Source organism: Sinohyriopsis cumingii, chromosome 16 (assembly GCF_028554795.1).
Source record: "Sinohyriopsis cumingii isolate HCF-2022 chromosome 16, ASM2855479v2, whole genome shotgun sequence".
In the NCBI taxonomy this organism is placed as follows: domain Eukaryota; kingdom Metazoa; phylum Mollusca; class Bivalvia; order Unionida; family Unionidae; genus Sinohyriopsis; species Sinohyriopsis cumingii.
The window spans coordinates 51221659-51293747 of NC_142976.1; the positions used below are offsets into that span (position 1 = coordinate 51221659).

Sequence of the window (72089 nt, forward strand, 5' to 3'; positions counted from 1 at the left end):
TACGTAGAATATCAAACTGCATCATCAGTATATTCTCTGCTGAAACCTACACAATATCGCAACATGAAGATGAGTGTACCATTCACATTTATTAATATTACTTTATTTTGCAATGTGTGTCATATCTTTAATAAAACATGACATTGTCACTATTCTATTTACATTGTGGTATGTAGTTTTCAGTCATTTATTCAATAACCACATCTAGAGGTTGGTATCAGGTACGGTGTTTACAATATAAATGTACAAACGTTTACCGTTTACTTACGCAAGCATACGGATAACAGCCATTGACCTTACGATGTACATTAGGCTCACACACTCTGCAAAAAGAACATATTTAAAATTGTACATGCAGCCGAGGTGTGTATTTTTTAAATTAAAAACATCTTCGCTGAAGGAATATTAAATGGATGAAAACTATAAAGGTACGGAATGATAAAACAAGTGTTACCTAAACTGTAGGTGGGGAAGGTAAAACAATGCAGGCGACAGGAGGAAGTATGTGATCCATAATGTGCCTGCGGCAGAATATAGCTTGTATCAAGTCTGAAGTTCAGAAATGATGACATGTTTAGTGAATTTAGCAATTCGATTCTTCTAGTATACCATCGCCTACCACACGTCATATTTCGGAAGGAACGGCATTATAGGAAGAGATACACATTTCACTGTAAGGCTAAAGAATGTCTGAAGTGTGCATAGAGAAGATATGACATCATAGCAGTAACTTTGATAAGCATATTTATATAATTTGACTTGAATTATGTATTATTTCTATATATAATCTTCTACCGAAGTCACTAAAGGCGGGTTGCAGCAACGCTAAAGAATGACTGAATTTTGCATAGAGAAAATATGCCATCAAAGCAGTAACTTTGATAAGCATTTGTATATCTTTTCTTTTGAATTATGTTTTATTTCTATATAAAATATATACTGAAGTCATTGAAAGTGGCAATCATGGAGTATGCTTACAATTTCCTCCCTGATGCCAAACTCGAAAAACGAATACAAATTATCTGATATGGCGAATACTAGTCCTTTCAAGTGCACTTTATCCAGCAATGCAGCACGAATGTCAGGGATTGATTAAGATAATTGCAATATACTGACAACAAAAAGTGCAAAACTAGTATAAAGCTAGCCTGCGCCCTTTCGAATTTGTAACGAGTCTTTTCAACACAAAACATAGACAAAACAAACGAAAAAAACCCACATAAACAACGCTGTGTTTGCAAAACTGTACATAACCGTGTTACAGAAATTGAACCTTTAAATGTTTTATGTTTCGACTACTTTACTTTAAAGTTGTTGAGGATGAAGGAAAATATTTGATATTGACCTAGAAGTCTATGAGCCATAACGACAGTTGTTATATTTTTAAATTTCTATAAAGGAAAATGCATCGGCAGAAAATAGAAAATTGTTTTTGTGCATGACTGACTTTTCTAGTGTTTTTGGTTTGAACAACTTGGTTTTAATGTTCTACGGAATCGTATCGAGTAAGACTCCTTTTCTTTCATTCTTTCAGAACTCCAGTTGGGGTTGTGATCAAATGCAAGAAATGTTGTACGACAGAAAGAGTGGCCACTGGATATGAATTGTCCTGCGACTGGGCTTCTGTAGAGTTTTGTCATCTGATCAGATTTTTGAAGGTTGATCCTTATGTGTAGTTTTTCATTTTCTCTGACATACTGAAGTCTACAGATCTTACATGAGATGAGACACATTATATTATCTGTTTCGCATGTTTGGCTTGGACCATGTATGTTCAGCGTTTGTCTAGTCGCTGTGCTACAACATATTTTGGTCTATATTATATGTTAACAGGTTTTGCACCTTTTATCGTCACATGGGCCATATTGACTAGGGTTAGTGATTGGCGTTATCTTCGCCCTGACTAGTAAGTACTTGAGGTTTTGGGTATCCTTAAGCTACAAAAGATTTGTTCGGGAGGATCTACTTTAGTGTATCATACGATTCCAGTGTTTACCGACGACTTTACATACTTTGGGGTTGTCTGGATGGCAGGCCAGGATCAATGGTATTGCATAAGTCTTCCCCTTCTCTCCATATTTTAGTAAGTCATTTTGATCTGCTTGTTTAGCCATTTGGGTTGCCTCCGGGATCAGGGCATTATCATAGCCTCGGTAAGTCATATGTTTAGATAACTCTTCAGACCTTTTTTGCAATGTCTCATCATCGGAAGAAATGATGCGTATCATCAGTGCCTGGCTATACTAGATGTTCCTAATGCAGTGTTTGATGACTGTTGGTTGGGAGGAGAAGCTGCAATTTATCGGTTGGTTCCAAGTAGGTGTCTGTATGCAGTTTGTTTTCTACCAGTATCTCTGTTGGGTCCAGGGAAACATGGTGAAGTTGGAGACTTGTGTCATGAATTTTACTGAAGGATGGACGCTGTTTGCCTTTGATACGAAATCATTCAGACTTTCTCTTCCATGTTGTCACTTCATTTCTATATCATCGATAACGCGTACAAACATGTATGATATATGTTCCACTAATGCTTTCAGTTGACCCTCCAGTTTTTACACATAAAAAAATATTAGCATACGAAGGGGCCATTTTTGTACCGATTGCGGTTGCATTGATTTGGAGGTAGGTTTCTTCATTAAATTAAAATGTATTGCATTTTTGGACAATCTTCTGGAGTTGGAGTATGAAGTGAGTGAGTAGATTGTCTACAGTTCCTGTTTCCCATGCTTCTCTATACGCCTGTATCCCTTCGTTGTGCGGTATGTTAGTACATAAGGAGGTGACCTCTAAGGAAACAATCAATATATCTAGAAAGTAAGTGTACACTTGCTTTGCTTAAAATGAGATAATATGTCTGTCGTATCCAGAAACTTAGTAACGTGCATCATAAAGTTAGGTATTCATAATAAAAATCACACTAATGCTTCCAAATATCCTCTCGTCAGATCCAATGATAATAAACTGCGATTTGTTGGATGTGTACTTATACTGCTATATATTAATAACTTCGATATAATGTAACCCGGTTTCTTTGAGTATGTCCACAAAAATCATGGATTACGGAAAGAATAACAAACAACAAATTTGAGTTATCTAACTTGAATGCTAATGTTAATTAGCTTTAATTAAATATTGCATTAAATCTACCAGACATCCTCTCGTCAGATCCAAAATTGCAATCTTTTATGATGTCTTCGTATAATACTATATATTTGTAATTTATATATACTTTTATTTCTGACAAAAGTAATCTGGAATCAATTTGTAATAAATTTTAATTAATAACTGGAGCGAAATCCCTGTACGAAATGAAAGAGACAATGCCCAAACCAAAATCTATATAGTATTATCTTTGCTGTGTATGCATGGTATACATAGTATAACGATCAATGCTTACTAGCAAGACGAGGGGTGTTGTAAACTGCATACCCAGGTTTAAAACTCGGTATGGTCAGACTTCCAGCTAACCTGTAAAATGCTCTTATATCAAGATGAACAGAATATTGAGATTTCGGTGCTTGTTTTAACGAAACATAAATGTACGCATGAAAACAAAAATCATCGACACAAATGTCAAAGCATCAAGGAATAGTTCGTTTTCCCATGTGCATGACCTGTATGCATGTGTATGTGCCTGCGTAAGTACACGCACTCAGATAGATAGCTAGAGAGATATATTTATTTCAACAAAAGTTGCACAACACATTCAGATATCTGCTCAGACTCCGCTCTTGACACGTGGTAATAGTTATGTAATCTCCATCGAATGGACTACAGCCAAGCACTGTTGTTTTAAACATGAATTGTGTCAGTAACTAAAATGCTTAGAATCAAGTGTAAATGAATAAAGGCTAGAATATTCAGTTGCCCTGCTCTGACCCCAATGCCGGGATTAAATGTGAGTGGTATAGCTTTGAGGCACCTCAGCTGCAATATATTTACTCGGCGGCACCTCCCTTGATTGTCCGACATATAAATGGTGAACGGAAAATAATCTCAATTGAAAGCAGCTTAGTAGGCAAGACAATTTTTGATTGTTAGAAACACAAACATATAAAGCAGATGTATTGACCTTTGTATATTTATTTATTGTGCTTTTATCTGAGTTGAATTGGGAGGCAGATGAAAAACAATTAAACGTTACGTGGAATATCCTATAAATAATATGCGGTTCCTTTGAGCATGTGTCGGCGGAAACATTCGAAATAATTAGACTATGTCTACAAAATGCATTTGTTTTGGCAAGCAATAAAGAAACCAATTTCGAGTTATCTAACTAGTTGGTAATTTGAATTATTCAAAATTAAAAATTAAAATAATTTTACCAAATATCCTCTCCTCAGATCCAGTTTTGTTGGATGTGTACTTATAATGCTATGTATTACTTACTTCTATATACTTTTCTGTCCGGTATCAATGTGTATTAAATTCTGACTAATAACTGGGGCGATATCCGATTATATTTGCTATGACAATATGACCACATCAACGAATCTATAGCATCATCTTTGCTATGTATGGATGGTTCAAATGGTATGAGGAACGATGCTTACAAGCAAGGCGAGAGGTGTTCTAACCCGCAGAGCCGGGTTTGAAACACCGTAGGGTAGGAATTTAAGCTAAAACGTAAAATGTTGAACACCAATATGAACAGAAACATGCTCGTTTAATACATAATATATAGGATTAGCTGTAAGTTTTAAGAAAAACAAATATTCCGTGATGACAGGCCATCAACATATACCTCAAAACATCATATATATATATATATGATAGATAGATCGATAGATAGATATATACATATATAGATAAATAGATAGATAGAGAGATAGAGAGATAGATAGATATATACAGACATCTACATAGATAGATAGATAGATAGATAGATAGATAGATAGATAGATAGATAGATAGATAGATAGATAGATAGATAAATAGAGAGAGAGAGATAGATAGATAGATAGATCGATAGATAGATAGATAGATGAATAGATAAATAGATAGATAGATAGAGAGATGGATAGATATATAGATATATAGATAGATAACAGCTAAGGACTGTATTTGTATTGAAATGACTGATGCCATTAATTAAGCTGTTTAGAGGCCGATGCAAATGTACAATGGCTAGACGATAGAGTTGCCCTATTCTAACCAGGATGAAAGGCGTAATTCTGAGCTGTATAGCTTTGAGGCAACACCTATCTTGGTTGTCTGACAAATAAACGGTGAACCTAGCATGTTCAACATTTAAATCAGTTTAGTAGGCAAGACCAATTTTTATATTCATATAAATACACATGTAAAGCAGACGTAGTGACCTTTATATGTTCTTTTATTATGGTGTTTAAATGAGTTGAATGGAGACGCAAATGAAAAGCAGTATAATGATCATTTGGATATCCTAACACTGCCGCACTTTTTCTTTGAGTATGTGCCTGTTGAAATCTTCGAAATAACTGGATTATGTCGAGAAAATACATGGGTTTTGGAAAGCAATTAAGAACACAAATTCGAGTTTTCTAACTAGCATGACAATGTTTAAAAATTGTGGCATAGGATGAACCAAACTCACTATTTCGAAAAATTATACAGTTTTCTTAAATCACGGTCGGTTATATTTGTACACATAAAACAAAACCCAATACACTTATTGAATAAATGAAAGGATTCATACTATTCCGGGACAATGCATATATCGCAAACAATACTTACAGATTACGTTAATGTTACCAAATATCCTCTCGTCAGATCCAATGAACGTACACTGAATTATTTTCGATGTGTACTAATAATGCTGTATAATAATAACTTCTATATTTTTGTTTCTGACATAGGAACCCGGAATCAATACGTAAAAAATTTTAATTAATAGCTGGATCGAAGTCCTGGTACGCTTGCTGTAAAATAATACTAACACTGACGAATATATAGCATCATCATAACCTGTAAAATTCACTTAGAAATAAAAATCCTGACAAAATCAACATATATCGTTATATTAATAAAAACCCTGATATTAAGCCCATGAACATACATAATCAGTCACTATTCGTTAGTTGTCGACATAACTTGGAATACAAAGTTTGTACAAAGTCAATGAGGTCAAGGAGAATCATTCAATATTACATTACTTTATCATGTGATGAAATAAAATTAAATTAAACTAGCAAACAAGATGAATCCTCCAGTTATGGACAACTGATTAAAAACGGGCTTGGGTTGAAAGCTGCCAGTTAAAATATGATTGATCAAATGCATTTGAATGATATTGCTACAGGTGGTGAAACTTTGATTTACTCTTAATGAACACGACTAAAGAGACAACCTATAAATATTGAATCATTTCAAAAGAGCAGGGACCACAAATTGCAATAAGTGATTTTTCTGTCAAGAGAGATGTATGCATATTATATTTCTATCCAAAAGGCCCGTTCATACATATATCCTGCTGGTGTTACTTGATGTTAGTATGACTTGAGATTGGTATGCCTCCAAAGTGTTACCAATGTTATGGATCAGTACCCGTCTAGTTGTCAGTGTACCTGCGACCTGTGTAAGCATCTTCGTCCATAGGCCGAAAACATGTGGTAGTGCATAGAGAATATATTAAGGGCACTCATTACAGGTGAAATGATGAATTCAAATTAAGTACGAGTGTATACGAATAAGAGATGCTGGAGGTTATCCACAGTTACATAACCTTTAAGAAGTTTGAGAGAGTGCATTGCATTCGCTCCACCAGTGCACTTGACAAGCTGCTGGCGACCACATGCTTGCTCCTCAAGGACATCGCGTATTTACCTTGTTTATTAAGGATGTCGGACTTGATGATTCAGAACCCATGCGATGCTTCCACACTCACATAGACAAGTTCATCGAGAGCCATACAAGTGGAAGAAATATTCTTGGCTGGAAACATGACATACACACTTAAGCTAGCCAAGTTGTCTCCATGGGCCATACTTACGGCACCTATCAAATGTAAAAATGGAACTTCAACAACATGTAAAAAGAGCCGTATTGTTTTCTTCCTTTGTGAAAAATTCAGCTTGCACAGACGGCCAATCACCTCTGAATTGGAAAAAATGGATTCCTGATGCTTTAGTGTCTTGTAGCCAAATGTCTGTTTGAAAGATTAATACGAGAGCGGCTTTGAAATAGATAAAATTCTACTGAAAATATAGCAGATACGTTTTGTGACCTAGTACGAGAATACAGCCCCGCAAGCAACGAATGTAATTTATTGGCAATCAATTAAAGCAGCCTCATAGTGTTTAATCCTCCATCTATGTTGTTTCACCTTTCAAATGGTTAGCCTATTTGTAAATTTTAACCATCATTCACAGGACAGACACATCTAGGCATGCCATTGGACAATTCAATTATGCTCGTTTCCTAACGGTTGTTAGTGTGTATCTTGTGACGAAGGGGCAAAAATATGTAAATCTGCTTGAAAGACCACATACCAATCCAGAGAGAAAGAAAAAGAGAGAGAGAGAGAGAGAGAGAGAGTGATAGAGAGGTTGCCTATAAAATTGAAAATATATATATATGGCATGTAATTTCGTATAAATTAAAAACATTAAAGTATGAAAATAATGCATTATTAAAAGAATAAAAATGAAGTGCTTCTTTCTCAGGTCTCGAATATTTTGACTGCCTGTTAACATGTTTCTAACATCACCGAGCCATGTGCTGATATTTGCTGAAGAAATTAATGGACTCGATTGTATCGTCCAAATAGGTTATTGATCAACTATAATCTACAAATCTATTAATTGTATATATATATGTGGATCTTTTGTCACACAAGGTGCTGCATCCTGTTTACACCAATGTAACACTAAGCAAATGTTTTCTTGTTTCCTGTCGGTCATGAATCGATCATGATTTGGTGTAAGTTTTAAGAACTAAATTCATGCAGACTTTGAAAGTTGTCAACCTTCTGCAATAGATCATGATTTAACCTACATTAAAGGAACCAATTTAAAGTCTATAAACCAAGTTAAACAACTCCAAACACGAAACGAAGCGCAGGCAGACTTGATGCACCACGGGGACGAGTCTGTCTGTCTCTCTTTGTATCTTTGTTGCTGTCTTCCTCTCTCTCTTTTTCTCTCTCTCTCTCTCTCTCTAAATATATATATATATATATATATATATATATATATATATATATATATATATATATATATATATATATATATATATAGGTATGTACCCGATGAAAAACAACTGAAAATATATTCCTATAAATTTTCGACATAGTTGGAGTTCTAATTGAATAGCTGGGTGTTTTAAGCACAGGATGTAATAAATGCGTGGTTATGATATATTATATCGGGTCCCGCTCATCATCCCTAAACAATATATTAACCAAAGTCTAGTCACAACATACTGATATGCTTGAATCAGTTACACACATTATCAGATAGGTATTTCTATAATATGTGTACCCATTATTATTTGCTTGGAAAGATCTGACACGTTCTTGATATTTAGAAGACGGTGTTTCGTTTCAAGTTTAAGATGACGGTCTTGTTTAATGTTGCATCTTTCTCCAAAGGACACAATGATTGTTGTGTTAATCACGCCATACCAAGCTTTCAACCCCAAAATCCATAATAATAAACAAAATATTATATAACTGATATAGCAACATGTGATTATGGTATAAACTGAAATAATTACGTCATAATCGGGATACCCGACCCTAATTACTTTATTCAACATCAGACGGTACTGTCAATTAGATGTCAAAACATTCAAAGCAAACATGAAAACAAATAAGCCCAGTTGGTGTTCCTTCTGGGCATTCGACGGTAAGTCACTGTATGATATTGAAGCACGTAGCAACACGTTGACATAATCATTCTGTATCAGTATACCCAGCACCTGCCACATTCATGAGAGTGTATGTTACTTTCTCAATATTTCAGTAGCAATTATGACTTACGCTCAGTTGTCCCATTGACTGTATCTCAATCAGGGATGCAAACGTGAGCCAGTCTTTCCGGGGTGATTGCAACCATCAATAGCAGACATATAATCGCGAGGGTGACAGCCGCTGCTTCACTCAAATCCATTGTCTATGTGTAGAATTTGGCAGATTAAATCTTACATTCTTTAGTACAATATTAAATTCTACAGGATAGCATCTGGAAGATATTTCTTCCTCTACATATTTACACGGTATTTTTCACATAACCATTAGTTTCAATACCATGCATCAGGTAACTAAGTTTTATATCGGTCACAGACAGAATATTGAGAAGTAACAATGTGTCACCAAATAATTATAATGATCAGGTCATATAAAGAATGTTTTCACAATTGAACACGACGACGACCGCACGAATGTAACTTAATATAATGTTTTATTGAATTGCAATTGAACACTAATCCCCTCTTGACAATCTTGTACAGGCGTCTCTGTACCAGTGGGACTAACAGTCCTTGTATGGTGTGTTTTGGAAGTGTGCATGTAGGTTTAGTACATTTCTGCTCTTGGCTGTACACCAATAAATAACTTTCAAAGAAACGTTCGATGCTTTGCACAGGTGTATTGACATATACAGTTTTCGGTGCTAATTAACATGACACGTTCATACGACGTTAGATACATCGATACAAAGTCTTCAGATTGGTACATTAATAAACTTTTACTTTTGTGATACACCCATAATGCACACGCTGACGGACATACGGATTATATTACACGTGATCCGTATTCTTTGAGATAATGGTTATGTGAACTAAACCATGTAGCATGTAAGGTCTTTGATGTAGAAAATATCTTGCATAAGTAAATGACTTAAACTTTAATCTTATATTGCTGAGTATAATTTGTATCTTCCCACTTCCACCTCTTAACCTGACACTGGCTTTGAAAGATGCAGTCGCTGTCGCCATCGCACTCAAATGTTTGATATTGATTGTGGCAACTCAGTCCGTAAAGGCTGGCTCCTGTTTAGCTGCATCAAATAACATAGAGTTGTGCGGGATAGGTGAACGTAAGTCATGGTGTTTTCTCAAATTATTATTGAATGAAACTACCACAATAATACGTGGACAATTTATAATATTGTTTGCTCAATTTAATTACATCGGAGGGGGCACTGGAAACAATGCAATATTTTATAAATAAAGATAACGATTGTGTTTTCGATACAGGACGACTACTGTGCTACTAAACAAACCAATTAATTGCATATTGATTTAATTATAGAGAAGGTGTTACCATATCCCTAAGGAAACATGAATATCAAAATCCGAAAGGGTATTGTGTACCAAATAAATCATTCGTTTATGTCCACATCCCATTGTACACTTTGCAAATTTCTGCCATATTTAGCAAAACAATAGCAAAGAAAACAAGGAACAAAAATGTAGAACTTTGTAACAAGAATAGGATTGCTATCTCAATACATTTTCATTGTATTTTGTTTGAACGTTGACACGGTTTTGAGATTTTGTTATTATATTGAAACTGTAAACATATACCGTAATAACATCTTTCCTAGATTTATAGCAAAATGGATTAAATTTTCAAATATTCATTTTAATCACTAAGTTAAAAAGTAATTTTCGCTTGCATCCAGTGTCTCTCACAAATGGGTCGGTTTCAGTGACCATTGAATATATCCCCGGGGAGGTGTAGAGATAAAAGACTGATCGATTTGAAGTTACAATTATGAATGACCATCATCTCTTAATTATCCAGAACTGGGATGCCTCCGTGTGTCAGTCACTATCCTCTTATTGACCAGACTCCCTTTATGGCTTAATTACCTACACGTATTAAATCTATCTTTCTAACATATGTGAAAAGAACAAATAATCCTGAAAATAATGAATATCTTTAAAATCCTAGGTCCCTCATACATATGTTAAGTAGAAGTTGCATTCATGCTGAATTTGCAGAAGCCGGTATCTTATATAACGTCGTAGACCAGAAGCACACACCTTTCGACATTATCATAATATTATTCTTCCTGCACGTATTATAAACCCTACGCCTCATCAATATTATTCGTACGAATTTAAGTTTCGAGTTTTGAGTTTGATTTAAATTGTTGCACTTATGCAATTGTATGCATATGTGACCTCGTGCATACGTATCCAACCAACTTGAACTTCATGGTTCACCTTGAATAATGATAACAATACAATACAACACCCAGTTTAATAAGTTGCATATGCTCGCTTGTACCTAATGCCGATACCTCTTTGACTTAGGTAGTAATCTTTATTGATGGCGATCGCCGTATTATATTTGCTAGGCTCGAAAAAGAAAAGGGCATGCTGATGATAATTACTTAAATCGTTTAAGTAGAGTTAGACCCGTCGATTATTCTCCAGTGAATTGCACCACAGAACATAAAAATAAGACTGTATTTAAAATATTATATAGCTGCGTCAGGTTACATCCTTTGACTCTATTTATATGAACAAACACAGTTTTCACACACACTCCCATCCGAGAGATAATGGCTGGTATAGTTTAATTCGTCCTTTGCTAGGTAGCGAAATATACCATCCTGCGTCTTTATTATCCAAATATCGCATTGCATGTTCATGTGTGCACGCTAACTGTATACATTAAATAATATTTTGACGTTTTCGTTAAACTCTTATCAATGTAACAAAAACAACCATCCATCAATCAAATTGGCCTTAATTAATTACTCCTCCGCAATTTCTCAATGTCCTAAAACTGACAATCTCATTCGTGTTCGTCAGTATTTGAATTTGCATATTCCTGTGCATACTTAATATCTAAAGGTATTATTTTACATAATCATTTTCCTAAAGACTTGGTTATCTTTAATTCTTTCGTTTGTTTTTTGTCTAATACTGCTCTCCTAACAAGACACTTATAATGTATCGTATATATTAATTGCAATGAACAGGAACAACGCACATGCCTGAGACCCAACCTGTCATTGGTAGTGACGTACGTATTTGCTGTTTTACGAGACCTGCCAAGCAGGTGCTTACTATTATCGGCATATATATATTCAACTTAAATCGGATTTAAAACTGTTATATTTGTGAGGATATTCAGGGTAATTAAAGTTTATAATTAATACAGCCTTAGAAAACATGATATTGAAAACTAATGCAATATATTAATTTTGCCATTTTGAATTTATGTTGAATCTTCATAATTGCAATATGAAACGGCAATATTTGAAATTTTTAACATCTTTGTTTTCCCTGTAACATTGCCAGTTGTAAAACTGACCGTGCTGGAAAGGAAGGTATTGACATCGGGCAAAGACCACGTTGCTGTCAGAATTGATGAAGTTTTTAAGGTTCGATGACCACACATTTGTCTAATTATTTTGCTTGATTCGATAGACTAGTTTATCAGAGAAGCACGCTGCATCGAAATATATTGGACCTTACTATTACACATGTAAAAACAACCTTTTATGCTTGAGAAATGTTTATCAAACAGTTTATAAATACATACTTGTGTGTATATGTGCCTGTTTGTAATTCCCGTCCACAAAACAAATGTGTTCTTTATAAATAGCAAAAATTGTAAGGAAAACCTCGACGAAACAACTTATTTCTTAGGAATATATATACTAACAAATTATACGATATATCTAACAGGTTTGTCCTAGTAATTTCCATTCATTTGATATACATGAATGCTTACCACCGAACTGCATTTAAATCTAAGCAGATACTATGTTTACCTATTTTGCGATTTAGAGCCTTTTGTTTGTATAAATCATGTTGCTCAACAAACACGCAGGTATACATAAAACGAGCGGCATGTAAACACTATTATCGTACACTAAACACCCAGAAGAGATGTATGTATTTTGTAATAAATAGTCTCATCAAACCTAAAAATCGTTGCACACATACTTTGCATTGCCCCATTTCTTAGTTTGTGTACACATCATCACATTCTGCAAAGGTGCCTGGAAGCTTGCGTGTAAATATTCATGTACAATGTATTCTGCATTCTACTTGAGCTTAGACTCAGATAAAACAAATGGGTATTGACCATAAAATACCCGTATAGATCTATATTTCCAGTGAGTATGCTTAATAACACATCATTTATACAAAGTGTTTAAGACTGTGGTTTGCTTTACTTGGCAGCGGGTGATTTTGATACTAACACAATATCGAAGGAATCTATTTGATTACGGCAGAACGTGATAAGACTGCATGAATGGCGTAAACCCGAAAATCGTTTAAAAGATAATGGTGGATAAGGTCTGGGGATGCTAGGATAAGAGTAGACAAACCTGGTTATAAGGTATTAATATCCATAGATATTGTGAATACATGATGGTGTCATATGGAAACAATCAGAGGAGCAAAAAGGGTGCCTAGTACAATCTCAGTTTGTTAATGAGTGCATCTATGGAATAATGGCACAGTGGAGAGGTCTGCGGTTGCAAATTGAACATATGTTGTATAAGAGCAGATAAATATGAGGATGTGAGAGAAACAAACCTCTTGAAATAAGGATCACATTTTGCGTTAAATATATTTCAAATTAGGTCTCTGTGACGCAAACTTATCATCGTGATGGCACTTGCTTCCGAAAGATTGTAGATAATATCTCAATTAAATCTGAATATGTCATATATATATCTAACATTTTGTAAAATACAAATTATAGTCTGTTGCACTTCCCTAATGAAACGTTCCTCCCATCCTTTCCTCGAATGTATGTGCCTGACATAATTACAATTTAGCTTTGCATTTTTAATCCATTCATCACTTCCAACCTATCGAATCTGGTTTTGGTAATATTGTTATACAAGATTGTCGCAACGTATTTGTTGTGGAATGCAGCTACAACGTTGTTGTTTAACATCACACATTAAACTTCCTACAACAGTCTGACATCATTCAATACCTTTAATGAAAGTGAAGAATGAATTATGTTTATGTTTCTTAGACCTATGTACACCACCGATGGCAATAAAGTACAAAACTAAAATTAGACACTACAAAATGTCAACATTACCATTCATCTCGGAGTAGTAAAGATAGCATACTTTTCAAAGACGACTGGATGTAAGCTATGCACAATTTTAATTTGGAACTAACCAAACATTAGCAGTAATTTGAACTTACTAGAAGGAACTGATTTAGGATGCCAGAGCACACCAGTGCATAAATCATACCAATGTTGCTCAAGTTTGAAAGGTGGTGATGAGCGATAATGCCTGCACATTAAATTAGAATTACTCAAATGCAAATACACAATCTGCACTGCATAGACATTTCCATTGACTTATTAGATAAACTGAATACGTATCTAAAACGTCTAAATGTTAAATATGATTCATTATGGCATTGCTCATCATTTCCTCAATTCTGCAATTTGATATATTTTCATTATTTCATGAACAAATATATGCCGTGGATGTAGAAGGTCACAGATTCGGACCCCGACCAAGTCATATTAAAGAGTTCTAAAAATGTTATTAGCAGCTACCTTGATTGACTCTCAGAATTGAGAAGTTAGTATTAGGCCTGGCCGAACTGATCTCAGGATAATGTGACCGCGTGGGACATGATCCAACATGTCCACGGTATGATGCCCCAGCGTTAGACATCACTGTTAACTGACACACTGAAGTCATCATATCAGTATGACTGACAAAAGGATAAAAACAAAGTTAAGGATCTCATGCACACAAACATGCATACACCTGTCTAAACATACACTTCTATAAATTTAGGTTAGAATGTATGTAATTGTATTATGCTTGATGTGGTTTAATATACTTGGATAAGAGCGATAAATCTTATGTTCATGAGCACTTAATAAAGCGTTCAACTCGAAGCATTTCACGAAGTAAACTGATCCCATTCTCAATATTGTTCGCTACAACCACCCCCACCCCCAATCCTCAGTATATCGGATACTTTATTTACTACGAGTCATATAAGGGCAGCAGTAATTTTGTTTTCCATTTATAGTTGAATTGATAGGTAGGACACATTTGCTTTGTTTGGAATGGCACTACCACATGGCTTCTTGTTCACGTGAGCATGAATGCGTCAACAGATATTATGAAAAATTCAGCAAAGAAAGAAATTTTCTGATAATTGCAAAGCTACGTTCTACTACTAAAAACGCGAATTATAGATTACTAAATAAACGTACGTACACTGTCGGTTGAAAATGTCAGATAATGCATCGTCTCAACCGGCTAACATACATCACATTGTACATATTTATAATGCTGATCCTGGCACATGTAACATAACATGTCTATATTGTAAACAACGTGGATGTTATAAAATGCAATCTGTAAAATTAAAATAAATGGACGCTATAACATTGTTCAAGTCCATGAAGGATACAATTATGATTTAGGTAAAAATATAATCTTTATCATAAAAAATAAATCATATAACACACTTGCAATCAAATGCACTTTGTCTAAAAATATTTAAAACTTTGCAACTCATACTGTATTCTTTTTGGAAATTGGAGCGTACAATTGTAGAAAATTATATAAATATATAATATGCTAATGCAATTTATTTCTTATTTTGATAATGATACATGTATGATTTGGGAAAGTTGTATGGATGATTTGTCTCCCATTACAAGTATTGGTATTGCACTCATTTTTCCAAATAGTAGAAGTTTGCGGTGATAGATTTCGTTTAATATTTGCATGATATAAAAAATTACATAATTCGCATCTACATCCTCACTGTGCCATGTTCAAATTTTCAAAGACAGTAGATGATTACGATTCATAAGGAAGCTCCCACAAACTATAGTGCAACATAAGGGAATATTATCGGATGTACGAAGCATTATAGAGTACTTGGTGTCTTATTGCAACACACACACACACAAACACACACAGAAATTTTCTAACACTTGCATACCATTTTTTAAAATACAAACGACTGCATTAGAATGAAATAATATGCTCATTCTATATGTTAACATTGAATCTTCCATATATCAGGCGCTTCAGAAGGTTTTCTTTTCAGTCTGATTTAGGCATGACTGCTGAAACACTAGCCTTCTTGCTGATTCCAGACGGTCATAAGTGTGCTCCAAGTCTCATCCCCGATATCCAATACGTCCTAATGGGTACGAGCCTCTGATATTGCTTATTTGATATCTTAATGTAATCCGTATTGTGCGACATATATATAATGCACTATCACTTATATATTTTATATTTCGAATTTGATTTTGTTATAGGCAAAATATACATTGTATGGTTAAGAATGTAACTTCATATAAAGAATATCTTAAATTATCAACACTTAATGTAAAGTAATAACAACGTCAATATTAAAAGGCCCAGCATATGCATATAACAATTAACTAATATTTTGCTGGTTATAGGCGCATATTGTTATATGTGTAATATATTCACAAACTAAGAATTAACTATTTCATGAATTAATATAATCACATTATCCTGATCAAAATAGGATATTCTTTTAAAAAATATTCTAATATGATCTGTGCTATATTGCAGTTAAAGATACTGGATATTCATTTGGCGAGATCGGACTGTGCATACGAGAACCCACACAAGATTATTGTGTGTAAGTATTATGCTGCCTATATGGATGTGTTCAATATATAACTAATTGCTTTTATAACTTCTACTACTACTGCTGCTAACAATAATAATACAAATAATAATACTAATATTACTTCTCAACATGTTTTCGTTGTAACTTGTGAAAAAAATTATAGTTTAAATCCTAAATAAAACAGTATAAAGGAAAACGAAGGAATATTATATTCAATCTAGTCATTCTAATTTCGTCCATTTGTGTAAACTGTTAACTTATCTAACATTAAAATGTATATATCTTATTCTGAACGTTTTTAGCACATATTAAAACCGACTAAAATAATTCCTTGGAACGAATCATATGTCATCCACTGAAATGGAGATTGTAGAGAGCAAGGTTAGATACGTATATACCTATTCATGTTTCATCAGATAAATGGCTTTGTTTGTACTTCATCTCAAACGCGTCTGGAACTACATTTACCCCGTTGATTCCAGGATGAAAATTTCAATGATTCAACTATGAATCTCTAATGTTACGCAAATTTTGGGAATTGCACATTAACTATAAGAATTTGTGTTACACTTGTCTAGAGAAAATTAGTGAATGTGGTTACACATATTTCATCCTTTAAGAGTGATACATACGTACATATCTGATAATATGTAATTCGGTTCATGCTTGCTGGAAGTAACTCGTATTGAAAATGTTTGAGTGTTAAATTAATTCCCATTGTTGTTACTTTTCTTGGTGATAATGCTTGTATTAAACTATCCGGAACTGAATAGGTATATTACAAATATATAATTATCAGAGTTATTACATTTTGATTGAATTACCAGATAACTCTTAATGATATGGTTTTGCTCATTTTATATAAACCCAGTCTTCCATAATTTCCTTACTAAATGTCACAAATGAATACATTTGGCTAATCGACTTGATGATAGGACATTTTGATTGCAGATAGTTATATAGGCAGTACATAAGGATGGTTCATTGATATTACGTTACAGGCTGTAGTAGTATACATTATTTGCATTTTCTTTTTGATAATATATCATGGTCCCTGAGCCATCCAGTACAGATATTATCTTTAGAAACATTGCGATCGAGAAGTACGTCATCCGTATCGATATTATTGGTAACGGCTTCGGTAATGCTAATATTAATGATTACAATGAGAATCATCGATTTGATCGCATTGCCACATTTTGCCAAAATAAATTGTCACTCCCAAATGTGACGAAAAGGCAAGAAACTTTTTTCAAATATAGGACACGCATATAATTAGGTGCATTAATATTATTTGACAACCATTAGGTGAAGCAAATATATCACTGATATATGATCATTTCTTCCAGAGATCTATTATATGTACTTGAAGAGGATAATTCCCATCTAGATCATGACCCTAACAGTGGACATATAATATATTGATCCAGTTTAGGGTTAGACGGATCAATTTCTATTGAATTCTTCATTTGAAGGTGACTGAAAATTTAAATGAATTTGTCGTAGTTGCATAAGGGTATCATATGAAAACGCACTTAGGTCGCATTTCCTCAGCACTTTTTTATCAACAATGTTTTAATATATATATATATATATATATATATATATATATATATATATATATATATATATATATATATATATATATATATATATATATATATATATATATATGTGTGTGTGTGTGTGTGTGTGTGTGTGTGTGTGTCTGGTACATATTTATAATTATCTCTAGTTATAGAATGACTGTGTAGATGTAGGAGAAACAATTACTAGGTCGTCATGCGAGTTTGCCTTCTACACACGGTTGCATATAACACCGATTGAGTAACATCATTTTTTGGTGATGTGTGTTTAGTCGTGGAAGAATATGGGCTCGTGTCTGCAGGCAAGGCGATGAGTACCGTTTACCCGCGGACCTGGGTTACAATATCATTAGAGTACGATTTATAAATGATCTAACCTGTATGATTGTATTATTTGCATTAAAATAGTAAGTCTGCCCACTATTAGCAATCATCCTATATACAGAATACATGGATAGCGTTTTAAATTCTGTCTATATAGCTATCTATCTATCTATCTATATATGAATATATATATATATATATATATATATATATATATATATATATATATATATATATATATATATATATATATATATATATATATATATATATATATATATATATCTGTGTGTGTGTGTGTGTGTGTAGTTAGGTTTAGTAATATCAATAACATCAGGACACCATCTCTACTTTCCCACTGTTGTTCGATTGATTTGTTTATTTGCTTTATTACATGATTATATCTTTACATGATTTGTCCATTCTTTCTTTCTTTGATTTCAGACAGGTATGGATACCGTTTGTCATGAAAGAATCAATCACATTGTAACTTGACAGTATTATTAATAACACAATTTGAAACATGAATAATCATGTTCTTGTGTTTTCTTTGGGCATATGTCCTGGCATGGAACCATAAAAACGAAGAAAACCAAGCAATATATCATATATTGGATTAACAGTATATGTGTTCAAAATAAAGTCAAGAAGGGCCTGCTAATTTTTTCTAGTGATTCGTTCGCGTAAATTTTACTTTCGCTAAGAATTATAAAACATTTGAGCAATATACCTGAGTGAGTTCTGAATGACCATCTGTGCTGCAAGAATAAAGCAAACTTATCAGCTTGAAAATGATATTGTTTTGGATACGAATATGGGAGAATGAACACTATATGATCAATGCGCTTTTTGCTCGAAATGGTCTTTGCTGGCAGAAAGGTTGTTGTACCTTATCTTAAAACCAAATCTGCGATGAGCTACCTGAACCATGTATGGCAGAACATTTTGTTGCTTGTATCCCTCTTCGACGGCTGTTAGGTGTCTTGACATACCTCAGGTACTTATTTACTTTGGTATAACCCATATGTAGGACCCTGATTATAGGGGTGCTTGTGACGGCGTTTCCACGAACACTTATGCCATCTTTTATATCAGGGTACTTAAACACATGCAACCATGGAAATACGTATTACCACTCCTCAAAACGACCTCAAAAGTAGGCCATTCTGAGCGAAAATTATCCTAGTGAGCTATTGTCTCTAGTTTATTGACGATGTTATTCAGTTTTATTTATATCCCATGTTTCAAGATATAAATTTTGTTGTCCAAATTCATCAAATTGTGTAAGCAGGCGCATCGCCATAAATTCATTCCAAATATTGGATCAACGTTAACATGTGCAAGAGACTCTTACCAAAATCTATTTAAGCATATATCTTGAACATTTCCAGTCACAAACGTGTAAATGTTTGGAACTCAATGCATCGTAGGAGCATATGATATTAATACATAAAATCAGTTTGATCTACGTTTTAGGTATGACAGTCTTTTTAAATTGATAGCATTTGCTACTAGCTGCATGATTTAATTAATTAACGAAGTAACTGTATTTTCATGGGAGCCAACAAAAGTCAAGGAATCTGTATATCTGTATTTCTATATCTTGAAATCGCTTTATCTCTCTCTCTCTCTCTCTCTCTCTCTCTCTCTCTCGCTATGTGTATATATATGTATATATATATATATATATATATATATATATATATATATATATATATATATATATATATATATATATATATATATATATACACACGTTTTTGGTGTGTTATGGGCAGTCATCCAGAAAGTAGGTTTACGGGAAGGACATGATACAGTTTAAATTTCAAATCAAAATATATATACCTAGGTTGTATTTCTTACATAGTAATGATGTATATGCTGAAAATAAGTATATATACTTATGTTATAGTCCTATTCATGTGTTCATTTCGTGGGCAGATATATAAATTTCATGGGCAGTTTTGACCTTTAGGTTGAAGTTGACAAAGTACCTGCCCAAAAATACATTAACGAAGAGCAAACATATACCACTATGCCCTCAAATACATTCACGAAAAACAAACATATAGCATTCTGCCCGCGAATACGCCCACGGGGAACAACATATAGCGTACTGCCCACAAATACGTTCACAAGGAACAAGTATATAGCATGACTTTTCGGTGTGCGCGCGCAAACTGGTTGTCAAGACACGACGATAAACATTAATCTATTATTAAAGCATCCTTTGGAATGGCCAGCGTACATATAGCGGACGTGAGGTTCGTTTTTCACAGCTTATTTGAAATAAATGGATGATTATATATCCAGTGTAACAACTTGTCTTTACACCTTATGGATGCTAATGTTTGACATTTATTGTGAAGATGATTGTTCAATGCTTGTTGGTGAATTCGTAGCTTCTGTTAATCGATGCTATAGCTCAATTTATCTGTCATACACTGATATGTTTAAGTCTGCTTGCACAGTTAACTAAGTAGAGTTATGGAAATATAACAAATAGGTTTTAATAACTTTCAGAGTTTGTTTTACTATTACTCAATATTTGTTTCAAGTACTATAATGGCTGTGATAGGTTGGGTGGCTGATGTTACAAATCAGGCCCTTCTCACGTAGGAAGGGGGGGTACTGCCAATTATGAATATTACTGGTCCTAGATGTCCAACCTCATATTTATAACACATGGGTTCAACATCTTACTGCCAGCAGAAATGGTGTTCTGTAGTGTTTTTCCCAGTCAGTAGTTTATGGATATAGTATGTCATGTGCTATGCTTGTTTAATTCTCTCTTCTTAGTTCTGACTTTACCATTGAAGGCTATAATGTTCCTACACATGCGGTATTCATGGTTATTAAAATAATATATATATATATATATATATATATATATATATATATATATATATATATATATATATATATATATATATATATATATATAGACAGATAACTAAAGGTGCGATCTCATTATTCCATAACAATTGTAATTAGTGGTGCTGTAGCAATTGATGGTCTGAGAATTCAAGTTAACTGGTTCAAAACTTGGGAAAACAACAAACTGTTTTCTTCCTTTGAAGGCATCATAACGTTCTGCATCTTTGTCTCTCTGATGACTGTAGTACACAAGTTATAAACTTTGCCTTAGAATGATCCTGATTTTTGATACTTGTTACTGAATGGGGGGGGGGTAACAAAATTATCAAAGGTGGAATGTATGCAAACCATGCTGGAAATACATATGTGTCAGCAACTGCAACATGTAAGCTTCAATCGATTTGGAAACTATAAGCTTTATGCTGTAAATATTAACAGTTCACACTCTTTATAAAAGATGATTTTGTGTTTGATTAACTGGAACTGTCAATTTATTATGTTAAGGAATATATTGTTTTAACCCTAGTAAATGTAATATAATTAGGTCAAAAGTTCAAGTTTGTCTATTGTTTACAAAGTTGATTATTCTAACTGAAAGAACCTGTTTACTCAAGTGATATAAAATAAAAGTTTAAAATGAACTGAAAGAAATATTGTTTATTCAAGTGATACAAAATAAATGTAAAAGTTTATATTCATTAAGAATCAATTGCAAATAAATGAAGATTTATCTGATTTTGTTCTTTACTTGTATACAAAATTATATCTGGATTGGGCAATAATTACTTGGATTCCATTTGGAAAAGAAAAATCTATATGTTCTAAATACCTAATGTTTATATCATAATGCTCTTGTAATGGATGATTATGCTTTTCAGCTGACTTTACCATATTGCCAAGCGAACCAATGGTATGGCCTTCGGTGTGGCCCACTAATCATATTTGTAAATGTATTATGCATACAATAGAGAAATAGCTCTTAAAATATCTTATCAGTTGAACAATGTGTGCACACAAATAAACAAGAAGCAAATCTTTGAACTTGTTTGCCACACATGCAAGCGAATTGGTGGTTTTCTAATGTAACTTGTGTACTCTTATGGATTTTGTCTGTATTACTTTTAGCCATTTCTATTGACACACCAGAACAAAACCTTTTTTGTCTGATTCAGGTGCTAATGCAAAACTTATTTCAGCTGTAACTGAAGTATGCATAATTTTTCCTGATACTGAGGCCTACTGTGTAGACAGTATAGCTGTAAGTCATCAAATCAAATGGAAGACAACAGTGTGCAGTTGAAGAAAATGATATACACCAAGTACCATTTAGAGTTATCTTAAAGAAAAGTCACAATGCACACTGATACAAGTGTTGAAAATGTATAAGATTCTTCTCAAAGCCAAGCCCAGGACAAATGGTTTTAGAAAATGCATTTGTTCCACCTCCATTTTAACTTAACCCAAAAGTTCAGTCTCTTGCCAAAAATTCAATCAGATGTATGCATTTATTCCATAAAACACAGAGAAATAATGTACCAAATCATTTTCATTATTGGGTTAGGTAGTAGGCTGTGTTAAAGAGTGCAATCACTTTACTTTATTTTTTTCCATTACATTATTATTTATCATAAAATGACATTATTAGTAGTGAAGTGCTAGCAACTGTAACTTGAGGAATATTTTGTACCTGCTGGCCTAAGTGTCATGAATATACTGTGCTACATTTTGCTTTATTAGGTATAAAGCTATCATGAGACTTGCTTGATTAAATCCTGAATTTGTCAGTTACACTTACAAGTCCACTGGTAGAATTTAAAATCTGTGACAGTTTGGGAACTTTTTTTGCAGTAACTGCAAATCACTTTGCCTTCATGGTCAATGAATTCAAGCCATTGACAATTGTCAAACCATTGTGGCTGAAAATGTGATTGTCTCTTAGTTGTGTCCTATTTGATAATGTTGCTGCCACAGAGTCTGGATTATGTCTCTGAAAAAATAGTTAATCTAGACTCTATTGCAGTCTTACATTCTATATGTTCAATTTAATGAATTTTCTTTCTTTGAATCATCCTTATGTCATAACTTGCGAAAACAGTTTAGTTAACAATATTTATTCTAACAAAAAAGTGATCATGGCATACATTTTATCTTTGAAATTCAAATATTGCCCGCACCTTAATTAGTATAACTAATTCATATTGCACATTGAAGGTGATCCTATGTATAATCAGTTTAAAAAAATAAAGACTCAATACTATTATTAAATCACTGCATACATGAAACAGACACGTGTGTCTGTAAAGTGCCTTTCATTGGATTACTTTGGTTTATTTAAACCAAACAGTGATCCACTCAGGATTTTCAAGGGTAGATACAGAGAATATATTATGCTCATTCAGAACACTATCAATAAATCAGACCAGATTGTTTTTATTATTATTTAGCCAAAATAACTTAGTAAGTCAGATGGCAAACATGAGAATGGTGAAAGGTTATGTGGAATTTGCATTGAATCATCTGATCCCAGAAGATTTGATTCAATGTCACAGGATGTGGTAATTATCAAGTGCATTTGCACGACACCATACGACGTATCCAGATACCATAAGCTGGAAAGATGAAGACAAAGAAAAACGATGACCCAAAGACAAATCCTGTAAACTGTGTGCAAAAACGATTCCACAGATTACAGATGAAAACTTTACTATATTTAGCTTCAAGATATTAATAAATTCTGGATTACTTCCTCCAGTCTGCTACAGTAATTCATGCCCATTGCACTCATAAATAGATCACAATCCTGGCAGTATTATGTGTGGGCCACAATATCTTAATTGAAGCAGCTGATGCTCCATTCCTCAGTTCAGTGTTGATTCAAACATAGCAATGTCCCTTTGGGATGTGTGCATAAATAAAGAATGCCTGTCCCTTCATTACGACCCTTGTTGAATTTATCGTGTCTCTCTAAAAACTGTACCTTGTGAGAAAGAATTTTATAAACAAACTGGACATAAGTATTGCTAGACATATACTTAGACCTGAGATTGCATAAAAGACTGCTTGCTTGTGAGGGATTGTCAGTGCTAGGGCCTGAGGTAATAACTTGCTATATGTTTGGTAATGCAAAATAAGGGGCCTTATGACTTAAATTAAATTGAAACTGAGAAAAAGCAAAAGGTTCAAATGCAATAAACTTTTGTTTTTCCTCATTTGTTATATTACAGTGCCATGAATGGTCATTTCCTTTATCTGTTTAATCCCTTGCCAATTTTAAGTCATCATCACTAACCAAGTCTCTAAATCCATTTTTGGCATATTTAGCTAAAATGGTGTCTACTGTTCCATTACATCATTGATTGTTTAACTTGCTTGTATGGAGCTTAAGACTATTTTTCAGCACATCATAGGCTTTACATGGCAGCCAACATATCTATTGGAGGAAATCAACACACTTAACGCTACTGGCAAGCTTTCTCATATTCACACATTGGTTGGACTAGAGAGAGTTTATTAGTTTGAGTGATGTGTGTGCTTAGACCAAGAAATCCTAGCTGGTGAAGATAATTGTATCCAAATTTGGTAGAAAGCGAGAAGGCCTTTTAATTGTGTACTGCAGTTTTATTAAGGAGCCAACTATAATAACATTATAAGTCTATGAGCGACAACCACATTTAGGACCAACTAGACATCAAACCCATATGCAGAGTTCCATTTACGGCCAACTAGACATCAAATAGGTCATCTAGTGAAAGCACAATGTCAAAATGACCAGCCATCTAGGAGAAGTAGGAATGAAAGTTTCCAGATGCCCATTAAAACAGTCATATTGGAGGTTAGATTGGCACTATTTTCATTTAAGTCCAACTAGACATAAGAAGTCTTTCACTGATATGACGATTCATTCAGGAGAAGTAGTGATAACAAAGTTTTCAAGATGGCCACATTGGTGGCCTTATAGGATGTCTGTACAGCACCATAATTCTCATTCAGGACCTGCTAGACATCAACATAAGTATTTTGTACACATGTTGACACGCTGACACAATTATCCATTCAGAAGTAGCGATGAAATCTTTCTTAATATGGCAACTGTGGCAACCACATTGTATGTGTGAGTGGCACCATGTTATTCTGTCTTCTAGATATTTTCACAAAAATATCATATTTAAAGATAACATGAATTCATACAAGATCTTTTCGGTTTATTTCATAACAGATTTTCCCCCCATATTAACATAATCTTTTGAGGACATTTATACATTACAGTTCTAGAAATTTTTCATATTGCCAGAAACTATTAAAATCACAACAGAAAGTGTTCTGCTATATCTTTATTCAGCACTGAAAAATATTTATGAACTCTTAAAGTTTTTTTCCCCTATATTAACTTAATTTAATGAAGATTTTCAGACTATAACCTTTCCATTTGATTTATTTTTTTCTAACATGGCGTAAAAAGTATATATTATAGTAACCAATTTTTACATTGCCTTCACCATCGCAGAAATCTCTATTATCAATTTTCTAGTAAAGAAAAGCCAAGAAAATAAATGGACAGTTAATATTCACTTCAGGGTAACAGACCTGAGGCAAATATGTCATTGTTAAATCAAACATTTTTATTGTGTTTCCTTTGACCTAAATATATATATATATATACTTGCTGTTACTCTAAACGAATGCTGGCAACCCAACTGATAACATAAGGATTTCAAAACAATTGTGAGGAAATGAGAAACATAGCCAAAGAAAATGCATATTAAGGTTCTGCTTTGTAATTATGATGTACTTCTGACCAGCAGGGACAGGGGTAAATAACCTTGTAAAATGCCGATCTGAGCCTTGTATTCACCAGACAGGTTGGGGTGAACTGACCTTTTGGGGCTTTTAAGGATCAGTCTTTAAAATTGTGGCCTTAAAAATGTTGAGATCTTATATTAAAAATGACAATTTAAGCCTTGCAGATTCATATCCACAGGTACCCAAATAAAAATGGGGGTGCAAGGGGCAAGCTTGTCGATGTGTTATAAAATAACTGACTTATCATTGGTGTGCAGACAGGTGATGTGTAATTAAATCACTGTTGTAATATTAATAATGAGTGAGTCTGCACCATGGAAGTTCATACACCTAACCTAGCTCAACAACTAGAGGCAATTAAGAAATATATCCACGTTCGTGATTCTGTCAAATGGCAGCTACAACATCATAAGGAAGCTCAAGTGGCATTCACAGAAGGTAAAGAGCAGTAATATATGTTATCTTTTTAGGGATGTGTTTGGATTTTGCCCTCAAGCTGGAGCAGTCAATGGATATATAATAAATCGCCATGGTCGGAATTTACCCTCAAGCTGGGATAATCGGTGGGTTAAGTCTTATCCAAAGTCGGGGTTTTATTCAAGGTTCAGGTGCAAGATTTTGTGCATGTCCATGCCCTTGCATAAAACACAGTTACACGTTTTTTATATAGATATTTTTCAGTTGTAGACAGGAATAATAAGTATTTGTGAGTGTTGGAATGGAATGGGTTCATTATGAATCGAGTGGCACTACATTTCAAAAGTAAAATTGGATTGAAATGCAAGAAATGTAGTACGGAATTAGTGTCTGTTCTGGATCGTAGAATGGAATTGTGTGTGTGTGATTGGATTTATAACGTAGCTTGAATAATTTTTCAGTCATATTGCTACGATGTCTGCAGTGTGGCAGTTTATAGTGATGTCTAGCACTGGGGCATCATGCTGCAAACATGTAGCATGATGTCGCACCCAGTCACATTATCTTGACACCAGGCCGACCAGTCCTAACACTAACTCTTAATGCTGAGCGTCTAGCAAGGCAGCTGTTAGTACCATTTTTGTAAGTCTTTGGTATGACTTGGCCGGGACTTGAACCCATGACCTCCAGCTTCTGAGGCGGACGTTCTAACCACTAGGACACCAGAGAGGTCAGCGTGGAATTGTAACAATTACAATGGAAGCAATTTGTATTATTCTTGTTGGGGAATTCCTCACTGATGGCTGTCAGTGACATCATCATGGGAATGTGTAACAGCCACATTTTGTAAGAACAAGGTGTAGTTAGTGAACAGGACAGCCACTTTTCTGCCATATCCACTGTCATCTTCCCTCATTTTCCTCCATTTTCATGTATTCGGCCATGAAAGCAATGAAGACCTAGAGAGATTTAATAAAATGTGTAATTGAACTTGCTTTCATAATAGTCTGTGGGAGGGGTCCTCTTCCAGGCTGTCAGTGTCATCGTCGTGGAGAGGTGTAACAGAGCTAACAGTTACATGTTGAAATAACATTGCCATAAGATTGTGGCATCGTTGTCATATAACGTTGTGGCAATGTGATTTGGTGAACTTGCTGGAATGCTGTTTAATGTTATTAAATAAAAAAAAACTTCCTACAACATCCTCACAACATATAAAACCTAAATGCAAATCTGATGAAAGCTGCTTGTGTTTCTGAAACACATATTCCATACTGGTTGCAAGAATGTACAAATCTACATTACAAAAATGAAAACAATACCATCCATCTAAGAGTTGCAAATGTATGAAATCCTCTTGTTGGGTAATTTTACTATCAGGCTTTACAGCAGGGCCTACCATTAGATTTAAATGTGGCAGGTAAGTTGACAAAGTAGGGTTGGGGTTTGGGGCAACTTATCCCAATGGGGATAATTCATTTTTTTTTCAAGTAGCATGGTGTAAGTTAAAAGTAGATGGGCTGATAAGGAATCCACTGAGTTTACAGACTGAAGGTTCAGACATTTGTTTTTAAGAGAAAAATGAAAGAAGGGAACAATACAACATATATTTTAATATCACTTTAATGTTTATTTTCTAGATTTAATTAAGATTATGAATCAGAATCAGTCTCCAACTCCACTGTAAAGTTTATCTGTTACTTCTTCTGCTCCGGCACCTGCAAATTAAAAAAAATTGTTAATGCTTAAATAAAGTCATATCATCTCAGCACTACTTACATATGCAGAAGTCATGTTATTCAGCATTATAAAAATGTATGAAATTTTCTTCACTGCACTTGTGCTTCCCTTAAGCCAAGATACAAGATAACTTTGCACTTACTTGTCATTTCTGGCAAGTTAATGGTGCAATCAATTTGTGCAAAGATGAATTTATTTTGCCCAAATATTTCATATGAATAAAAATTCCAAATGGAGACACTTGTCCGATCAGACAAGATGTATGTATATTATAGTTAGCTGTACTCAAGCTCTGATAGTCCAATGGCAATAGGATAAGCTGATTTTGTTATCAATTTAGAAATGCATCCGCTTTGCAAATACCATGCTTTAAAAGACGAAATTGAATCCAATATTGATGAAATAAGAGTCATTTGGATAACTTTGTTTTTTATCCTTCTGCGTTGGTTGGGTGCATATTTGAGGGTCTACGATATGGCCTCTTCAATTCCATTTGCCTTTGCTTTGCCATTATTTTTCAAGCAGGCTTCTGCAAGAGCAACACAATTTTTTAAAATAAGTTTCACAACAAACGATGCATTACATTTTTCTAAATGCCAGCAATACTCAATGGAATATTTTTAAACATGTACTTTGAAATGTCATCTCAAGTTACTTTATCAATTCATTTAAAAATCTCTGGCAAGTCACATGAAAAACAGACAATTTAAATTAAACAATACTTAGTTATCAAAACCTGACATATCACAAGTTCTTGAAATGCTTTTTTCCCTTTACGTCACTTTAGGCTACACTCTGGCCAGTCTTTTTGTTCCAAAAGTTTTCATCATCCTGCAGACACTATCCTCAATTGTAAACCTGCCAAGGAAGCTCAAGCAGCATATCTGAAAATAATAATAATAATAATAATAATAATAATAATAATAATAATAATAATAATAAAATTTTATTTTGATGTTATTATTAGTAATAGTATTTCATGATCAATGTGACAAAATATGCTTGTATATAGTTCCTTTTTGCCATGGTTTTTGCAAGCAAATTTATTTTCTCTAACTTGAAAAAATTTGATAACGCTAACTACGCAACACAATGTACTAACAGCAATTGTAAAATAAATTAACCACCGTGAATCTGTTAACTTCATAAGTGGCATTCACTCTAGGATTGAATTAAAATAGTCACAAAATATGCAATAGTGTATATGTAGTAAAACACCTGTTACATGTTCATCTCTAAACATGTTTTGGCCTACATCCGTAAGACAAAACAGCTGACCACTACATGTTCACCCCACCCCCAAAAATAATTATACAGGCGCCCCAGAACTTGCATAATGCATATTGAGGTTCACAACAGCAAGTAAAGGTTATAACAGGTTTTTTTTATAGAAAATAAGGTACCAATTTACCATCTTCTTGGAGAGTTTGGGATTCTCCTCCAACCTCTGGCAAAGGCCCTCTAGTTCCTCCACTGAATCACATGGCATTGCAAGAATGTCTTCTCTATATTCTGTGTCTGGGCCTCGTGTATGATCTAGGAGGGCCAACTGCTCCAGCAAATTCTCAATAGTTGTGTCCAGTTTCATAAGTACACTGAATTGGAAATCTGTAAGAGATCTGTGATGAAATTAGTTTTGAAAGATCAAGATCATTATTATTAACTACTTATAAAGATCTGTACAGTGAACATGGGTTTTACAATGAAAAATATTTATGGAATGCAATACATGGTTTTTGTGCAGTTTATTTGAAAATAAATAAAACTTTTCCCTGTAATCCTTTATTCTTTTATTCCCTGGATATGTTGTTTCACTGCTGGTGTCTGTAAAGTCTGCAAGCAGCAGGGAAGTTGAACAGACCAGTGCGTCCAGCCAAAATAAACCTTCCTACGAGAACTTTCTCCGTAGAAGCCTCAGAATTCAAAAATAAAGCCTTCTACGGAAGCTAATTTTCATGCATTTCAGACCGGATGCATCGGGTGGTCGCGCCGGTGTGTTAGTAAATATAGCCCCCGAGACAGGAAAAATAAATGAAGGAATAATTTTTTGTTTTTTGTTGCAACTTGGGGCTGCTTAGTACAGTTGGAGAGCCTCATTCTGCTAGATTAGCGCGAGAACAATTAGCGGCACTAAAGAAACTTATTCCAGTAAAAAAATTATTCAAGGAAAAAGTTCGTGAGCACGAAGATACGCAATATGGAATTACCGAGATATCGTCAAAATGGTTAAAGCCAGTTACCGAAGTAACCGAAAGAGTCTTTTTTGGCGACGAGGACGATCCGGATATCAGGAAACGTGGAATTCTTCCCGTGTTGAGAGGTATCGAGGAACATTCACGAGTATTACCGGAACGACTAGCAATACTAGCACAACAACACGGGCAACAACCAGGAGGAGGAACCCCTCCAATTGGTTTTAAAATAAGTAAAGGAAAACCTGGAGGAAGAAAACCACCTATAGGAAGAAAAGCGTTCCATCTCGAGAATTTAAGAGAAAATTTCACCGAGGAGGGATGGGGAATAATATCATAGCCGCTCTCGACGTTGTATAGTAATATAGATCAATTTGGTGAATTTGCGGAAAATTATTTTGATATTCGAAGAGGATATCTGACTGATATAGGGAAAAAAAGATACGCAAACCGTGAAAATTGGTATAATATGCTATATAAAGTTTACTCGGGAAAATCATAGGCGAGAGAAACGGATCCATATTACAGAAGATTTCTAACAGCCGCAAAGGAAACGTATAATTATAATAGGAGACAGGCGGAAGAAGGAAGGCGACAAAGGGAAGAAGAAATTCAACAAACGAGAGAAAAAAGACGACAGGAGAAAGAAGAAAAGCCTAAAACTTCACGAAGAAGGAAAACAGAACCAAAAGAAAAAGTTCAACCACAGGAAGAAGATATTCAACCACAAGAAGAATATATTCAACCACAGGAATTAGGGGCCAGACCAAAAGTAAGAAGTCAACCTCAGGAACCAATAGTTCAACCAAGCGACTACAAAAAACCTGCGGACAAGGGAGATCGAGTATTAACTGATGAGGAAATTGCATCTCATTTAAGAGGAAAAGTTGATTATAGTAAACCTGCTGATATTTATTTGAGAGAAGACCATATCGATGAGCTCAGTAACGATGGCGAAAGATTAGATACCGCTGCGAATTATACTCCAGCGAATAAAAGATACTACTTGAAAAAAGAGTATATTGATTCATTTGGACCAGGAACATGGCCGCAGTTAATTTATTTTGGTAGCTTAAGAAAGCCGATGGATTTATTCGATATCGGATATTCAAATTTTAAAAAGGAGGTCGATGAATATAAAGAAACAATTACAAGAAGATCATCATTATCACAATATCCTGGAAAAACCGCGACACCAGGGGGGGATCCCCCCCCCCCCCAGGTACACCACCACCGCAAGATACCAAAATAGGAAGCGGATATACCGTTTGTCCTGACAGCGTCGTATCTCGCCTCGAAATATTAATAGGAGGAAAACGAGCCGGAAATAACTCTCATGAAATAATCAACGAGGCCTCAGATATTTGTCAGCGATTATTTCGCGGTGGTGTCATTGATTCTCACATTTACAAAGAGCTCGTTGACGAACTCATCGATTAAAACAACATAATTGAAATAACATGACTGTTCACAAACATCAACGCAGACCTAGACAGGTCCGCATAGTTAACTCTCGATTGCCCGTATATAAATATATTCACGGTAACGGATTAGGCGATATCGTTGGAAGCCTTGTCACGCGAGTAGTCCCTAAAATCGGACCCGCAGCTAAGCAAATTGCATCAAAAGCAATAGGAAAAATTGGCGAGACTGTCATCTCTGGCGTTGGTAATTTAGCCAGTAAAGGTTTCGATTTTGTCAAAAGCAAAATATCAAATTTAATGCGTAAAAAAAGCAGCCCGTCAAATTACCTAGCACCAGCGAAATGCCCCCCGAGGTCAGTAAAGCTATAAACGACGCAGCAAATAAAAAAATAAATGACCTAGCACAGGAAGTTGCTAACACAAATCTAGCACAGGAAGTTGCAAACACAAGTTTCATATCGGGCAGCGGTCTTCGTTTTAGATGAAATTCTTAATAATAAATGTTCGCACAAGTGTCAAACGAAGTGTTCGACATGGACGAGCCTGTAGGTAGAGACACATCCGTGCGTGATTTCCAGTATTTCTCGTACGACACAGTGACACCAAATGCGATTAATCGCTTGGAAATTCAAGTTCACGATACAACAAGATATTTTATTCCATCTGAGGCGTATATCGAAGTTGTTGGGGAGATTAAGAAGGCGGATAATACCGACTATGGCGCAGATTTTAAAGTCGGATTTGTCAACATCGGCATCATGGCATTATTCAAGAGTGCCACTTACATGATCGATGGAAGAGAAATCGAGTCAATCACGGGCAACGTTGATATAGCAACGACGATAATAGGCCTAGCTAGATACTCGGATGATTTTACCAGATCGGCTGGTCCTAGTATGATGTTTGCCAAGGATAACTCTGATCACGCTGATCATCTCCAGTATAACATCGGTGTACCGAGAAATGCCACTAATAATGCTGACGCCACAAACGTTGGTGTAATGCTCGGCGCCAATGACAATTACAACCTCGGATTTGACATACGAAAAAAAATGTTAAAGGGAGATGATCGAAGATTTTCCTGTGCAATTCCGCTATCTCATATTTTTGGAATTTGCAGCACTTCAGGAAAGTCATTTACGGAGCGAAACACACGATTTCTTTCGTTCGAGACGACACAGGCAATGACAAAGCCATCTGGCGAGAAGCAGGTGTGGCAGGTGATCGAGGCAAAATATTACTAACCAAATTTACTTTGTGGATTCCAGCGATAGTCCCATCGATGCTTGAGGAAGAAAAATTATTGTCATTCATGAATCAGGGTGGCAAGTCTGTCATGTCCTGGCTAACAACTACGAACGACTCTATCGACGTTAATATTAACGGAATATTTACCTGGCGAATTGCGTCACAACAAGGTGTCTCGGCGCCCAGACACATCTTTGTGGCTCTTCATGCCGCAAATAGATACGATCAAACTCACAGTCACATGATATTCGATAAATTCGCAGCAACAAACGTGTCGTTGAGGATAAACGGGCAACAAGAACCATCAGAGGAAATATCGATTGATTTTGAAAATTACTCGACGGCCCGCGCATATCATCGCTTGTTGTGTTTCATGGGTCGCGATCAAAATATCGATACCGGATTGCAAATATCGCAGCTGGATTTCAAAAAATTTTATCCTATCTATTACTTTTCCCTGGAACATCTCGATTTGGTAAAACAATCCGTCGTTGATATTCATTTCAAAGCCAGAATTAACACAGCTGGACCAGCTAGGGCAATCGCGGTGATTCTCAGCGATAGAACAATGATCTTGGAGGGAATTAGTGGTAGAATGAGAGTCATCGACGCGCCTGTCGAGAAAATGTAACTTTAAAATCGAAGATTTTAAGATTTCTAAATTTAGATTAAACGATTATTAATATGCCATACGAACACGTCAGCGTAACTCTGACCCCGGGTCAGATGAAAAAACTCCAAACAGCAACAGCAAAGCGATGCGGTGTGAAATTAACCCTGAAAAATGATCAAATTCAGGGCGGGCCTAACAAACTGTCGCTAACTAAGAATCAACGTGAACGTTTCACCAAAGCCAAATCAGCGAATTCCGGCGTTCATGTGAATCTTAGTATAGGTGCCATCAGAGACATGGTCAAAACGGGCGGAATTTTCCCTTTCCTAGCTGCTATTCCTGGATTATTATCCGGGGCTCTTCCGGCAATTGCAAAAGCGATAGGATTAGGTGCAGCCGGAGCTGTAGGCGACAAACTAGTACACAAAGTAATGGGAGGGCGATATGGTAAAAAAAAGGGAAGCGGCCTTTATCTAAGACGCCCCCCCGTACGGATCCGGCCTAAGATTAGCACGGCCTATTCAAATTTAGAATTGTCAAGCGAAGCAAAGAAAAAAAAAAATTTTTCAGAGGCGTATTTATGCGGGATCAACTACCAGAAAAACCAAACCCCACCGAGACAGGAATAATAAATCTCGATTCAAATACTGGCCCTGGCACACACTGGGTCGCCTACGCGATTAATCCTCGTGAAGTTGTTTATTTTGACTCGTACGGACTAGCGCCACCAAAAGAATTTATCAATTACGTATCAAAGCTAAATATTCCAATTTGGTATTCGACACTTCCAACGCAGACGTTAATGGATCCACCGATATGCGGCCCAGAATCAATTAACGTCCTCGACGCAATTTCAAAATCATCCGACCCGTATCATAGGATCGTATTTAAATACGCCGTAGATAAATATCATGGTTGATATTTACGGAAGATTCCTCTACAGGAAGAAGGAAGTAGCCGACGTCGATCTATCAAAGTTCGCCACGAGGGAGGATATTAATAATCTTCTGTCGTTGTCAGAAGTAGATCCTGGCGAAGTTGCTATTTTTCAGAACAGCGAAGGAAGATTACAAACAAGCAACGTGAAAATAACTGATATAATCAAGCGGGACGAATATAACGATCGTATTGATCAATTTACTAGCCTGTCAGATTCGGTATCAAAATCCATCGCTGATATCGCCGATATTGTAGCGAAGTTGCCACTGAAGGCTAATATCGCGGATGTGGAAAAAAAAGACAACGAGCTATCAGCAACGTTGCTTCTGAAGGCCAAAAAAAACATTATACGACGATCTTCAGGACAGATTGACAAAGAGACTTAACAGGCTAAATAACGATCTTAAAAAACTCGACGATACCCTAACTAAATTTAGCAAAAATATTGACGAGGACATAAAAACATCTATTGATAATATCTCCACCACCGCAAACGAACTTGCAAAGAAAAAAGCCGATCAAGCATCGCACAACGATCTCAACGAGAGAGTAAGAAAAATCAACGAGGATATTACTAATATTCTCGCCGATATTACCGAAATAAATATCGTAATGAGTCAGAAAAGCGATAAAACATCGCACGACGATCTCAGCGAGAAAACGAAAAAAATCAACGAGGATATTGCCAAAATTAACGATGAAATTAACGTGGTGCGTGAATTGGCGCGTCAAAATATCGATGTATCGTTGTACGACGGAGAAATTCGAGATTTTAACACGAAACTTGTTGACGCAACTACAAAAATTAGCGATATTAACACAAAAATATCGTCAATGAATCTTGGAATATTAGCGCGTATTTCGATACCAGCGGAGGTAGAAACAGAAAATATTCCTTGTCATGTACCATTTGTGGTAAAAATACAGGATCTTACTTGGACACCTGAGAATAACACATTTAGCTTTACCTCGCCAATTACTGGCGTATATCGAGTATATATTATCTCCTTTATGACAAAATTCAATGTAATAATGGACGATATTTATGATCTTCGTGAATATTATCCTGGGTTTTTTGTTACTAATATATTTGAAAATACAACAAAAACCTTTAGGCTAGAACCACTAATTAGAACCATGATGATGGCCAACTGTCAAGTAATTTTCGAATATTTATCCGGAATACACGCAATTGGTTAGATAACCTAACTAATAAATGACTGCATCGGATTACCAATACAATCAGGCGCGTTTATGGCAGGATTCGCTAAAAAAGCTCCTCGACGAGTATCAGGTAAAAATAAAGAAATACCAGCGCAGATTAATTGCCATCGATGTTGCTGTGTACGCGGTAAGTGCAGTAATCGCCGGTGCAGGTATAATCTTATCCGCGGTAACAACAATCGCGCCGATCATAGCAACGATAATAATCTCGTCGACAACAACAATCGACGGTGTTCTCAATATCATCGCAAAAAAAATATCCTCATGCACAAATGAAAAATTATCCCTGTGCACGAGTAAACTATCCCAGGTCAACGAGGCGTATTCGAAATTATCATCGCTGCTTTCTGAAAGTCTCAACGACGGAGTTATATCCGATCTCGAATTTTCCGTGATGGTAAATATCTATTCTGAGATTGAACAAATGAATATCAATAATGTCGGAACTAACTAAAATCGTGACAAACACGACACCGCCGATAACAACGCTGATATCGGCAAGCTCAACCAGGCCAGAATTTAGTATCGATTTTCCAATACCAATTAGCGTCAAGGAAATTGCGCTGTCACAGTTACGCGTCTATAACAGCTGGCCCAATGTTAGGTCGAAATCATTCGGTAGATTATCATCGAATAATTCGCTTGTTTTTGCCAATAAAAACCGCCTGGATGGAACTCCCGATTGGATCGTCGTTGGCATACCAACAGGCAGTTACGAAATTGAGCAACTAGATAAGGAATTTACCAGTAGGATATCAAATATAACCGGCGATGCTAATCCAGGAATAAAAATATTAGCACACGAACCAACGCTGTCATCGATAATCGAGGTAAAATCGCCATATATCGTCGATATTTACCAATCATCGATTAGGACAGTTCTAGGTTGGCCTGAAATCGCACCTCTGGCAAAACCAGAAAAATCTGATTTTATTATTCCAGGTTGGCACGAAGAAGCTCCTCCAGAACTACCGGAGCCAAAAAAATCAGATTTTATCACCGACGAAGGATGGTACGGAAATATCAAACACAAGCCTCTGATCCACAATGCCATCATCCTCATGAATAGCCACAAATTTAACTTGGTGATGTTCGCTTTTACTTTTAGGGACGAAAGAATTCTCTCGTGGTTGTCTCTTCCCAAAATTCCTCCAAATGTCGAAGTCTTCGACGCTACCAACATTAGCGGGATAATATTTCCCATAGATGGTATCTTGGTAAGAAAAACCATCGACGAATTTAAATTACAATTAAATTTATTGCGGGAATCCTTTCATGAATGCATCTTAAATAAATCAGGTTCATGTAGCGAAATTATCGAACGCGTGAAGATTTTAAATCAACTCGCGAATGATGTTGAATATTATCATGGTATGTTCATTCGGGCGATAATCGACGATATATCAATTGCCGATTATGTTCTTCCTATTAACAAATTCGAGTTGATCAGAAATTCAGGAGAAAAACAAAAATTCATGAGAGTATTTGGATTAACCGAGGAAACGCTACCAAATTTCAAATTTCCCGATTATGATGTTCATAAAATGAGAAAATCCGTCGTTGATACCATCGATGATTTATTTCCGAAATTACATGCCGCGTGGACTAAAAAAATACAATCAGAATCGATTCTCAAACATAATAATGATCCTGCCGGGCAAGGGCGGCATATCTCGCCAGGTATCGTTAACATAACGGAGGTTATCGCGATTTATCTTCACGCGGATGTCGTTGAAGGTAGCTACAACGCAGATGCGTCTGTGTCAGAGCAGGTGCAGCAGGGATTTATCTTATATTCGTTTTCACCTAGCGCATCTCCGGGTTTTTTGATAATAAAAGAGCCAGTAAATCCGTTTTATCTGCGATGCCACAATCGATTATTATCGAAGATAAATTTCAAACTGACGGACCAGAATGGAAATTTGCTTGATATACGCGGGGAAACACTAAGTATCAACTTGCTGGTGAGATCGTGAAATAATCTAAGATTCTTCAAGTTCTACCCCGCAGAAAAAATGGCCAAAAAAAATAAATAAAAACCAGGAAATTTTTCAAAATTAGTAAAATTTTTTAATTTTGATGGGGTAAATACCCGTCAGATTGTGCAATTTATATAATTTAGTAAATCTGCTGGGGTAAATACCCGTCAGATTGTGCAATTTATGTAATTTTATGTTTTTGATGGGGTAAATACCCGTCAAAATTAAGAAAATTGCACAATTTCAGTAAATAAATTAATTTAATAAATAATAAAAAAAAATAATAAAAATCAGGGAAATTAAGAAATTTGTGTAATTTTATGTTTTTGATGGGGTAAATACCCAACAAATTGTGTAATTTATATAATTTCGTGAATCTGCTGGGGTAAATACACGTCAAATTGAGTAATTTATATAATTTCGTAAATTTGTTGGGGTAAATGGTAGTCAGAAATAAGAAAATTGCACAATTTCAGTAAAATGAATTAAAAAAAATAATAAAAATTAGAATTAGAATCGAAGATTCTTAAGATTCTTAAAATTTTGTTTTTTTTTTTGTGGCAAGAATGAAAATCAAAGATTTTTAAGAATCTTAAGAATCTTTGACGCTAATTTTACTTTCATCGACCAGCTTTTTTAGCTGCCTGACGCGCGAGCTGGTAATTTTTCTTGACTCATATTCGTCAGACAAACTCGACCTAACTTTTTCTACCAGCGTCGATAATTTAACAAAATCCTCGATTTGATCATCGCTGACAGTCGCAAGAGATTGGTACATCGCAATCTGGATTTTCTTTATAAATTTGTATTCTGACGGTAGCGTGTATCTGTATTCGAGTTTTCCTTGGACGATCGTCTCAAATTCGGACCGGATTTTACCTGTGTCCAAATCTGAGGATAAATTTACATTTTTATTTTTTAAATCCTCGATGGCCTCGATGATGTTATTTATATTCTTCTCGTTCATTATACAAATTTGTAATATTTAATTAATTTTTAGAAAATCCTGAAGAATCTCCGATTCCTTATTTTTAGTCTGAAATTATCGGAATATAAGAAAACTCGATCCATTCACCAAATCGATAGGAAAATGTCGCGTTGATTATTTTTTTCTGTTGCACGTCGCACCGAGACCATGTGAATACCAAAGTACCTTGCAGCGGCATTCATCGATGTGAATATGATTTCTTCATTTGTTTCTTTATTTATTGATTTAACCGCATTAGCTGGTCGATATCCGCGGCCGGTATTGCCGGATATGCAATTTTCACTCTGAGTTACCGCGCGAAGATTGGACAGTTTGTTGTTAAGTTTATTTCCGTCAATATGATCGATTACCAAATTATTCTTGATGGGTCTGTGAAAACACTCGAACACAAATCTATGAAGGGTATAATTTGTGTATCTTCCTTTTCTACCCCCCTGAAGGTACATATCAAATAACCCGAATTGCCAACTCTACCAACATGTTTCTTCGTTTTGATATGTCTGACAACACCATCCGATGACGCCTCGTATCCCTCGATCTTTGGATGAGATTTAAACTCGCATGTCATTGTTGTTTCTGGAATCACTGATTTCAAGTTCATTATATAATAATTATATGTCTAAATCGTTATTTGCCTTGAATCGATTAATATAATCTTCTTCACATGTTATCACCGACGAGGATCTTTTTTCATAATATCGCCGCAATTCCCGATAATTCTCTCCTCCGCAGGCCAAACACAACTGAGTTTTTCCTCGCGTGCCAACTTGACAAACTAAACATCGCTGTGGTCCTTTACTGCCACGTCGAATCGCATGTATATGAGCGCCGCAATAATCGCCTCTGCAGGATTTGTCACAGAATTTTGTTGAGCCGATTAATATCCACTTGCATTGATTCATTATAATTTAAACATTTGTCTAAAATATAATCATGGATGTATTTGATCTTGATGAGGCAGAATATATTATACCTGAGGCTGATCTGGCGAAAAAAGAATTTTTCGATGACGGAGCCGTTCACACTTGGTCGACATGGAAAACAAATTCCATCGATGCCACGATGAACCTGGAGCGAGCTAAGAAAATAATCGAGTACATAAAAACCGAACACAAAGAAGAGCAATTTATCTTTGGAAAAAAATTTCTCGCACAAATGCCCGACGATACTTGGATTATTCGCGATAAACGAGATCCAGTGCGTGTCGGTAAGAAAAACGTTATTCTCGATAAAAATTCTAAGCCCGGATTGTTACTTGGAATTGATGGCCCTTATCATGCTAGGGCATATCCATCTAGTGCAGTCGTTTATGGAATTTATCGGCTAAATAATAATCCGGATGTGAAAAATCTACCTGCGATGAAAGAATCGCCGATGATAAATTGCGTGGCTGAGCGTGTTATCGAACATATGAAAAACGCTCGACGTGGATCTGGTTTGACCCAGTTGAGGTTGGATAAAATTAACGCGTGGGCGAAGACTGTCGCTGATGGTGCATCGGTGGACGATGTAGCTGCGTTGAGTAAAAAACTTAAATTTCCAATTACCGTGAAAACGTTATCGGGAGAAATATTATACTCGTCGCCGTATAGATCCCGAGGAGCACCAATCGAGATTTTATCCTATAGATGCGAAGAATAATAATTCCGATTCCATGTTCAGATTTATCAAAAAATTAAGCGCATCTGATCCAATATCGATATGGTTATTCTCGAGTGAAGAAAGATACGATCAGTTTATTTTGCCATGCGGTGATATTTACAGGGATGAAATATTACACGAGTCGATGAAAAATCTCGCGGTGAAATATTCGTCGAATCCCGATCAGTTACTGACAAATTGCTTTACAGTTCCGTCTGTGGCCGCTCATGCCGCTAGAGAGAAAAACTCGTGGAAGCCTACAAGGAACGAATTTCTCGCTGATTTTCAACTTAGCTGTATCGAGTATGGCCATGGTGGTTTGTGGAATACCAAGTACGATTTCGACGATATGATTTCTGTTGACATGAGCGCGTGTTATCCTGGAAGTTTCCTTGGATATGGCGATTGTGCAGATTATTTTGCTAAATTCGGCCATCCTACCAGCGAGATGACAAGAGTAGCAATTAACGGACCGTTACCTGATTTTATCATGACCGGATTCGCTTGTGTTACGTCGTTCGAATTTGCTGAAAATTTACATAAAATCTGCTATATTTGGTTCGGCAAGCATTTCTCCCAGCGTCGTTGGGTTCCTACGGTGTTATTGAGATATATGCTAGATTCGTCGATGTTAGTGTCGTTGACGGTGAGCGAGGCGATTGTATCTTACAGAAAACAGATCGAGGTGTGGTTGCCGACAGATTGTGACAACGCGAAAGATATAGGAAGAAAAATAATTGGTAAATTTACCCAAGGTGGATCTGTTGATCATAAACATCGACACGCTAGATTATTTATCAACGACGCCGAGATGGATTTTATAATCGCCGATACGGTATCACGAGGAATATTTTGCAACAGAGAGAATATTATGATTGATGGAGCAAAATTAGGTACCGTGATTAGTTACCTTGACGGAGAATCAGCGCAATATACACATTTACGATCATCGATGCTCGCTTATGTTAGTATAAATTTGCTGTCGATGATAAACAAATTTTCTGATATCGCGGTAAGAGTCGCGACGGATTCATTTTATATCGATAAAAAATACCAAGATAGGCTGGAAAATTTAATCACCGACGGTAGTTCATGGGGAACGTGGAGGATAAAAAATGAAGATATCCTAGATTATTGCGAAGACGCCGATGTTGAAGATCGCGATGAATTTCATCGAGGTAAATTTGGAGAATCTTCAATTTTGGAATCTTCTGCGGCAGCATCTGCATTTGACCCAATTTCACGCAGTAAATTCGTTTACCTAAATGGACCTGGTGGTAGCGGTAAAACAACGCGAGTAATAAACTTATTTACGAACTCCGATATGATTGTGTTGACTCCGACACATAGATTAGCGCGAGAAATAAAGCAGCGTGGCGTTAATTCGTGCACGTATCACAGTTATTTCAAGTACAGCGGTGGATCATGGGACTCGGTGCGTATGGGCGATAAATATATCAACAAGATCATTATATTTGATGAGATTTGCACAGTGAATTTGGATATATTAAAATCGATATTAGCTTGGCTGCGAGGAAAAAATACCGCCGTAATAATGTGCGGCGATCATGGCCAACCTAATCCGATTGATGGTGAATCGCCTCACAAATGGCTCAGAAACTTCGTTGATTATTACGAGGAAATCGACGCTGATTATAGATCGACGGATATTTTGTTGACCGCATTTAAGAAATTGATTCGATTACAGCCGAATAAGATTCAGTGTGACGTAATGAGAAGAATAATCGACGAGACTCCGATGAACGATTTTCTAAATTTGTGGCGTCCCGATCATTTGATCGTCGCTAGTAGGAAAATTGTTCGTGATATTATTCAGGAAATGTTATTCAAGCTGCATTGCGAGAAATTTCCCACGTTGCAGGTACCGTTATGCTACAGGCCCACTGATACTCGACGACAAAATATTAATATTATTTTGCCATGTGGAAGGGAAAAAAACTTGGTCCTAAATGATATTATCTTTGTTGATATTAATCTCGTTAATGACGCGATAAATGCAGAAAAATCACCGTGGAAATTAGGCTACGCAACAACGATACACTCGTCACAGGGATTGACCGTAGATGGACAAGTTTGGATCGTCGATGACAGAATTTCTTGGTCAAATTTGGTATATTTGGCCGTATCGAGAGTAAGAAAATTATCTCAGCTAGGACGAATTCGAGTAAATTATCTCAATGACGCTGGCGGTAGTTGAGTATCTTCTGGTACTATTTGTAATTCTTCTTTGGTAAATCCGCGTTGAGGCGCTAACGAATCTAGGATATAAATAGCTGGTCTTCCTGACGATCTTGTTACAGCGGATATTTTGTGTGTTGTAACGCTCCAGGTTGGGTCGGTTGCTCTTTTTCTTCCTCCTTCAGCCTCGCCTTCTTTATATAAATATCTGACTGTGACGCTACCTAGTACAGGCTGAATTGTGGAATCTCGCTTTAGGGGTATATTCGGTTTTGTAATTGCAATTGCAGGCTTCATTGCTATCGTTCGAGTTACTTCGTTATTCAGTGCGTTAATTACATGAGGCAATCTTGATACCCAATCGTGAGATCGATTATCCTGAATAAATTCACGCGCGTATTGGTATCCGAATAATCGTTCTGCGAGAGTTTTATTGAATCTTTCGACGATAGCTTGATTGTGATGAACACCTACGATACCGCGTCGGATTTTCACATTATTTTTTTTCATCAATGAAGTAACCGCGCCAAGAAATTCTCGACCTGGATCAACCTGGAGAAGATTCGGCCATGTTAACGGGGATCGTGAGTAAATTTCGCTAAATGCCTTGGCAATTTCCGTTGCTGTTTTATTCGATAACGGCTCCGCTTCTTTATACCTGCTAGCGATATCAACGACTGTCAGGACATATTTGTACGTGACTCCTTCAACGGTATCGTGAGGAAGAAACATTAGATCCGCCTGATGGACTTCATTAGGTACACTGACAGTGAAACTCGCGTACGGTATTTTCTTAGGAGGAGGAAGATATATTTGCCAGATTGCCTGTTTTGATAGCCATGATTCAGCGACAGATTGTTTTACTTTAGCGGCTTTAGCGAGTTTGGCGATCGCTGATTTTCCTCGCCAGAATCCTCGCGGAGAATAAGATATCTGCTCCATATTATTTACCAGCGCCGAGTACTAATTTACCTTTCATCGCGCCTTTTACCAGCCAGGTTGCTAATTTCTCTTTGAAACTTTTATTAGGAATCGCGTCTAGTGCGTGAATTAGCTTGATATCAGCGAGATGTCTTTGTTGTAAATCGCCGCTGCGATATGCGAGATCGTGATAGTGACAAGGTTTATCGATTGCGTTTACCGGATCTTCACCCTGAAATGGTTGGTTATTATCGTCGAGTCTGATATCGAGCCTCGTTCCGGGTCCACAATAATTGTACCCTGGTAGATGCTTCTCTCCGGGATATTTCGCCCAGGGCAGCCCAGGTAGATTTTTCATGGAGGCGGCAATGTCTCCTCCGGTTCTTCTACTTTTTTTTTACGAATCTGAACTTGCGCGTCTTACAAACTTCGCATTCTCCTGCAATTGCGTTCCTGTTCTTGCGTGTAACGATTTCGGTTGGATTTATCGTAGCTGTGTGCTTGCGACACTTAACACAATATAGATCCATGTATTTTAGTAACATGAATGTAATTGATTTTTCAGCCACGAAACGACGCGAGCAGGTGAAACATCACGCGGTATTACCGAATTCGATCAGAATGATAATCATCGGCCCGTCAGGATCTGGAAAGACGCAATTGTTATTGAATTTGATCATGCGATGGCTAAAATGGGACAAATTGTATTTGGTTGCACCATCCGTTGACGATCAACGTTGTTATCAAGTACTAAAAGAATTTAGCGACAATACCGACGAAGGCACAATCGAATTCATCACAGATATCAATGAAGCTCCATCCGTGGAAAATTTGGACGGTGATATTAATAATCTTGTTGTTTTCGATGACGTTATGCTGGACAAGCAGTCCAACCCGGCTAGGATATTCTCGCGTGGCAGACACAAGAACACCGATGTTATTTACGTGACACAGAGATATACGCAGATTCCAAAGGTGATTAGGGACAATTGCAATATTTTATCGGTGTTCAATGGCGTAGACACACACACGCTGAGAAATATTCATCAGACCTGGTGTAACGGCGACATGGATATAAATAAGTTTAAAAATTTATTCAGCCGCGCTCAGGCGACACCGCATGGTTTCATCACGATAAATCTTCATGATCCACGAAGTCGGTATCGAATTGGTCTTGATCAAATTTATTCATGAAAAAGCAGCCCCTAATGACAACAAAAAACAAAAAATTATTCCTTCATTTATTTTTCCTGTCTCGGGGGCTATATTTACTAACACACCGGCGCGACCACCCGATGCATCCGGTCTGAAATGCATGAAAATTAGCTTCCGTAGAAGGCTTTATTTTTGAATTCTGAGGCTTCTACGGAGAAAGTTCTCGTAGGAAGGTTTATTTTGGCTGGACGCACTGGTCTGTTCAACTTCCCTGCTGCTGTCTGCATTCAATGTAGATGGTTTAGGCGTCTGACTTACAGAAGACAATCCTAAACATAAGAAAGGAAAATAAAAATACCAATGGAATGATGAACAGAGTATACACATCAATGAAAAACAATGCATTGTTTATTTGCACAAATAAGTCTTAAACAGTATGTTTTATGACCTATAATTTAATTAATTAACATCTCACAATGTTCAGAAATAACAGTATCTAAGCTACAAGAGCTTGTGCTTTCATGTCATAGTCTTCCATTTTCCAAACAAATTTTGATGTTGACTCAATCTATATGACCTTAGCATTAAACACTAACATTCAAAATGTCTACAAGATGACAAGACTATTATCAACTGAAGGGACAACAAACCAATGAGTTTTGCGTGCATTGAACATAAGCATTTTTAAATGCTACAAAATGTGTTTTTAGTTTACTGCCACAAATTACCCAACATTTTGTCAAACATAAAACAGTTCTACTACCTTAGATGAGAATCAAATTCATGAATACAGTGTATAATTGACTTACTCGTATTAGAGAGCAGCAAATGAAATTAGAGATTATATAAAGTCAACACCTGTAGTATTTGTTTCATTATTCTATAATGTACTTTTTTCCATCCTCAATACTTACTACTTGCAGAGGAACTGGCAGAGAGAAATCCTTATATTCTCCACTCCAGAGTGGATGGGGATGGTGATGGTGTTGTCCTTCTGGATGCAGCTAAATGTATAAAAATAATCACTAGTCCTTAATTGCAGTAAAAAGGAAACAAAGAAATCAGACTGGAATTTTAGGCATGTAAACAAAATGCATACTGGTCGCAGTGACCACTCTATATAAGGCAGTGATACAATATATCACAAAATGCATTCTTTTTTAACAAAACATCTAATCTCATATATTCAGCATCATGAGTAAGTAAGTACTCTTTATCACATCTTATTAAACAGACAGAAAAATGATGAAATGTATACATACTTTTGATAAGGAATTTCTAATTCTGGCATGGTATAAAAGCAATTGATATACAGAGACCAGATAAACTAAATAGAACATACCAGCCGGATAAGAAGAAGTCTTGGAGTCTGCAAAATACTCTCCATTTCAGGAGGTTTTCAATAAGATGGCTGACCAGAAAGGATTCCACTTGAGATTTTCGTCTTTTTTTCAGTTCTTCATTTTCATCTCAACCATCAATGAGAACTTGTAAATACTGTACAAGTCCTTGAATACACTGACTCCTTGTGACATACAGGGTTTGCAGAACAATCGCTAGCAATATTATTCACTTTTAAATCAAGCTTGTGAATTTTCACCATGAAATGCATCCGAATGCAGTGAATAATCCTGGATTAAAGACAAAATAGTGTACAGAAATGTGCAATAAATTAGTCAAGCTCCAGACAAAACAAAGATATGATTTATCTCTGATTCATAATGGCTTTTCTTGTGCTACAAATTTTACCAATGCAAATTACATTGAATTTTGTAAATTAAATGGTACAATTAAGATATGTATGTCAAAAGATTACTAATCTTCAGCTTTCCAATTAATGCTAACCACAAGTATCAAGTAATGCATTTAGTCTCTCACCACCAATAAATGCATTATTAAGTAATCATCCTATATTTACCATCCTAATGAAGAGTGCACCAAAGTCATGTGAACTTGATCCAATTCCAGTGCTTAGATCCAGTATTGCCTTCACTAACTGATGTTATTAATACCTCCCTCTCATCAGCATAATTCCCATCACTTTCTCAAAACTGCCATTGTAAAACCTCTGCTGAAGAAACTAACACTAGACCATAACGATTTAAAGAACTACCGCCCGTTTTCTAATCTCTAATTCATATAAAAAATATCTTTGAAAAGGTTGTTCGATCCAAGTTTGTATCTCGCCTGAAATCAAACAGTCCTTTTAGCAATGTACAATCTGCATATCGCCCTTGCCACAGAACACAAATTGTGTCTGCAAATAGATTACACTGCAGCCCAGTTCATCTCTGTTGTGGTGTTCCACAGGGGTCTGTTCTTGGACCTGTTCTCTACATTCTATACACTCAGCTGCTCTCAAGTATCATACATTATCATTGAGTGTCTCACCAATTGTACGCTGATGACACCCAAATATACAAATCTAGCCACCCAAATGAAGTTGATGCTACCATCCAAGATGTAGAGATGTGTATTACTGATGTGAAATCATGGATGACATGTAGCAAGCTGCAGATGAATGATGATAAAACTGAGGCCATTCTGATCACAACACAAAGACTTTCTCATTCATTCAAACAATAAATATCAGCAACACCAACACAATCAGTACAAAACCTAGGTGTTACTCTGGACAGTATTCTCACATTGCACCAGCATGTCATGAACATATGCAAGGCTGCATATCTTGACCTGAGACGCATCAGCTCCATTCGCAGATATCTTTCAGTTGATGCCATTAAAACACTTGTGTGTTCATTAGTACTTTCAAGACTGGACTATGGCAACTCAATTCTATCTGGTTCATCTTAATATCTACTCCAGAAACTTCAAAAAGTTCAAAACATAGCTGCTTGGATTATACTTAGAGTACCACAATCAGAGCACACGTCCCAGCAACTCTGTACCCTACACTGGCTATCCATTCGATCCAAAATCAAACACAAAATTTCTTCTTTGTGCTATGTTTCACTGACAGACTCTAGTCCAACATACCTATCAGACCTCACCTATGTGTATGCACCAGCAAGATACTTACGCTCCTCTTCCGACAATTGTATACTCATTATTCCCACTATGAAAACAAAGTCATATGGACAGCATTCTTTTGTATACCAGGTCCCAGCAACGTGGAATGAATTGCCCACTGAATTTAGACACAAAGACGCAGTGATCCCATTCAAGAGTGCTCTCAAAACTACTTATTCCGACTGCAAAAACAAACTTAAAGACCTAATAATGTTTCCTACCTTAAATATTCTCAGCATGTTTTTATGTTTTCTAGTTTCATGGTGTTTGTTTTTGTAATCATATCATTGTATATTTTTTTATGTTATAGGTGTTGTCTAATGTTGTAAAGCGCTTAGAGCTTCTAAAGATTAGGCGCTATACAAAGTCCTCATTATTATTATTATATTTCGCTTGGATGAATATTTTTAAAATCAGTGGCCATAACTAAAACAATGGGATTTTGTTTTCTGATCATAAAAGCATGTAGGACACCATCCATGATGTACAATGCTATCTGACATTTCTACGCACCTAAGGTTTCCATCTCAAATATTGAAGCAAAATACATACCGAATTTGACAGATTGACGAAAATAATGCTTACCATTTTAAAAGAGGCAATTGTCACTAGAATATTCTATTCAAATTGATAATAATTTTGGACACAGGGGATACCACCCATATGTTTTCCTGACTGGCGATATGTCGGACTATTCTGTGCACAGCTTTGAAAAGATGTAATGTTTATCCATCGAGCTATAGAAATGAAACACATTTACTGTAGACTGTTCCTGTCAGCAGTTAAGTTGAGTAATTAGGTCGGGTTTATAGCGATATATTTTTGCAAACTAAAGTGGTCATGTAAAAAGATTAGTAAAGTTTAACATTTTATAAAAGAATAAGCTCTTATTTGGAAGAGAAACAACAATGAATAGGATGCAATGTGTTTACGTCTTGTTGATGGGGGAAAATTACTAAAGAATTTATAAACTGACTATATGCCGGGGAAGTTTTTGAGAATTTGTGTTCAAGCGACAAGTTCACATATTGGGTAGCAGACGATTTTGTATGTGCAGGACAACTTCTTCCAAATTGGAAACTTGGATTAAAATGCAGTATTGTTTTAAGGTATACATTACCATATTTTATATAATGCATTGTATGATTCTAAAAGATGCATAGTCAATCGGAATTTCTGGGTTACAGATTCAAAAGGAAGGCCATGGAGTGGGTCTACATGTTGACTAATAAATTACTATTTGATCCCCTAGATGATATTTCAATTCTAAATTAAAGCCAATAATACTTAATGTATAACCAAAAATACGACAACCTGGTGGAGAGGCAAAAATGGAGATAAAAAACTTCCATATAGCCTCAGCAAATTTAAACTGAATAAATAGGGAAAAAATAATTAAACTAAACAATACAAATTATGATAAGATTTTCATACAAGAAACACGTAATAAGTTGACTAAAAAACTAATAACTTTATGTGAGGAAAACTTAAATGGGGTTATAATTGTAAATGATTATAAGAAGATGTAAGGGGAAGGGTAGCTACTTTTATCAAGAATAAAATGGGAGTAACTTGGGAGCAAAGATACAAGGGAAACGTTTTTGCGGGAAGATTGATACATATTGTGACAGAGGACACTCATTTTATAAATGTATAAATACCTGCTAATAAAAACAAAAAGCAACAATTCATTGAAAACCTGTTTAAATATTTAGAAACAATTTCAATAACCCCCCACCCCCACCCCAATCTGTGTTGATATTGATGGAAATATTGTGGATCTGATGTGCAATCTTACTGCATGCAAATCTATCCGGAAAGCACCTATGTACTGTTTAGACACCGGTATATGTTAATAGCCATATCTAGCACCAAATTCAAACTGTTCATAGGACAGAAGGTTGAGTAGTTACAATGTCATAGCCTCAATATCTCCACGAAGTAGGGGTAGTAATATTTGTGCTAGGGTTGTGCTATTCCACGTCGATTTACAAGTCACCAAACAGGGTTTGATCTGGAAATATTTTTCGCGAAAAGATCTCCTCTACCAATGGTAGCTCAATGGCTGGGAGAAATACTGGCAAGTCACATGTGTATAAAATGTACAGCAATGTGTGCAGATGGAATTGTCAAAAAATTTTTGCAGGTTTTAATTAAAGGGCTATATCAGCCTTGAAAGTGCCAGAAATTATCATTATAGATGTGGCTTAAGTCTACATGTTTTCAGTTAACAAAAATGGATTATCAAAGCTAGTAACTGGCATCCTTGATAATGTGACTAATAATTATTTTTTTTTAACCATTTCAGACTTTACAATATATACTCAATGTGTTTATACCAATATTAAGTTTCTGTATGTCACTGTGTTTAAGTTTTGATTTTCTCTGTTTTATTTCACTTGATACAAACACATGCTGACTTCTCTTGTCATGTGGTCTATCTCGGTTTATGTTGTAAAAGTACATAGCTTAACACAGGTTCCGAACCATTGCTATGAGCAGCAGCGGTAAACATGGCATGTACCACGAGAAATCAACTTTTTTCCTTCTTGGCTATATAATCATTAGGTACTAATGTGTAAACTATTAAGATTGTATTTTTAAAAATATAATTATTGTGCAGATTTACTGAATGTACTTTTGCAATACTAAGACCCATGTTTGTTTAAAGGTTCTAACAAGCTGGTTTTTTTATGCAATATGTCATAAGTATATAAGGTGTTGTGGGCTGCATGTATGAAGCGAGCTCAGCAGATTTCTAATTAATATTGCAATTACTATGAGCTTTTATAATATTTTCTTTAAGTTGTTTTTTACTGTTCTGGATATAGTTTAGGAACTTTAAGCAAGACACATCACCCAATATTTTTGTTGTGGGGCTGATGGGTCTTACTGCCTAACGAAGGGTGCTGTTTGGCGCGTTTTGATGTCGACTAACAGTGTAATGAAAGTCAAATTTTCAGAAATATCACACACAACTGGGAACCAATAACGATGCGTTTCTACAAAGTAAAGTTATAATGTTTTTGTCAGACTTTACTTACCCTGATGTCTTTTCTCTAATAAATTCAAATTCTCAAAAAAGAACCGGACCTGTTTTCAAGTTTTGTTGGCCTACATTTCAGTTGGCTGGAAAGCGCTGAAAGTCAGGAATGCCAAAATCAGGTTAAGTTGAAACATTATTCTTTAACGAAACAAATAAAAATATGTTTTGCCTATTGGAACTGTTAGCAATGTTTCGTTTCATTCAAGAAACATGTCCCCTACATGAACCTACTTAAATATGCTTTGGCGTACCTCGATTACCGTTGCTTTGCAATAAATTCAAATGTATGTCAACGGAACATAAAAATGTGTCCATTTGCTAGTGTCATATTTTCACTCCACCAGGATAAAGACAGCACTGTAAGTATATTAATTGCATATAAATTATTGGAAGAGTGTCGATATAGGCTGCCAAGTGTGTGAGATATTCCTGAAACTTGGACTACTCATTCCGATGTCAATCGACATCGGAACACATATACATAGCCGTTATTTTGGGTAGTAAGACATAGCACTAAAACAAAAACAACATGTGCTATGTCTTACATTGTAGAACTATATTTTGGACTTGTACATTTTTGTTTAAGATTTTATTTAAACACAAAATATTTATTGATGGAATTTAATGTCCATGCCTGAGAATAGTTCTTATGCTGCAATAGATGATTAAATTTCTTATACAGTATAGATCCAAAAATGTCCTTAGGGATATAGAATACCCAAGTCATTGTGAGTGTTATCCTTGCTGATTTGATATTTGCAATCCAATTTAATCATTACTTAATCCATGATATGGCTGAGTTTTTTTAAACTAGTAATTTTTTTTAAAAAATTGCATTACATTTTTTTGTATGGTAATAAATCCAAATCACAGACACACACACACACTTGATCTAGCACTTCATACATATAATTCCAATGTCTTAACAAAAAGCTCAAAATGTCAAAGTCACTGTGAGTGTTATCTTCACTGACATAATATTCTAACTCCAAGTCAACAATAATTTATTAATCTAGCAATCGTGAAAAGCATAAGTTAATGACATTGTTCTTTCATAATTTACTAGTTGTCTAAGTCTGAGGTGGGCAAACTATTTTTCAATGTAGCCACAGGTATGGTGAAAGAGAAGTGAAAAACATCATACGATGACACAACTGAGCCAAACTTACATGGCCAATTTGCCACTTGTGGCAATTGGTGACATGGTTGCCCACCTTGGGTGGGTCTAAGTCAGTGTGACCGTTGTCATTACCAGCCTGAAACCCAATTTAATGCCATTTATATAAATTCATTTCAAATAAGTATTATGATATAGTTGAAGTGTAAAGTCAAGCAAGTGTTCCGTTTGCAGATTTTACATTTTAGATATTACAGTAAAGTCATATTTTCTCTTGTGTAGTAAACTTTATTGCAACTGGTTCCAAAATAGTAAATCTTATTCAATTTTCATTCACCAGAATAGGTATTAATACAATCCTGAATTAACTGTATGGTACTAAAAACCCTGATCATGTGTGAGATTGTAATATAAAGAACTATACCTCAAGACAACAATAATATATTGAATTTGTATTATATCAAGACTGTCTTGGTTATGAACTCCAACTTTATTCAGGTTTTTTCATAATAAATGACCATCTTGTGTTATGGTTGAAAAGAAATCAATGTTCTGTTTAACTCCATTCTCTCCACATTAGTCAGTTGTTAAGAGGCATACTCATCCTCAGTGCTATAGTAAACTTTAATCTTATTTGGTTCAATCTTGGTGGTGTAATATATGAATGGAGAAAGAATTAAATTATTTTTGTATTCAGACTCTACTGATAATTTTAGCTGGATATGGGTTACTGAGCCTGATGTGTACGAACAAAGCAATGTGTACCATGACCTTTTTAATTTAACATTTTAAACTCCTGCAGAAGAAAGAGATTTTTAGATCCATTAAACTGTATTAACAAAAACATTTCTTCAGTATGATTATCCTTTACTTAGTAGTGACAAAACTCACACTTTTAAAGTGGTTGTTTTGTATTTGGTTTATCCTTTTATGGTAAGGCAACACAAGTAAGTTATTTAGTGCCAAGGCACTTGAAGTATAGTGCCTTGCCCAAGGACACACCATGGTAGCTAACCCAGGTTGGTCCGATAGTATAATTTGAACCTACATTATTTCACAGGTCTAGAAAGCTAACCACTGAGCCACTACAGCTCCCAATCTTATAGTGGAATGCTGGTATACTTTATGATCAAGGAAGATGGATGGGGGTTTGCATGTTGCATCTGAAAAAAGTGATGGAATTTTTGTTTACATAATATTTTAGTCATACAATATGAATCATTTTCTATAAGTTTAAAATGTATCAGATCAAGTTAAGAAAAATCATATATTCTGTTTCCTGGGAATGTACTAAAATTCACTGTTATTGTTTGATTTTTTGGTAGGAAGCTTACTTGGTATTTTTTTTCTTTTTAACTTGAATACCTAATTTGTTAACATCCTGTCCTAAATCTTCATGGTTCTGTCTATAAAGTGACAATTGTTGATACATGTAGGGAAGTTTTTGTTTATAGCTTTTGATTTTTGTGGTTCTGTAAGTTGCAGTATTTGTTGTTGTATTATTAACCATTTCAGTAATTAAATGAATGCAAAGTTTACTGCTCTATAAATGAAATTTAAGGGAAGATAATATAAAAGTATGTTTCACTGCAAATATAAATTGTTTAAAATAATAATATATGAGTTATCATATGTATATTCAATTGTGGTAACTAGTATTCCATCCAATATCTATATATTAAAAAATGTCTTTTCATACAGCTGGTGATCATTTAGATACAAGTCCAATTGAACATAATCAAATTATCAATACAGGTGTTTTTATTAGTAGTAGTATTGCCAGTATAAGTGTTAGCATTAAGATTTCATATACAGGTATTATTAGTGTATCATAATGTTTAAATGATGCTCCTTGTTACAACATAAAATATGTTCATTGAAACAAATGGTTCACTGGTAAATTGGCAGTAAAGGTCTTCACTGAATTATGTTGCATAAACTATTTTACAATAAAACATATATGATGCATCTCAATTATTATGATGTGGAGGAGGAGGATTAATAATAATGCAGTTTAAGTTATCTTCATCACTTAAGTTCTAGCTGATGTATAATTTTTATGTGGCTCATTATCAGTTTGAAACTGGTCTATGATTCCTGGATCTAGACATATCTGGTCCCATGCTGTTGTACTGCTATGGTCTTTACAGTTCATTAGGATATCAGTTACACTTGGTTTACATTTAGAACCCCATGGGATGTAATGCCCAGTTTGAAACTGGGAGAATGGTTAATTATCCATAATATAACTGCTGCAGTTATTATTTGGCTTGATATCAAGGTCTTTCATTAAAGGCTTTTCAACTCAGGTTCTGTTCTACCATAAAGATAAATAAAATCAAATTCAAGGCTTTCAGAACTGTCCAGTTTGTTTCATATGTTGTCAGTTTAATGGGCAGGTAACTAACTCTGCAGCAGACACACTGTATATTGCTACTGTACCATATAAATATCAGTGCATAGTCTGCTCTCAGTGGCTGTGGTTGGATTAGTTACAAGTGTCATCACATGTGACTAATTATTGACCAATGTAATGAAACTTATATAATTAGAAGGCTGTATTTAAAAACTCTAAAGATCTTAAATGTGTGCTAGAGGGTAGGGTTAGCAGTTATACTCCCAATTATGTTTGTGATGAGCAAAAGCAGCTGCACAAATTTGAGCTTTTAGTTTGGTTCTGGTAGGGTCAAAACATGCAGGTACATTTTGATCTTTAAAAATTAACATAATTCCCATGTAATACTTTCCAAACCTAAGTATGCAATTGATTTGATAAAAGTTTGGAGATTATTGTTTAGGTTCTGCTCTTACAATACTAGATATACCTGACTACTCCATAGTGAAATGGCCAACTGTTAAGTTATATAAGCCAGATGAGTAATGTTAGCCATTTGTTTAAGTGTTTTCTCATTAATTTCATTTGTGTCACAGAATTGCATGCAATATTTCTTTCTAGAATAAATTTATTTTATTTTCTAATTGTGTATTTCATGATGTTAATTTTAATCCCTATGGGATTTGTGACACAAAACCCCAAATGCTTTATGTATTAAAAGGTAACTAATGGGGGCAGGATCTGCAGTGAATCAATGGTTAGTATGCTAGACTCCTGATAAAAATGTCTGTGTTAAAATCCTGTTATCAAGTCAACCAGGTTACCTACTGCAATGTACCCTTGCCTTACTCCAATTCCCTCATTAGTCAGTAAACAACTAGTGTTGCTGTACCATAACAAAACCAGTCCATATTGATTTTATCTTTTTTAATAAATCCTTACAAAAATAATTCTCTAAATAAAGCATGATTAATATGTGATGGTCTCGCATGTAATCAAACTCTTCCAAGCTTTTAATGATATGAACCGATTTATCAATGTTTATCAAATTTACATGAAAAACTATTTCTTATTTGTTATCAGATATGTTCAATGTTTTGATCATATAAGCATTTTTGCTACATTAGGTCAAAATAATCTTTTTGTCAGAAATAGAGCCCTTATAGTATTTGCAAGGTCAACAGATCATATGCAGAATTTGAGTTTAATATGAATGAATATTTTTTTACAAAATTGCTCTTTTGCTATATCTTGATGAGATAAATATATTTACCAAGTCTGATAAAATTAATGAAAAATAGTTTTAAGAGCAGTAGCAAGAATGGCTAGTGAGATGTAGGACCACCACATTATATGCATAGATTCTGCTTACAGCCTCAGACATACAAGCAAATAATTAAACAAGTCAGATCTAAACTGGATCATAAATACTGTTGTTCAAGTCATAAGAAACTCTGCCAATAGAGATGCAAAGGCACTTCATTACCATACCTTTATCATACTCATAATGAGCATCACTGTGAAGCTTGATTATATAAGCCCACTGGCCAAGTATGGTCAAACTTGAATCAGCAGTAGTGGTTATAACCTCATGTATTTGTGTGCATGTTCACTTCTTCAATCTAGATCTCATTTATACAAGCATGTATTCTAAATTTAGTAAAAACTGCACTATATGTATAAATATTGCACGTGGTGGTAACATACTCAGATGAAAGATCACCTTATTATTATTAATGGTTAACACTCATCAAACTTCTAAGACAACTTAATGATTTTAGTCTATATTGTGAAAGTATGGCTTTCAGGCTGGTTAAAAAACTCAACTAATCTTATACATGATGACCTCGTGTATATACTTGGATTTTGCTCATTATTAGATTTATCAAAGATGTTGATATAAGCCCAAAACCAAGTTTTATATAAACAAATTGATCGGAACTATGGACTCCAAAGTAACTAATTTCTTACTGTTGAAAGACAGAAAGGGATGTGAAATAAATAACACACTCTGGACCATTACATAAACCCACTTAGCCTTTTGACCAGTTGAGATAAAATATCAACAATAATGTTAAATAAGATTGATAAATTATGTTTTCTCACATTACCTCTAGCCCTTTTCAACATGGATGGTATTTTTCTTCCACATATGTCAGCTCTTAATTAGCGGCCCTTTCCCAGCATGAATGTTGTAGGTGAAACTCTCAGAATTAGGCTTTTTAATTTATATCTGTAGAAGAAAAGAAAACTATTGGTCTGCATATATGAATGTCACCTTTTCTGTATTAGATTAAAATACCATATATATATATATATATATGTGTGTGTGTGTGTGTGTATGTGTGTGTGTTCATTTTAGAATGTAAGCATACTTGTCTCCATGTGTTTATTGTATAACTGATGATGATAACACATAACTGGTTCAATGGAAAAATGTTATTTCTTACTTCTTACAACTGCTCATTATATCTAAATTTACATTCAATGTTTGTTTTGATTAACATATTTGGGATAATGGGCAAATTATTCATTTTGCAGTTTATCACTATATCATTTACCAGTCTTTTATCATTCAAATATGTAAAATATAGTACCATTATACCGACTTCATATTCTATATGATATCCCAGCAATACATATTAAGCACATAAGTGCAAATGAAAATGTTCAGAATGTAAAGTTTCTCCAAGCTCAAAGAAGATCAGCAAAAGATAATCTCCAAACAAAAAGCGAAGTTAACGCAGTTACCTTTATTATGATGTCTCAAACACCAACGGTACTGTAGAGCTACGTCTTCTGAGTTTTACAGTCATCTTGTCTTTCAAACCAGAATTAATTTCTTGAGCTCTTACAAAATGAAGAAAATTTTAAATACTATAATGTAACCAACTTCTTTACATGACATAAGATAAATTATGGCACAGTGTTGTCTTTCAGCACGACACAACTTCACATTTGGACGGTGTGCTGTGTGGGCATCGCCGACACAGCAACTGACATGTATTCTCCATTAGCGGACAATGATTCGGAATAAATCCTCCGCAAATCTAACATTCTCGATTTTTCATAGTTCCACTTTTCATTGTTGCATTTGTTTGATTGTACAATTGCTAATGAAGTTCAATTAATCAAGTTCAATTCATCTGCTGTCTGAAATCCCCGTTCAGTTGGTATTTTCTTAAGCGCATGATTTTATGTAAATAAAAGATACGGTCGACATTCAAAGTGGTTTAGGTTAATTCATTACTTTTCTTTATTAAGGTCATTTGCAGAAAGTGTTTCGCTAGGGTGAGATAAAAAAAATATAACAAAAAGAAAACTTTTTTTTTTCCAACGCTAATACTGGATATATTTCAATTTGTGAAAAAAAAAAGAAAAAAAGAAAAAAGAAAAAAAAAAAAAAAAACATTTTAGCCGATGACTTCGGCGCGCCAATCGTTTTAGTATTTTTTTCAAAATGTTGTTGGTGTTGTTTTGGGTTTTTTTGTGTGTGTACCACACTAAGAAACATACCAGGTATTAGACCTAACAAAGGAAAAAAAAAATTATCCTCTATTTATTATTATTCTTACTGTCAAATGACGCAAAAGTGATCAAATTGCTATTAAGATTTTGTTTTATATAACACTTACCGCTCGTTTTCCTCGAGATAAAGCAGCCACTTCAAAATGATTATAAAATCTGCCACAGATGAAGAATGTGGTTTAAATAATTCGTAAGCGCCTGCCTTAAATACTGTAGGGATTTGCTAATGTATTTCATGGCCCTCGTTTGAATAGATATAAACGATCATGTATATCGAACAAAATTTGTATATTCCTGCCCACGATGATGTAGTACGTATCAAACCGTATATTACACGACTGTTCCGTGGGGAACTCGGGGGGGGGGGGGGAGGGGAGGATTTATAATACCCGCTATATCAGTTGAGAAATATATCGAACAGATCAGGCCCCAATACTCTCGCTCTGAAAAACATTAAAATAATTATATGCAGAATATCGGTATGTCTCCCTCTTGCCGAAAATGTCAGCACCATATATATTTTGCAAGTAATGTAATGGGTATAATAACACACACACACACACACACACACACACACACACACACACACACGCACACACACACTTTTGTCGGGGGGGGGGGGAGGCACCGGACAGATGCCACCCATTTCCAAACAAATAAAGAGTATTTTATGCATGTGTGTTTCCCCCTCAGATGTGTTGTATGTTTTATTAAAAACAAACTTTTATATAAAAAATTTAGTTTTTAGAATTTTTGATGGGGAATTTATGTTTCCTTAGTGTTATCTAAAGGGTTGTTCGTCCGAGTCTGGTTTCCCTCACCTTGCTCGAAGTTCCTTCCCTTGAAATATTTTGTGACCTTTGCTATATGTCGCCTAGGTCTCAGTGTTTGCTATATGTAATGGTGCTATATTGTGTGTCTGCTATATTTTCTTTATGTTTGAGACAGCAAGAATAGATCAACTATCTTTCTCAGTTGTATTTCTTCCTTTATGATGTTCTATTGTATCGTTTAATTTGTTTTATGGTTTTCGAATTTTGACGATGGAATAGTGTACTATTTAGTAGTTTTTAAAGATGTTGATAGGTAGGTTACGCTCGATCCAAGGTTCACACTTCTTTATTCTCTATCTGTTTCTCCTGGGTCGTGTTAGGTCTCCTTTATTTAGTTTATCTGATTATGCTTTATTGAAAGATCCAAATGTATTTATGAGACCACATTATTGTGTACTGGTCAACCATACAGTGCGGGAGCTGTATGGTTTTTAAGATAGAGAAGAAGTTAGTAGGGTTTTAAACTAAGTGTTATACAGTATGTATTTGTGTCTCTGTTTTGACTGTATATGGCAGTAGTGAATGGGGCCACCCTAGAGACAATGGGAATTACCATTAAAAACACCCCTGGGCCACTCTGGGGACTATGTAAATTTAACATGGGGTAAATTGCTGGGCCACTCTAGGGACAAGGGGAATTGAACATGGGGAATAGAGTTTGGGCTTGTCTAGGGACAAGGGGAATTGAACATGGGGAATAGAGTTTGGGCTTGTCTAGGGACAAGGGGAATTGAACATGTTAGAAAAAAACTACTTTAGGGACAAGGGGAATTTAACATGGGATTTTTTTTTTAAAATTTAAAAAAAGGGGTAGGCAATGGAAAGTCAATCTCTTTTTGAGACCTATGAGTGGCCCTGAAAAGGGCCTTTGGGTCTCTTCTTCTTCTTCTAACTTCTCCACTTCTTCCACCAAGTCCTCACTTTTTCCATTATTCCTTTCTTCTTCTTTTTCTCTTCTGGCATCCAGTCTGGATGGCCCAAGGCTCTAAACTTTTCCTGGACATTGATCCAATTCTGATTGAGCCTTTCAAAATCAGCTGGTTTCTTTTTGTTTTCATGATCTTTTCTTTCTTTATTCCATCTCTCTTTAATCTTCTTTACCTCTACCTCCATCACTTTTCTCATCAACTCTTCTCCTTTCCTCAGTCTGTCCTGACCTCTCTCCACAAAAGAGCATTCTGTCCCATGTGACATATTTTCAAGAAAGCACCTGACTTTGCTTGCATTGTCAAGTTCTTCCTTTAGGCTTCCCACTCCGACATAGGTGGGATTTATCATACCTCTCAATCTCTTTTCCTCCTCTTCTATCATTTCTGCTATCACTTCTTTTGCTACGTTAAGGCATTTAGCGTAGTCCAGATACTCTGCTATCTTCCATTCTTTTTCTAGTCTCTCCACTACATAGATACCATCCATTATCCAATTGTATATATGTACCAAGTTGTTGAACAACTCACTTGCAACCACCATCTTCGTTTTTATTATTCCGTAGAATGGTTCGAACATCAAACCTTGTGGGTTCTTATAGTTAAAGCGCGTACGTGAAGGAAAACATCCCCCTAAAACAAAATTGATATTACCTCGATTATCACTTAAAACGCGCGGACGTGAAGGAAAACATGCCCTACTTTCTCATTTCATATAATATACTATCCACATAAGTGAAGCAACAATTAACAAACCCCAAATCTACTATTAACACACGCAAATCATTAAAACAAAATCCATATTTTACTATCCACACAATCCTACGTGAGAGGTGACATAACCCGAACTATACTCTCCACATACGCAAAGAAACAATTAACAAACCCATAATCTACTATTCACACAAACGTACGTGAGCGCTTACAAACACAAACACAAACACATACCCTCACACTAGGAAAAAAAGAGTCAGTGTTTATATTCACACTACTCTACATACACACATTGGCAAATCGATTGTTATTTCTTTTCTAGAGTATTGGGTAGCCCTCAAAAGGGCTGTTTGTTTTTTTGAACTCCATGACACCTGGTTAATGATGGCATCTTCCAGGCCTGGCACCACACACACATCTTCTTCCCCAGTCTCTTTCCACTCTTTTTTGGGGGAAAGCAGAGGCGGGATATGTGGCTTCAGAATCCCAATTTTCTGTCTCTGGGATTCTGAAATTTCCTCTCTCCTTTTCTTCCTCTTCTTTTTTTCTTCTTTCCTCCTCCTCTTTCATCTTTCCCTCTTCGACAATGGCCTCCGCGGCCAGTTCGTTTAGTATGCGCCTGGCATATTCCAGGTGCATCTGGAGTTCTAGAAGCTTTACAGTTCTGGTGTTCATTCTCTTGATCAATCAACAAGGGTAGCTAGACTGCCGAGCGAGTTTCAATTTATACTGAAAGCGCGGATGTGATGGAAAACATCCCCCTAAAACAAAATTGATCTTACCTAGATCATAACCAAACAACGCGCGGACCTAAAAGAAACACTCACTCACTTTTTTATACTGCCCATCACTATTCTAAAAAATTTTATTAAACAAATAATATACTATTCACATACGCAAAGCAATCCAATCAAACCCCCAAATCTACTCTCCCCACACGTCAAACAGCAAAAAAAAACATGATCTTAATCTACTATCCACACAGACGTACACGAGTACTTACAAACACACAATCCTATACACAAACACATACCCTCTCAGTATAAAAAAAGAGTTAGTGTTTATATTCACACTACTCTACCTACACACATTGGCAAATCGATTGTTATTTCTTTTCTAGAGTATTGGGGTAGCCCTGAAAAGGGCTGGTTTTTTTTTTTTTTTTTGCTTGCTATGGCAATCTTTTAGTTTCTAAGAATGCGACGTCCTCTGAGGATAGACTTTCTGACGATAGGTCTGCTTCTTCGGAAAGAGAAGAAGAACTCTTTGGTGTCGATACGACAATCGACAAAGCCTCTGTCAGGTTCAGGTTGCTGCTGCTGCTGCTGCTGTTGTTGTTGTTGTTGCTGCTGTCTCTGAAGTCTGTACTTCTCTGTCCATTCTTCTCTCTCCCTGTTCACTTCTTCTCTGAAGAGCTCTTCTATCAGGTCTTCAGTGACTTTTAACATTCTCACATTCTCTATCTCTTCAGGCTTCGGTATCAGACTGTGTCTGACCCTATGCAAATACACGTAGGCCTCGTTTAGCTTAGCTAGTTTGGAGCACATCTTCGTAGGAGGATGAGTCGACAATGGATGGTTAGACTGGAGGCTACCCCGGCTTTAGTCAAAGCGCGGACGTGAAGGAAAACATCCCTCCACGGTTTTCGAGCCGGAACGTTCAATGAGTGCCATGAGAGGGATAGTAAGAAGTCAAAGAACATGAATCAAGATTTCTATAGTCAAACAAACCACAAAGGCACTTTTTTTTCAAAACACAACATTTTTTATTCAAAATCACTTAACACTAACAAACAACTCTAACATTTTTAACAATAATCCAACAATATAACATCAAACATTTTGTTTCAAATGACAAACATTTTTTTTCCAACTCACACATTATTTTGGACAAGGCTGACAACGTTGTGAATGAAATTGTGATTTCCACTGTTGGAAGTCATTAGGCCATTGATGGACACTACGTTTCCTAGCTTGAGACAAAAAGATAAGCATAATGGTCACAAAACCATTGATCTACTTTCACATCGTTTCTAGAAGAAGAACGAGGATCAAAATGAGTCACTAAATGTTCCAAGGTATAGCCCAGGCTGCGATGATGCAGAAAATACACGCAATATTGTCCACACACCAAGGAATCTGTGCCTTGTAATTTCACATTATTGAATCGGGTAGTCTGAGCATTTCTTCTCATAAAGTCAATGATATTGTCTTCCAAAGGGGGCAATCCATACGAATCGAAATATTCCACACATCCTTCTTGAGGAAAGTAGACGGCTACCCAGTGGGTTCCTGGGAGATGACTGTCGTCCGTGTTGATGACATAAGCTAGATGGTCTTGAGGTTTGCGATGAGGGAGTTCATCTTTAGCACAGACGACAGGATTCCAAGAAGCCGTGTACGAACTGTGGTTCAAAAGGTAATAAAGTTCCCAGGTATCCATGTTTTGTGTGTCCTTCTTCTTCTTCACAGGTAATAATAAGTCATCAATTCGATCCTGACTTTTTGCTTGAAAATGTCTGACAAATAACCGTTTCTTCGCTTCGTCTCCCCACTCTGATTCAGGAGAGCTTCGATACGATCGATCTCTTGAGTGGTTAATGGTGGACAAGAATGTTCACGCAAGTCTTTATACCACTGATGCAACACGACTTCGTCCGAGATGAGACTCCAAGCTTCGTCCAGATACTCGTCCAATTTTTCTTCTTGACTCAACATCAGGCATTTGTCGTGTTGAATTTGACTGGGATGATCGTTTTGACATCCATAGCAATTTTTCTTGATCAATTCCGTAATTTTTTCGACCAAGTGTTTGGCAAAACAGGAGACTAAATGGGCTTCTTGTTCTGGCCATCTTGACTTCATCATGATAACTTCTTCTTCCACAGTCTCCTCACATTTCATGTCCAAAGTTTATCCACTAGGTAAAGAGGGATAACAGTCTTCCATGGCTTCTAATAGTCTAGAATGACTTCTCTCAAGCTGTTCATTTATATCGTATTATCAAATTCTGCATACAGGATGATGTTCACTGTATTCCCTGCATCCAGTGGACCCGCAAACTGAATTTCCACAAGAATTTGGCCGGATTTTATAGGGTGGAAATGTCCCTCGTCGCTGCCTTGGTCTGGAGTGAAATCGAAAGCCCACAAAACATAGCCTCCTGCATAATCCTCGTACGTAATACCGTGACTGGTGTTGGTTCCTAACTGTCCGGTGGCTTCGTACAGCGACAAGTACGATCTCAAATAATTCCTGTCACCAAAGTTAGGCTCAAAGGGTCGGGTACACAAGGTCTTTCCATCGCGACTGACTTCAATCTTGGACACATTGTAATGATGAAAGTTGAAAGGATTTTCATGGTAGGCTCCGTTGAAGGCTGAATTCTTGACGATACCAACAACCAAACGCTTGGGTAACTGTTCTTGGAACAGATGATCTTCGATCATGGATCTCTGTCCAGCAGGAATGGTGAAGGTTTTCACTTCCACGCGTCGTATCGGATACTTGGCGGTCGTCCTGCTCAACGTCTGACTGACGTCGTTTCTCACTTTAGGTAACACTTCCACACGACGCACGTAGAGCCTGGCTTCTTGGATGATGGCTTTGTAAGTGGAACCATCAGCAGCCATCAAATGGAAAGTGGCACTGCTGCGATTCAGTCTCAAGCGGATATCCACTCCGTTCAGCAAATACTTTTCTTGTAACCACATGTCTAGATGCAAGCGATCCATCAGTTCTAAACTACGACATAGATGAATTTTCGTTCGTCGTTCTACAAATCCCGTTGTATTTGAAGCATCCCCGGCAAGTGTAAGGCCGTTGAACTTAGTCGCTTTGTCAGGTTTCCATACCACGCAAGCATCCAGATGAGTGTGCTTGGCTTCTTTTCCGTACGTCAAGAGATTTTCCAGGTACGCTCGATAAGGGTAAGTATCCATGCTGCTGCTGACCAGTTTGTTATTCAAGTACAAGTCCACTTCGCTAAACAAGGAATGCATGAAATTGTTGACGGGAGCTACTGCATCATCATTGTCTAGGTTAGCGTTGGGTGGCTCGATCACTTTCACTTTCAAGTATAGGTAACTGCTATTCAGATCGATGTAATCTTCGGGCTGTCCTTTGATTTCAAACTCGATGGGAGCGGAATCGGTCAATGAGGAGACGGGATGAAATTCCACCCATTGGGATTCTTGCATCGTCATCATGGTGGGGGGCATGGCAAACAGATCCAGTTCCGACTTGGAACAAGCGCAAGATTCTCGGTGCATCATTTTGTTCTGTTCTTTCTCAATAATCGAAAACGTCTAAGTCTCGAACGGTTCTTCTTTTCTTTGTCTTTCTAGAAGTGTGAAGTCAGGTGAAAGGGTATTTTCTTCGTCGTCTCTTTCTGCCTTGTCCTTGCTGAATGCCTGACTCGGTAGCGTGCAGGGCATTTATAGGTGTGTCTCGTTGGCCCAAAAGGTCTTTGCCCGTTTGCAGCAAGACATTTTTGCCTGCCCTCATTGTGTCAGTGCCGCATCTTTCAAGGCGTGCAATCCGCGTGTCACCATCGGTTTCAACACGGGGGCCACCGAACGAAAGGCCGATTTTAACATATCTCCTAAACCGTGTCCTCGCTGTCGAGCAACCCCTCGGTACACTGGATACATGACTTACGAATCGTGAGAGAACCGTTTTCGAAAATGAAGTTTCACCGTGACTTTTCCTTTGGTGAATGGAATATTTTGTCCCAGATCTCCTTTTATAGCAATGTTGACCGTGTCCAAATACGACTTGCTGACAGGCAAATAGTGAGGATGTACAAATTCGCGGTGGACGTGATAAGTGTTTCCACCTTCCTCGTCAGCGTTCGTGGCAGAATCCACTTTGAAAGGAATGACACGCGTTAACGGCACAGAGGTGTGTCCCACCACGTTGTACTCCACCACATCGGAATACACGAACATCAAATTCAGTCCTTTGTTCAGTTCTACCGGGGCACGAAATAACTTGCTAAAAGACTCGTTGTCGTAAATGATTGGTTATTCCTTTTTCTTGATCATGGCCAATCCCATGTCCATGTCTCCTCCCAACATGTCAAACAATTCAGGACAAAATAAAATGGACAGGATTTTACTCCCGTCAAATTTCATCAAGAAGCGACGAGCTGCTTTGTGGTATTCCATGGTGATACTTTATTTGACACTTTCCAAAGCTTTCAAAAACACGACATTAAACCTGGAGGCTATGGTGCTGACCAAATGTTGACCACTAAAATAATAGCCTGGAGGAATGAACAAGTGATAGGTGGTGTACTTTTGATTTTTTGTGCTAGGGGTTTTCTTGTCATATTTGCCATAGGTCTCCAAGTACTGTTGCAATGGTTCGTCATGAACTTCCACCTCAAAAACATTTTGATTGGGAAGGATATTGAGGACTTGGGTGGGGTGAATGATTTCTACTAAAGCCACTTCCCAATGGGCTTCGCGATCTAATGGGATGGCCTGAGGTAATTTGGCCGTGTAACAGCACAACGTGTTGTTGGGAAACACCTCCATGGAACTGTCACTGGGTAAGGTTAAGTAAAATTGGTTTTGGTGACTCATAATTCCAGAGTTCTGTGGCTGTCCGAGGGGTTAGTGGACGTCAGAGGCGTGTCTCCGCCTAAAATGGGGTCGTTGTTGTTGTTATTGGACTGGTCACTGGCACTGGCACTGGACACAAGGTTCCCGTGGTTCCCGTTCGAAGAGAATTTCAGGGAGGGATTGGGAAGCAGGTAACCGATGCAACTGCTCAATAAAATGGTCCACAATTGTTTGTCTCCTTGTTGCAAACTCAAATTGCCCCGATGACACAATACACCACGAAGATTTGGCAGAAAAAGATGATTTGCGTTTTAGGCACACGTTCTCCGCACCACACCCACAAGAGTTGTTTTTGCAAATCTTGTAGAGAAGAACTGGGTGAAGGATTGGCAGCCGTAGTAGCTGCGTCTGTGTGAAAGAGCATGATGGTCACTTCTTTTTATAGTCGATGACATGCGAAGCGTCGATCCAAGAATCAAGACTGGGTGGATATCCTTTCCAACGTACTTTGACTTCTTTGATACGTCGTTTGCCTACTTTACGGGTTCTGCGTTCGAGAATGCTTTCGATATCGTACACGTAGTCTTCTTTTTTGGTGACACGTTGTAACTCGGGCAAATAAAACGTTCCTTTGAGCACTTCTCCGTTCATGTCTTCCAATTTATAGACGGCAGGATGACGGCCATGCACTCGTCCAGTGACACGAAACAGTTCGGTCGTCCAGTTAGGTAAGTAACCTTTGTCGAAAGTGCGTTTGGTTTTGCCAATGCGCACCCAATCTCCTACGGCCAACATTCCACTTTTCTTGGGGACAGCCCTCGTCGGGGACGTACCAAACAGGGCGCTCAAACACCAACACTTCGTTCTCGGGAGTCACTTCTTGCGGGGCACGTCCGATGCTTCGATGGTAAGATTGGTTGTACGCTTGCACCAGGTGCGGTAAGATGTCGATGTACTTCAGAGTGTGGTGTTGCGTAAAATATTTCCACATGCGTTCTTTCAAACTGCGTTGAAAACGTTCCACGATGCTGGCTTTGGTTTCAGGATTCTCGGTGGTAAAAAATGAATGTCACGTTTCTTTAATTCTTTTTGGAAAGCTTGGTTCAGAAATTCGGTACCTTTGTCCGTTTGCCATCGAAGAGGGTGACGACCACTTTGTTTCAACACCCGTTGCAGGGCTCGCACTAACTCGCTGCTCGATTTGGAAGTCAAGGGCACGACCCAGGCAAATTTGGAAAAGACGTCGATGACACAAAACAAATATTTGTAGCCACGATTGTAGCTGGCCAAATGAGAGACATCGGCTAAATCGGCTTGCCATTGATGATCGATGCCTTCCACTCGGGTGCGACTTCTGGCAAACTTGCGTCGAATGGGTTTGTGTAAAGTGTAGGTAGCTTGTTCTTGTAACCATCGTTGCACTTGAGGTAAACGGAGACTTTTCAGTCGAGTTTTGGCAGCACGATACAATTTTTGAACTCCTGCGTAACCTGGAGGATGGAAGGGATCGTAGTAAATGATGGCTAAGACTTTTTCCATTTGTTGGTTGGTGTGCTAATAAGGCACCCACTCTTGGAGGATGCTACTCTTTTTCTCTTGGGGTACTTTCTTGGATTGCAATGCTTTGCGTGTGCGACCGGCAATAGGTGTTGAAGAGGAGGATGTCTGAGCGGGGGATATCGGTTCTTGTTTCACTTCTGTCTTCACTTCTGTCTTCACTTTCTTTTTTTCCTGCGATGAAGAAGGGGTGGTCATCATCTTTTTAATCCATCCAATTCTAAAGGTAGGTGGTGTTGTTAACTTGCGTACTTTTTCTGGTGGAGTTTGAAACCCTTCTTCTTCTTCTCCTTTTTCTGTCTTGGTCACCGGTAGTGGTGGTACTGGTACTGGTGATGGTGCTGGACTTTTTATCAAGGTCTTAAAATCTTTCCGAGTGGGTAGAGCTGTTTCGTCTAAAGCTTTCTGGTGAAAGAGTTGCAGTCGTTGCAAGAGTTGACCGTATTTTTGCGATTTTTCTGTTTCGGACAAATCTTGGCGATCCATCAAGGACTGCAATTCGTGTTGTAACTGGGACATCTAGCTCAAATTGGGATTGGGAGGTAAATGCGGGGTGCGTTGTTCTTGCCAACGATGGTATTCCATCCATCGTTTGTAAGGGCCTAAAGCTAGTTTTCGTCCTTCCATGGGGTTGTCAGGGGTCGATTCTGAGATCTTGGGATTATGTTATTGAAAAATTGTGTTTTCTATCCGTTGAAGAGGCAGGCTACATGTCTCATATATCCGGCAACTCAACTATATAGGGAAACATATTAATAATGCGAATATTTTCGTTGTATTTTTCCTTCCGCTATTAATGAACATCATTACACATTTCCACTAATAATAGTTATACATCTCCCACGTTGAATACCGGGAAAATCGAGAAAGGTGCGAGGAAAGGGAAATAATGAGTGAATCAAAAGGCAGACATAAAGGCCGAAGAAGATTATTATCTTTTCTGCGATCTCTCTTTCATTCCTACCCCATATCCTACGCATTCTTCTCATCCTACGCATTCTTCTCTCCTATTGTAACACCATTGTCTTTACGATGTACAGGTTCATCGATTTAATATTATTAAGTGCAGAAATAATTTTCATTCCACCTAACCAAGTGTCACGGACTTAAATTCTTTTATGTATTGAATACATGTACTCGGGTTTCGATTTTTGTGTACACCGATACCCGAGGGTGATTTATGTACATTGTGCCGTATTTCGAAATAGTGAGTTCGGTTCATCCCATGCCGCACGTGCGAAGAGCTCTCTATGGGACTAACCGAATGCCTACAATGCACAATGTCTGTGTATAAATACCTCACCGTACGTACATTTCCTTACAATACGGATAGTCTTGTCATCCAGCAGTCTGCTTCAAGGACTTGCACATATTCAGCTGTAGAGCTCTCTAATGTCCGGAGTGTCCGGAGGGACTGATGTCCGGAGTGTCCGGAAGGTCTAATATCCGGTGTGTTCGGAATGTTCGGAGTATTCCGATTGTTCGAAGTGTTCCGAGTGTCCGGAGTGTGTTGGAGTGTCCAGAATATCTAGAGCGTCTAGAGTGACCAGAGTGACCCGAACGTTCAAAGTTATCAGTGATCGCGGTCGACGTGGTGCAAGCTGTAAAGCAAACCACAGGAATTAACCGTAGCAGCTGTGAAGCTAAACTGTAGTAGCCGTGGAGCTGAAATATAGTGTGCTGTTGACGGAGTGTATCTCCTTACATATAATTCTTTAGCAGTGGGCTAATTATGGGGTTCGTAAAACCCATTGTATCTTTCGGGACTGTAAAGATAAGTTGTATATATGTCTCTTTTTTATCACCATACTTTCACCACCTGAGTGAATTCATTTTACTACATGAGTAATATTCGATATTATTTACTACCTGAGTAAACTATATCCATCGTTTCATTGTCAAATCGTTGTGAACCATTCACCCCTTGTCTTTGTATTTGCTAAATTAATTTATTTGTATTTTCCATCATTATGTCAGTGCGTTCTTATGTTAATTAAATCCAATATTTGGATTATATATATACGCACATATTCATAATTAATCGCTCATTCAAGTCATCCATTATTAAACATTGTATTTATATTATCGTCAACACTGTTCTGTTGTGAATCCGAAAATCCCACCCGGTTATCTTTTTACACCAAGAACTAGTCCGATACTCTAACCAAGTAAGTAGTTAAGTGGGGCACATTAGGGACAATGGGACTTAGCATTAAAAAGACCCCTGGGTCAGATTAGGGACAATGGAAATTTAACATGGAGAGAAATCGTGGGTCACTTTAGGGACAATGGGAATTTAACATAGAGTTTGGGTCTGTCTAGGGACAAGGGAAATTAACATGGGGAATAGAGTTTGGGATTTTTTTTTTTTTTAAATTTTTTTAAATTTAAATTTAAATTTAAATTTAAATTTTAAAAAAAGGGGTAGGCAATGGAAAAGCTATCTCTTTTCGAGAAATATGGCTGGCCCTGAAAAGGGCCTTTGGGTTTATGTTAATGTATTCATTAACATAAATGGTACCGCATTGGTCTTCTTCTTGTCCTTAGGCTACGTCTCACTGTTGGTCCGTAAATCAGCACTCTTTTCAGGCATCCTTGTCTTTCTACGTAGATCCTACGTATCCACAGGCTGGTGTTTGTCCTGTGGACAACGGTCCACTTGGATCGGACATACATGGGTATGTCCGTCCGGAACATCATGGAAGACACAAGCGTAGAAGATTGCACATCGGTCCACATCTTGAAGCAACGAGAACAAGTGAATCAATGCACTGAACTGCGCTTATTTATAGGTAGAGGCAGGATTGAAATGGATTGAGTTCATTCACCAATCCAAACACGCGTTACAAAATTCAGTCAGCCCGCATCCAATCCGAAGAGAGTAGTCTGTGACGTCAGTTGGTCTATATAGATTCGCTAGCGCTTGTGTGCAGTCAATCTATGCGACAGTGATTCAACATGACGGAAACTCAGAAAACGATCCATTGGGGTGCACCAGCAGGGGAGACTGCCCAAGGGAACCCGGACTTACTTTCAGAAGAGGTACATTGGGATTTTGTGGATTTTCTTACCTCGCAAGAATTTGTTCCGGAACCTTCGTTACCTTCTTCATTACCGCAAGTGGAGAATTTTAGACAGAGACAGAAAGAAGAATTGGAGAAATTTATGCAACGACAAAAGGAAGCGGAACAAGCTTTTCTCCTACAGCAACAGCAACAGCAACAAGAAGAGGTAAGAAAAAAACAACAGCAACAACAGCAAGAAGAAGTAGCAGCAAAGAAACAAGAGGGTGAAAATCAAACGGCTACGGTACTGTTGGACATTTTAGCGGAGTTAAGAAGTCTGAAACAAATGTATCAGACTTCTTTATCACGACCGAAGAGAATACGACCTTCCCGAGCTAAACACGTTAACCCTGTGACTAAGCCTGTCGTACCACCCTTAGTGATTTCAACCCAATCATCAGAAGTAGGCCTTGGCCGTGGCAAAGGCTTAAGGCAGTTAAAGTTGATTGGTTAAACTCACCCCTACACCAAAATAAAAAGGCCCTTTTCAGGGCCACCCACATTTCTCGAAAAGAAATACAATTTCAATTTGCCAATAACTCAAAAATAAACCCCATCCATTTTACCCTTATAGTACGTGTCTGTGTATGAGTGCGTGAGTGTAGCTTCTTATTTTAAAATCAAAACTCAAAGACACTTACCTTATATCATTCATGTATTCTTTTATCCATTTTTTACAATCCAATTCACAATTCACCACAGAACACTTTAATTAAAATTTGATTGACTTCTTCTTTCTCCTTGTTTAGTCTCTCTGTTTTTGAATTTCTTCACCGTTTTTTCCTCATTTGCTTCCCTTCTTCTTTTCTTCTCCTGTTTCTTTGCTTCTTTTAAATAGAATTGTCTTCTTTCTTCCTCTTCTTCCTCTGAAGAATCCCTCTCTTCTTTCGAAGAATCCCTCTCTTCTTCCGAAGAATCCCTCTCTTCTTCTGAAGAATCCTTCTTTTCTTCTGACTCCTCTTGTTTCTTTTTTGGGCAATCTGGAGACCAATGTCCTTTTTCTTTACAATAATAACAGGTATCTTGACTTTTGTCTTTTTTACCCCTGTTTTTTTTTTCTTTTTTGACGGTCTGGACACTCTGAAGACCAATGCCCTTTCTTCTGACAGATATAGCAAGTATCCTGACTCTTATCTCGAAAGGAAGGAGAGTAGTCCGTCGGCTGGTCTGAAGAGAATTTTCTAATGACCCCTCGCAAAGCTCTGACGAAACGTTCCATCTGGGTAGTCTCTTCCATCGTTCTCCTCGGTTTGAGAGTGAAATGAATAGTGAAAGGACAAGACACAAACTTTTTATATACGCTGGTTTGCCATGACTATAAATTAGTCTATGGTGTTTGAACTTGAGTCATTTGACGTTTTGCACTCAAGATGAAACGATCATATTCATTCGAGAAGAAAGAAGAAGAAGAAAGTAAGAGGCAGAAACGTGATCTATCGCCTCGTACCAGGGCCGAAATCTTGGCACAAATTCATGCCAGTGATTTTGAAGAGGACATGAGTGAACCAGAATCCGAACCCTCTAAACCAAGTTCACCAC

General features: G+C 36.5%; 1 long non-coding RNA gene across 1 annotated transcript; it reads right to left on the bottom strand.

The window, feature by feature from the left end:
* Positions 1-45753: 45753 nt before the first annotated feature.
* On the bottom strand, positions 45754-57248 carry LOC149780392 (uncharacterized). The gene is made up of 4 exons (XR_016414890.1): positions 57113-57248; positions 56473-56594; positions 46176-46302; positions 45754-45837 (listed from the first exon to the last, which is right to left on the bottom strand). It is a non-coding gene; the product is annotated as an uncharacterized LOC149780392 (long non-coding RNA).
* Between the last annotated feature and the right edge of the window lie 14841 nt (positions 57249-72089).